Raw genomic sequence first — 59,976 nt, forward strand, 5'->3', positions numbered from 1 at the left:
CAAGTTTCTGTAATGAGGAGAACAAGCCTATTCATCAGGTATAAATGCAGGTATCAGAAGGTTGAAACGATTTGTTCTATGCTGTTGGACCCTGATGCAATTCTTTTTTCCAGGTTCAGCTGTTATTTACCAGCCCCCTGGCCTGACTTAACTTTCCCACAAAACTGTAAAACCTGGTCCTTGGGGCTCCTCAATCATCACCAGCTGAGTGCCAGCCCTTTGGGGACGAAGCAGGGAGGAAACTCTCCCCATATTCTCCAGATCTGACAACCATAAAAGTTTGTCTCTCTCCCCACACACGGCCCTTAGAAGTCTGGGACGGAGATCCTGAGCTGTGTGGGAGGAGACACCTGCAGTCTCAGAGATACGGGGCCCTTCCTGGCCTGCTTTGGACCTCAGCCCACCCAGAGACATAGAGATACCATCTCTGAAAGCTTGGAGACACAAGGACGTATGTAGAGGGGTCTGGCTAGCCAGCCGTCCTTCTAGCCATCCACTGTGCATTTCTGCATCTATCCAGCTCTCTCCTTTTCTGTCCATCTCTCTCTTTCTTTACTGTCCTCTGCCTTTCTCTGTCCTTCTACCAATTCACCTCTGACTTCCTCTCTTTCTCCACATCCAACCTTCTCTCCACCTGACTCCCCCTCTCTATTTCCATCCACCCATGCCTAGCCTCTGTCAGCCCACACACACTCAGTAACTCACTCTCTCTCATCTCTGACTTTTCTAATGTTCCCAGCACTGCAGTCGCTGGGTTCTCAGGAGCCCCTTCCCACTGAGACAGGCTTTAGGCATCCCCACTCAGCTCGGGTTTCCAGAGCTAGAGGTGGGTGTGCTGCCCATACAGCAGGTGGACAGAGTTAGCTGGTTTCCTTACCGGCCTCCTCCCAAAACACGTAGACATTCAGCCCCTCGGCCTGGGATGCCTCATCTCTGGGCTCCCCAAGCACAGAGGAGGTTTCAGTGCAGGGGAGCAGGGATTGCAGCTAAGACTGTGCCTGGTTTCGGAGCATCTGAACAGCCCGGAGCTGTCCAGGCAGGAGCGATCTGGGGAGAGCAGATCCGGAGGTGAATGGAGGTGAGTCAGGGGAGGAGGGGGTTTGAAATAGGCAGAGTGAGGTAGTGGAAAAGGGAATACAAGAATGAATGGAGACAGACAGGTAGACAGACTGACCAGGGGATTATGATGATTAGGATGGATGGATGTTTCCTGCCATATCTCCAAAATCAGGGTTCTTACCAGCATAGGTTTATCAATAGCACAGATGCTGTGGCCCCAATCTGAACTGACTGGACAGAGCCTTGGTGGGAGTCCAGCGGGTGCATGGATCTCCAGTGGTGGATCTCACTGGAGTATCAGGAGCAGTTCTCTTTTTAACCAACCCTCTGTCCCACCTTATTTTCCTCCTAAAGTTTTCTTTCTCCCCCAATCCCTCTCTGGAGCAGATCCTCAGTGGGTACCAACAAGTTATATTACAGTTGAACCTAGAAGCTCCCACAGAGGTGAGGTCCCCACCGTTCCAAGCACTGCACAGACACACAGCAAGACACAGTCCCTGACCCAGCTGAGATCAGCAGGGTGACCAGATGTCCCAATTTCATAGGGACCGTCCTGATTTTTCGGTCTTTTTCTTATATAAGCTTCTATTGCGCCCCACCTCATGTTCCAATTTTTCACACTTGCTGTCTGGTCACCCTAGAGATCAGGGCCCTGTTCTTTTGGGTGCTGCACAGACTCACAGTAAATGAAGGACGCACAATCCATGCCCCAATCTAAGTAGGCAAGACAGATAAATGGAGGGAGAAAAGGAAGATTATTGTTCTCATTTTAGTATGGGACCCCCAGACTCAGAGAGTCGAAGTCACTATCCCAAAATCACCCAGTGACTCTGTGTCAGTGCTGGGTACTGAAGCCAGCTCTCCGGAGTCCTCATCCAGGATTTATCCTCTGGACCATTCTTGGAGATAGGATCCTCTCCTCCCCTCTCACTCACTCACCGTAATATCTTCTAGACTCTTCCCATAGAATCATAGAATCATGGAAGATTAGTGTTGGAAGGGACCTCGGAAGGTCATCTAGTCCAATCCCTGCTCAAAGCAGGTCAAAACCCCATGTCATCATTCCATTTGTACTCCCATCAACCCATGGCCATCACTACACTGTGTGGGACTGCCAGTAAATTGGGCAGAATGCAATTGCCAGAGTCACTTTTTTATATTGTTTTTCCATCAGTCCCACGGCACCTCCCCAGCTCATCCCAGCTTTTTTTTAACAATATCCAATGACCCAGTAAGATTAACTAATGCCTCTCAACTGTGCTGATGAGGAATCTGTTTCCTTTCAACTTATCTCCACTCCTTGTCTTCATCTTTCTGGCCACAAACCATTTCTGAAAGTATGGCCAAACAGCATTGCTCTCTGACAACCATCACCAACTGTATCTTCCTCCCTCTCTTCTTTATCACTCAGATTTCTCTCCTCTCCTTCTCCCTTCCAAGTCTCACATGCATTGATGTACTTATTCAGAGGTATAAAAGCCTCAGTAGGTGCCCATGTTCCTGTCAGACAGTCCAAAGTATTTGTAACATTCTTAGCCCTTTTGAGTGACACTGATAGAGTAAGAGGAGGGAAGGAGAGTGGTGGGAGAACAGAAATGAAGACGAAAATGAGGATGGGGAGAATGTTGAAAATGTACAAACTGGGAGGAGAAGAGATTGAATGAGGATGTGATGAATGTTAGCTATGTAGAGTGTTTGGTATCATATTGACCACTGTCTTAGAAATGCAGAGAGACAAGGTGGGTGAGCTGATATCTTTTACTGGAGCAACTTCTTCTTGGTGAGATAGACAAGGTTTTGAGCTTACACAGAGCAGGGAAAGGTACTCTGAGTGTCACAGCTAAGTACAAAGAGGAACAGAATCCTAAATAGTTAACACATATTTCAATGGATCGTTCAAGGTAAAGTTGCCAGTGAACTTGTCTCCCATCATAGAGGGGAATGGGCATGGGGGAGAACCTGGAGGAGGAGGCTCAGTGGGTCACAGATTGTTATAATAAGCCATATATCCAGCCTTTGTGTTCAATTCGTGATTTTAGTGTCTATCAACATTATGAATTTACAACACATACTCGATGGAATGCACATCCTTAGCCCCTTCTTCTGGCATTCAAGCTCACCATGCTCTGCATCATAAGCAAGCTCCCCACAGGGCAAGACACACCCACTCAAAGTGGTACCAGACCCTGCCAGAACAACAGACACAAAACCTGCCGCCATATATCCATTTCTATGATGATAAACACCATTCACAACACGGCTTTCAAGATCCATTACTCTAAAACACACCAATCACAAGATGTGGTGTATCTCCTCCAGTGCACTAAGTGCCCCAACAATAAATATGTGGGTGAAACCAGACAATCACTGTACTCTTGAATGAACTCCAACAGGAAAATGATAGAAGACAAAAATACCCTATTACAGTGGGTGAAAACTTGACACAAAGTGATTGCTGTATTTATGACCTATCAATCCTCATCCTCAAAGAAAACCTGCACAAAACCTTTAAAAGACAAGCCTGGGAGCTTAAATTCATAACTTTGCTGGACACTAAAAATCATGGACTGAACAGAGACAAAATCTATATCCCACTAACCCCACCCCCATCAGCTTATTTTTCCCCCTCCTTTCCCCTCTATGATTAGAAGCATGTTACAGACCATTTCACCATGGATGGTCCATTGAAATATGTTTTAAGTACTTGTACTGAAAAATCTGCTGTGCTTTGCATTTAGCTGTGACACTCTGAGTACATTTCTCAGACCTGCAGAAATGCTCTGTGTGAGCTCAAAAGCTTCTCTCTCTCACCAATGGAAGATTGTCTGTTACTCTAGATTTGATGTATGTGTGTACCCCAGCGTGCAATCAAGGTAATTGCAACCATATTTTGTGCATTGAGACACCGTGAATTAATAAAATGGAACACCAGATAGTTAAGAGTTAATTGGAAAACAGTTTTTAGAGGCAAGGTGAAAACTAGCTAGGAGTTTCTGCTAATCTGAATGGGAGGAGGGGAAAAAGACGTCAACAAAGGAGATTGAAAACCTTGGTGTATGGAAGACCTGGAGTCTGGGCACCTCTGATAGAAGTCACTTGAAAGATAGGAAAAGTGATGATTTTGTAGAAGTTATTACGACCTATGTGTTTTGTAGAAGTTAGTTACAAAAGATCAGTGAATACAGTGGATTCTGGAGCAGTCCTCTGAAGCCATTTAGAGAGATGTTTTTCTTGAAATCTTTTCTCCCCGGTAAGTGAGCAACTGTCCACTGACAACCTGCTGCTAATTACTCAATACCGATCCAGTTTTTATGTCAATATCTGGGATGCTCTAAATCTATTGCTTACGTCTGTATGTCCTTAAATCTAATAAACTGCAGGCTTAGATAGAGCCCGCTTACTTCTATTAATATTTCATCAGACAGAATTGCTGTGTTCCCACTGATTTATCCCTGACACCACCTGGAGTGAAACAGTTAAATTGCCCCTTCTGTGGGTTCTGAAAACCATTGGTAACAGATCCAATAAAAGATAATATCTCATCCACTTCATCTCTTCAATATGCTGGGACTGACCCGACTACAACAACCCTGCAGACAGACAGATGAGAGATTTCCCTGACCTTTGCATAAATGTGTGCAGTGCTGCAGGTGGGTCATTCCCAGCTTATTAGAGATTCCAGCCTTTCCCTAATCCATTCATTTAACACTTACTTGTCTCCTAGGACTCAAGGCTACCACTCCAAAAATACCCACTGTCAATCACAGCAGTAGCACCTAGTATCACAAATCTCCTTGCTGCGGGATATTTTTCACCCTTATTCTTTCTGGCCCCTACAGGTGATGTATGGCAAAGGGTCATGGGAAGATGGAAACCAAAGCTCCTTGGGGGAATTCATCCTGCTAGGTGTGTCTGACCGGCCACAGTTGGAGCTGCTGCTTTTTGTTCTCATTTTAATCTCCTATACCATAACCTTGCTTGGAAACACCACCATCATCGTGGTCTCATGGCTAGACCCCCATCTCCACACGCCCATGTATTTCTTCCTCAGCAACCTCTCTTTCCTGGACCTCTGCTGCACCACCAGTGTTGGCCCCCAGATGCTGGTGAACTTCCGAAGAATCCACAAATCCATCTCTTGGGCAGGCTGCATGGCCCAGCTCTACATCTCCCTTTCGCTGGGTTGCACCGAGTGCCTCCTGCTGGCCATCATGGCCTATGACCGCTATGCCGCCATCTGCCAGCCACTGCGCTACACAGCCATCATGAGCCACCGCTTCTGCCTGCAGCTGGTGGCCACTGCCTGGTTGTGCAGCTTTGGCAACTCCATTGTGGAGACCATTCTGACCATGAGGCTGCCCCGGTGTGGGCGGAACCAAATCGATAACCTCTTCTGCGAGGGGCCGGCCCTGCTCAAACTGGCATGTGTCGACACCTCTGCCAATGAGGCCAAGCTCCTTGCTGGTGCGGTGATTTTCCTGCTGGTCCCACTGGGCTTCATCCTGATGTCCTATGGCTACATCGGTGCCGCTGTGCTGAAGATTCACTCAGAGAAAGGCAGGATCAAGGCCTTCAACACCTGTGCCTCCCACCTGGCCGTGGTGTCGCTATTTTATGGCACGGCCATTTCCATGTATCTACAGCCTCCATCCAGCTACTCCCAGCACCGGGGCAAAATAGTATCCCTCTTCTACACAATGGTGACCCCCATGCTCAACCCCGTCATCTATACGCTGAGGAACAAGGAGGTTCACGAAGCCCTGCAGAGGGCACTGAAGAGAAGTGTGACTGCCCAGGGGATCTGAACTGGGAGAGTAATTGGCACAAAACCATCTCTACCTCTCATGGCTACTGTAACCTCTTCTGTGACTATGTGGAGCCTTCTGCTCTCTCCACAGCCCCTGTCCTCTCCACCCACACAAACCCTCTGGCCTCTCTCACTTTGCAGAACAAACTTTTCCTAATTTGCCCCACAACCTGCCTTCCCTTTCCCACTCCACACAAACCATTTCTCACCCACACAACACCCCTGCCCTTTGCTTTCCAATTCAACCAAGGACTATCCTTGATGGACCTCCAGGAACAATCTCTCTTCTCATGCCCAAAGAGATTGTTCTTGTTCCTTTCTGTTGTGGTAGCAAAGAGGCTGCAACTAAAATCAGGGCTCTGCCAAGCGCAGCACAGACACTAAACAAGTTACAGTTCCTTCCCCAGCTCATATTAGGGCCCCATTGTGCCGGGCACTGCACAGACACACAGAGGTAGGCTGTCCCTTCCCCAGCTCATATTAGGGCCCCATTGTGCTGGGCAGTGCACAGACACAAAGCAAGGGATAGCCCCTGCTCCAGCTGAGATCAGGGCTATCTTCTATGGGACCAGAAGATATCTCAGTTCAGTGGCTTCTGAATGAAAGAAGCACGCATCTGGATAGAAGAATGGATTAAGTCAGTGAAGGCAGCTCTATAGACTTTGAGAGTACCTGAAGAAGTCCATGTGGATTTTGTGGAAAAGCATCTTAAATTCCAGGCCAGATCCACAGTGAAGTTCATGGCAACAGCTAACAAGCCAGACACAGAGAATACATTTCAGCTGTATGCAGACAAAGTAGAATCAGACTGAAAGAATTCTATGAGCTGAAATAGAATCCAGGTGGGACCATTCAGGTCTACTCATATGAGCTCCAGGAGAGAATGAGCGAGGTGAAGCACTGGGACCCACATCAAGTTTGTAACATGAATATGGTCCTGAAAGCATAGTTAGTCCTGGGGCTCTGGGATGACTCCCTCCATTGTGAAACGAAGAAGAGGTCTAAAGAAGAGTCCAGTAAGAATTTCCATGAACTCGCGAAGGCTGCCATTACATGGTCTGAATTAGAGCAAGTTCCTGTGGAAGAGATGGCCAAGCCCAACCCCCCTACACAAAGTGGAGTCCTAGGTAATGCATCTAACAGGGGAAAGGCTTTTCCCCAAACACAGTTAACATTGGACAGTTTAAATGAAACGGGTCAGAAACTGGCCAGCAAACAGGGAATGCTGCTGAAAACAATGACTGAGGGAATGAAAGGTAAAATCTCCCTTAGTATGCCAAAGGATCCCAAAGATTCCCACTGAAGGCTATCCAGGGCAGGTACATTTGCTACACTTGTGAAGTGCCAGGGCGTACTAGCTGAGAGTGTCCACTGAGAAAGAGTCCAGAGCCGCAGGTACTCAAAATGAAAGAGGCATTAGGAATGAGTGGCCTATCTACAGTAGAAGGCCAAAGAGTGGCAGAAGGATTCCTGGCCTGTCCTTGGTGGAAAATCAGTCTACATACAGTGCTGAGAGGAGCTCAGACAGTGCCAGCATATCTATCGACTTGTGTGAGCGAGCATTTGGAGACTAACTGCTGAAGTACTTATAGCCGAGGTGAAGATCCGCTGTTTGTTTGATACTGGCTCAGAAATCACTGCTATTACTGAGCTGCATTTTCAAAAATATTTGAAAGATAAGGAGCCAATCATACACTAAATACACAGTTTGTACATGTAACAGCAGCTGATGAAATGGCAACCTCAGAGGTGGGATGCCTTGAAACAGATATAGAGTCTATGGAGTGAGTATTTCACTACCAGTAGGGTTGTAGGTCGCTTTGATCATGGTTCATGTGGACCCTCCATTACAGCTGGTTGGGAATTCTTTAACTCAAAATTCTGTCAGAATATGCTGATTCATCCAACCTGAACATTTTGGGTTGGGGTGTCAGTGGGTAACAACATTTTTTGAGAAAAGTAAAAATGTTTCAAAAATGTGGAAACCTCCTATTTTGACATTTAGTGAATGGAAATGTCCATCTTTATGGTTAGACACAAATTAGAGGTAACTAGAGATTTTTAAAAAATAAAAACATTTTGAAATTGTCAGAACAAAACAAAACATTTCAATTGACCCAAATTAATTTTTTTTTAAATTTTTGGTTCATGCAAATTTTCAAGATTTCAGCCCTTCATGCTGATTCCAGATGGGAAATGGTTTAAAATCTCAAAACAATTTCACAAGATGTGAACAGCCTTTCCTACCCATCTCTGTTTTCCATCATTCGAGTGCCCCTCTCAAGATGGCATTAGTCCGTGAGTGGAGCAGACAATGAATTCTTGCCCAAATATCCCTCACTTAAGTAAACTCTTGCTACATCATCTAGCACCCAACTTGGTAACTAGAGGGCCAGAGTTCTGCGAGTGTAATCATTTATCTCCACACACAGTATTAGTATTTATTATTTGTGTTAAGCTGACAGCGCCGAGGTGCCCAGTCATAGACCAGGTCCCCACTGTGCCAGGTGCTGAACAAACAAAGAACAAAGAGACAGTCACTGCCCCAAGGAGCTGATGATCTAAGTATAAGACAAGAGACAACAGCTAGATACTGACAGATGCAGGAGCACAAAGTCACAAAGAGACAGGATTGGTCAGCAAGGTTAGCAGTGGTCTCAACACACCAGCAACTGGTTCTCTGCATCATGGAAATACTTAGGAGACCAGACCCCCTTGTGCTAGGCACTGTGCAAACACAGAACAAAATGACAATCACAAGGTATCAGGCTGGATGCAGGAGGTCAGGCTGTATGGACCTTGTAATCCTTTCTGTCCTTAAATGTTATGAATCTATTACTACAATTTTAAAGGAGTGGGGGACTGGCTGGCCTAGGGTGGAGGATTGGGAATGGAATATAGGGTCTTTCCCTACTCTGGGGGTGTTGACTCAAATCCAGCTCCAGCAGAGATGTAGTGGAGAATGTGTTATGAGACCTGCCCTCACTGGCAGTGCCAGCTCCAATCATGCCCTTGGGCAGGCATAGGGCTGTGTGTGTGAATGGAATACGGGTTTTTTTATTTTTTATAACAAAAGACAAGAGGAGCTGACAGTAAAGAACATAAATCTGAAGTTAGGAATTGTAGAAAATTGATGAGTAAAGCAAAGGGACACAAGCAGACTTAAAGACAATAAGAAAAAGGTATTTAAAATATGTTGGGGGGCAGGAAGAATCCTGACAATGGTATTAGTTCATCACTAGATGGAAATGGTAGGCTTACCAACAATAATGCAGATAAGACAGAGTTGTTCAATAAATGTTTCTGCTCTGTATTTGAGGGGAAAACAGGAGATATAGCCTCATTGTATGGGGATAACATATATCTATTTGTTTCCATCTACGTGAAACTGCAGCCCCATCCCAGGACCAGGGCAAAATGGTCTCTCTCTTCTACACTCTGGTTACCCCCATACTCAACCGCCAATCAACTTGCTGAGGAACAAGGAGGTTCACAGGGCTCTACAGAAAATGTTGGGAAAGAGCCCGACCACCCAGGAGACCCAAGCTCATGCTGTAGTTGGGCATGGAATCATCTGTGCCTCTTTTGGATTCTGTAGCATCTTCCCTGCCCATATTGACTTTTCTACCCTTTGCCCACTTCCACTCTTCACAATTGCCCTTGTCCTCTCCCACCTCAAAGAAAAACCTGCCCTCCCCGAGCCATACAAATCCCCTGCCCTCTTTCAACCCATGCAACCCACCATCTCCTGGTGCATGTCTACACCTAAAACTCTGCATCGGTGCAGCTGCACTGCTGTAGAGCTTTCATGGGAGAAGCACTCTTCACTAATGCAAGAGAGGTCTCCCATCAGGATAGTTAATCCACCTCCTTGAGATGCAGTAGCTATGTTGGCAGGAGAACCTGTCCTGCTGACATAGCGCTTTCTACTCAGGGGGGTTATGTTGATATAACTACTTTGCTCAGGGGGTTGGATTTTTATACCAATATAGGTCTGTAGTGTAGACCAGATCTTGAAGTTCTGAGATTGCACCAGGATGTCAGCTTTCATTAAAAAAAGTTTATCTCCGTCCTACCCCCTATGGTTGGTTAGTACAGCTGGAAAGTTGACATCGGAATGACCTAAAGACTCAGAAAGCAGAAGGAAAAGGGGGAAAAAATTACATTTATTATTTGAAAAAACCTTCTGTTTTAAAGCCAATCTCCTCATTTTTAAGGCCTGACACACTCTTTTGGAATGCTCTGGGCTGGCAAGACTGCACACTCCCTATCGAGAGAGGAAGACACATATTATTGTTTTAAATGTGACCACATTCTTCCAGGAGCTGCACCTTTCAGGAGAAGACCTAGGACTACGAGACTTTCGTTGGCAACACTCTGGTACCCAAAATTGTGAGTCACTTTTGTAAATCTTGGTCCGTGCATCTCTCTAGTGACCTGAACCTATAGTTACAACAGTCTGTTACTGAAGCACATGCAAAGGAGTTCCTCTTTTGGTTCAATCTTCAATTTATGCTCTCATGTTTCTGGTTTGAATTGGGATTTTCATTGACTTTGCTCTGTAGCTACTGACAGCACCCCTGCAACTTGAAGGCTGACTGACCTCTCCAGAGATGAAAGTAAGTCGGTCCGGTCCAGTCAGCTCCGGTGTACCAGTAACAGCTGGTACCCTGTGCCGGACTGGACCAGCTTCCCGGCCAAGTGATTTAATGGGTCCAGGGCTCCAGCCGCTGTGGGGAGCCCTGGGCCCTTTAAATTACCCCAGAGCTCCAGCAGCCGGACTCAGGTCGGGATTTAAAGGGCCCAGAGCACCATCCGCTGTGGGAAGCCCTGGTCCCTTTAAAGCGCCATGCCAGAGCTCCGGCAGCGAGGCTTGGGCAGCGCTTTAAAGTGCCCAGGTCTTCCCACAATGGCAGGAGCCCCTGGCCCTTTAAATCCCCACCAGAGCCCAGCATCCAGGCTTGGGCGGAGATTTAAAAGGCCCGGGGCTCCTGCTGGAGCTGGTCTCCATCCTCCCCCTAACTCAGAGGTGGGCAAATTTTTTGGCCCGAGGGCCACATCGGGGTTGCACAACTGTATTGAGGGCTGGGTAGGGAAGGCTGTGCCTCCCCAAACAGCCTGGTCCCCACCCTCTGTCTGCCCCCTCCCACTTTCCACGCCTTTGACTGTCGCCCTCAGAATCCCCAACCCATCCAAGCCCCCTTCGCCCTGTCCCCTTACTGCCCCAACCCCTATCCATACCCCTGCCACCTGACAGCCCCCTCAGGACTCCCATCCCCTGTGCAATTGCCCTCTGCAACTCATCCCCTGACCACCCTCTCCCAGGACCTCCTCTGCTCCCTGTCCCCTGACTGCCCTCCCGACCCGTGTCCACATCCCCACCCCCTGACAGGCCCCTCGACAGGCCCCCTGGGACTCCCACTCCCAACCCTCCCTGTTCCCCTTCCCTTGACTGCCCCCCACAACCCCCCGCTCCATTATCCACTCCCCCTTTCCGCCCCCTTACCAGCAGAAGGATCTAGCAGCCGCAACACCTGGCCAGAGCCAGCTGTGCTCCCCACGCTGCCCTGTGGGAGCAGCAGGCCAGAGCACGACCCGTGCAGCGGCGTGGCTGTGGGGGAGGCGGAACAGTGGAGGAGGGGCTGGGGACTGGGCTCCCTGGTTGGGAGCTCAGAAGCTGGGCAGGACGGTCCTGTGGGCCGGATGTGGCACACAGGCTGAAGTTTGCCCATGTCTGCCCTAACCCCTTCCTGAGCTGCCAAACAGCTGTTTGGTGGTGCCGCCTACCAGCTGTTTGATGGCATCCCCAATCAGCTGTTTGGAGGCAGCCCTAATTAGCTGATCTGGGGCATGGCAAAACTGGTAGATTAGCTGCAGCACCAAACAGCTGTGGCTTGTGGGTGCTGAATGTGAGTTTCCCTTCCCCTGTGGGAGACCACTTGAAACTGGGGTACCACTGAGTCAGTCTTACCCACCAGCCTGGGTTCTCTTTACACTGTACTGCTGTGCAGGCTGCCAAGTCCTCCTTCAGGCTTCAGACTTCACTTTACCAGTACACATAAGGTAGGGATACACGCAGCTGAAGAAACACACAGACGCTGAAATCAGCTCTGCATGGGAAGGCTCAGCTAAGGAACTGCCCAGTAATCAAGTGTCCCCTCCTCACCCTTCAGAGAGTAAACCCAAAATTATACCATCTTGCACCACACGGAGATCTGTACAGTGTAAATCCATGAAATTTGCCCCCACCCTCAATGTGGAGGAAGGTATGCAACAGCTTTTGTCCCCACGTAATGTTTTCCACACACTGGTCTTAGACACAACAAAACAAGTTTATTAATTACAAAAGATAGATTTTAAGTAACTATAAGGAAAAGCAAACAGATCATAGCAGATTACCTAGCAAATAAAACAAACACACAATCTTAGCTTAATATACTTGAAAAATTGTATATGTGTAGCAAATTCACACCCTAAATGTTGTTTAGGCACATTACAGAGATTCTTGAAGGCAAGCTACACTTGTTTTTAGCTTAAAACCCCACTTATTCCTTTCACAGGCTAGACAACCCTCTAGTCTGGGTGCCGCTGTACTCCCTTAGTTCAGTCTTTTTGTTTCTCGAGGGGTTTTCAGCAGTCTTCTTTCTTTGACAGGGGGTCAGTGAAAAATGAACTATGATGATGTCACTTCCCTGTCTTAAATAGCTGTAACATATGGCGGGAACCCTTTGTCTCCCAGTTTGATTCCCACACCCAATCAGTGGAAAAACACTAGTATTATCATGGATTCCAGTGCCAGGTTACTTGGTCACATGCCCCTGTAGGGCCACAGGATCCATGACTCAGGCCTGGTCTACATTACTAGTTTATCTCGAATTTAACAGCATTAAATCGCATTAACCCTGCACCTCTCCACACAACGATGCCCTTTATATCGATATAAAGGGCTCTTGATACCAATATCTGTACTCCTCCCCGGCTAGGGGAGTTGCGCTGAAATCGGTATTGCCATTTCGGATTAGGGTTAGTGTGGCCGCAATTTGATGGTATTGGTCTCCGGGCGTTATCCCACAGTGCACCATTGCGACCACTCTGGACAGCAATCTGAACTCGGATGCACTGGGCAGGTAGACAGGAAAAGCCCCGCGAACTTTTGAATTTCTTTTCCTGTTTGCCCAGAGTGGAGCGCTGATCAGCACAAGTGACCATGCAGTCCCAGAATCAAAAAAGAGTTCCAGCATGGAGCGTAGTGGAGAAACTGAAGCTGATCTCTGTATGGGGAGATGAATCTGTTCTATCAGAACTTCGTTCCAAAAGATGAAATGCCAAAGCATTTGAAAAAATCTCCAAGACTATGATAGACAGAGGCCACAATAAAGACTCAACATAGTGCTGCGTGAAACTTAAGGAGCTGAGACAAGTGTAACGGAAAGCCAAATAATCAAATGGATGCTCATGGAGGAGGGAGGGGGGACTGAGGACTCTAGCTATCCCACAGTTCCCGCACTTTCCGAAAACCATTTGCATTCCTGGCTGTGCTCCCAAAGCCTGAAGGGTCAAAAACATTGTGGCAGGCGGTTCAGGGTATATGTCATCAGCGCTCTCCAGCCCCCTCCCGTGAAAGAAAAGGGGAAAAAATTGTTTCTCGCCTTTTTTCAATGTCATCGTTTGTCTACTGGATGCTGCTGGCAGACGCAGTGCTGTAGCGCTACACAATAGCATTCCTTTCCCGATGGCAGACGGTACAATATGACTGGCATCCGTCATCATCATCCCGTGAGTGCTCCTGGCTGGCCTCAGTGAGGTCGGCCGAGGGCACCTGGGCAAAAATGGGAATGACTCCCAGTCATTTCCTTTCTTAAGCTTTGTCTAGTGGAGATCAGTCCTGGCTGGAATATCACAGAGTTGGAGGCTGCCATCCCTTCCCTGCTTCAATGTCTAATGGAGATTCAGTTCTGCCTGGAATATCATAGCAGCTGAAGGCTGCCTCCCCCACCCCTTTTATCTCTGCTTGCAGAGGCAATAAAGTCAGAGTTGTTTCTTATTCATGCATTGTTTGTTACTTCATCACTCAAAGGGGGGGGATAACTGCCATGGTAGCCCAGGATGGGTGGGGAAGGAGGGAAGCAACTGGTGGTGTTGTTGCAGGGGCTCCCCTAGAATGGCATGCAGCTCATCATTTCTGTGGGATGTCTTGGGCTCTGACCTGGAGCAGCTGTTTGCCTCTCTGGTTCTTTGATAGACTTGCCTGATACTCTAGGCAGGACTGACTCTCCATTAGACAAAACTTAAAGAAGGGAATGACCTGGGGAGTCGTTCCCATTTTTGTCCATGTGCACCCAACCGACCTCACCGAGGCCAGCCAGGAGCACTCATAACAGCAGCAGACGGTACAATATGACTGGTAACTATCATTGCCAATTTGCAAAGCAGCAGATGATACAATATGACTGGTAACTGTCTCTGCTGACTTGCAAAGGTAAGGGGATGCTGCTGTGTAGCATTGCAGTACTGTGTTTGTCAGCAACATACAGTAGACATATGGTGATAGTGAAAAAAGGCTAAACGGGCTCCATGGTTGCCGTGCTATGGCATCTGCCAGGGCAATCCAGGGAAAAGGGCACAAAATGATTGTCTTCCCTTGCTTTCATGGAGGGAGGATTGACTGACAAAATTTACCCAGAATCACCCGCGAACCTGTTTTTGCCCCATCATGCATTGTGATCTCAACTCAGAATTCCAATGGGGGGGGGAGACTGTGGGAACTATGGGATAGCTATGGGATAGCTACCCACAGTGCAACACTCCGGAAATCGATGCTAGCCTCAGTATATGGACGCACATCACCGAATTAATGTGCTTAATGTGGCCACGTACACTCGACTTTATACAATCTGTATCCAAAAACTAGTTTCTGTAAAATTGGAATAATCCCGTAGTGTAGACACACCCTCAGAGGCTGTTTGCAGCATCCCCAGAAAGGCTTCCCAGTGGGAGATTAGCATCTTCTAAGGCCTATTGTTCTCTCTAATGTCCCTTCCCACAGCCAGCCATCTGGGACATAATCCAGGTGTGGCCTCACCAGTGCTGAAAAGAGGGTAATAATAACTCGATCTGCTGGCAATGCTCCTACTAATACAGCCTAATATGCCACTGGAACTTCTTGGAAAAAGGGCACAATGCCGACTCATATCTAGCTTCTCATCTACTGTAATCCCCAGGTTCTTTTCTGCAGAACTGCTGCTCAGCGAGTTGGTTCCCAGCCTGTAGCGGTTCATGGGATTCTTTCTTCCTAAGTGCAGACTCTGCACTTTTCCTTGTTGAACCTTATCAGATTTCTTTTGGCCCAATCCTCCAATTTGTCTAGATCTGTCTCCACTGTGAGTTCATCAAGATTGTTCACAAATAGCAAATGTCTTTAACAAGACCCAGGTTTTTCCAGACATGAGTGGAAGCCGATGTGCTTACAGCGCTGGTGTGCTGCATTCAGACGCCTAATGCAGAGACCTGGGGCAACAGCACCCTGCATCCGGGCCCTAACTCCTCAGGGGGCACATGGCACAAGGCATCTCCCAGACCTTTCTCTTATACGGGAAGGGGCTGGGTCTGTCTGCACAGAACTGCCATGGAACTCATTGAGGTGACACAGTGGAGAGCCCAGGGCTCAGCAGCTAAGGGCTGGGACAGGAAGGAGAGATGCCTGACTGAGATCATGGAAATGAGCCATTGGCACAAGTGTCCTGCCCTCTACCTGTGCCAGACACATCACTGGCCAGTTACTCTAGAGCCACATACCCATCTACCCCCGATCACTGGCCAGTTACTCCAGAACTCCATACCCCTCTGCCCCAGATCACTGGCAGGCTATTGCAGTACCCCACACTCCCTGGCCCCAGATCACTGGCTAGTTCCCCATGCACCCCGTGCCCAAATCACTGACCAGATAAAAACAATGATGGCACCTTGAAGACTAAAGATTTATTTGAGCATAAGTTTTTGTGCGTAAAAATCCCACTTCTTCAGATGCCTGCAGTGAAAATTACAGATACAGGCATAAATATATATTGGCACATGAAGAGAAGGGATTTACGTTACAAGTGGAGAACCAAGTTGAAGGCCAATTTAGTCAGGATGGATGCGGTCCATTCCCAATAATTGATAAGGAGGTGTCAATACTAAGAGAGGGAAAATTGCTTTTCTAGTGAGCCAGCCACTCCCAGTCCCTATTCAAGCCCAAATTGATGGTGTTAAGTTTGCAAATGAATTGCAGTACTGCAGTTTCTCTTTGAAGTCTGTTTTTGAAGTTTTTTTTAATTGAAGAATGGCTACTTTTATATCTGCTATTGAATGTCCAGGGAGATTGAAGTGTTCTCCCACTGGCTTTTGTATGTTATTATTCCTTATGTCTGATTTGTGTTCATTTATTCTTTTACATAGAGACTGTCTGGTTTAGCTAATGTACATGGCAGAGAGGCATTGCAGGGACATGATGGAATCTATCACATTAGTGGATAGGCAGGTGAATGAGCCCCTGATGGTGTGGCTGGTGTAGTTGGGTTCTATAACAGTGTTGCTAGAGTACATATGGGGACAAAAATGGCAACGGGGTTTGTTACTGGGATTGGTCCCAGTGTTTCTGTGATTTGGCATGTGGTTGCTGGTGAGTATTTGCTTCAAGTTGGGGGCCTGTCTGTAAGAAAGGACTGGCCTATCTCCAGAGGCCTGTGAGAGTGGGTAATCATTTTCCGGTATGGGTTGCAGGGCGTAGATGATGTGCTGGAGAGGTTTGAGCTGGGGGCTGTATGGAATGGGCAGTGGTGATCTGTTATTTTCCTTGTTGGACCTGTCCTGTAGTAGGTGCAGGAGTCTAGTGGCCAATTTGGCATGTTGGGGACCCTATGGCTCAGCAATCCTCTCCAGCTGAGTTCCAGCTCCTTGAGAAGGTTTCAGGGAGGCACCTCCCCCCATTTCTGAAATGCATAATGGCACTGCCTGCTCCCTCCCTCCACCCATGGCCCTGTGCAATCAGGGACAACTATCGTGATCTGCACCAGGAGGAGCCTCCTACAGCCATAAAGACATGGGGCCCTTCTCAGCTGTGCTTCAGAACTGGGGAAGCCCAGGTACAGTGTGATACTATTCTCAGGAGCCCAGGGACTCCAGGGCTGGGGTAGGATGAGGAGCAGGGACACACACTGGGGATCTTACCTCCTTCCATCCATTCTTCCAGCCATCCACTATACTACTATCCAGCTCTCTGTGTCCCTCACCCACTTGCTATCTGTCTGTTCATCCATCTCTCTGTCTCTCCCTCTATATCCTTCCATCCATCTAACTCTCCCCCCATCCTGTGATCCATCCATCTCTCTGATCTTATATCCCCTCTTTATTGTTCTTTTTAATCCATCCTTCTCTCTGCCTTTCTTTCTGTCATAACAATTCACCTCTTTCTCTCTCTCTTTCTCATCCATCCACTCTCTCTCCATCTCTCTCTTTATAATCATCTCTCTCGCTCTCTCTCTCCTCCCCATCTCTGAGATTTCTTTCATTCTATCCTGTGGACTCTGGGCTTCTAGGAGACCCTGCCAGTTGAGAGATACTCAGGTTATCCCTCCCAGCCTGGAGCAACCTGCCCCCCAGGAACTTCACTTAAACACCGAGTGGGTTTGGTCCCTGGGATGAGGGGTATTCTGTGACCATGTGACACTGGCTGTGAACATCCAGTTTGCTCCATTCCCCTTCTTTTGAGACCTGCCCTGGGGCCTCAGAAGAGTGTGGGGCAGCACCTACAGTCTCAGGACTTCCAGAGCCAGATGCAGATGGTGCTGCGCCACAGCAGGAGGCAACATTATAGACATTATAGACTCATAGACTCATAGGTCAGAAGGGACCAATATGATCATCTAGTCTGACCTCCTGCACAAGGCAGGCCACAGAACCCTACCCATCCACTTTTATAACAACCCCTAACCCAGGACTGCGTTATTGAAATCCTCAAAATTGGTTTGAAGACCTCAAGCTGCAGAGAATCCACCAGCAAGCGACTCATGCCCCACACTACAGAGGAAGGCGAAAAACCTCCAGGTCCCCTGCCAATCCGCCCTGGAGGAAAATTCCTTCCCGACCCCAAATATGGCGATCAGCTAAACCCTGAGCATGTGGGCAAGACTCACCAGCCAGCACCCAAAAAGGAATTCTCTGCAGTAACTCAGTTCCCATCCCATCCAACATCTCCCTGCAGACCATTGAGCAGATTTATCTGGTGATAATCCAAGATCAATTGCCCAAATTAAACTATCCCATCATAACATCCCCTCCATATACTTATCAAGCTTAGTCTTAAAGCCAGATAAGTCTTTTGCCCCCACTACTTCCCTCGGAAGGCTGTTCCAGAACTTCACTCCCCTAATGGTTAGAAACCTTCGTCTAATTTCAAGTCTAAACTTCCTAATATCCAGTTTGTACCCATTCGTCCTCGTGCCTACATTAGTACTAAACTTAAATAATTCCTCTCCCTCCCTAACATTAACCCCCCTGATATATTTATATAGAGCAAGCATATCCCCCCGCAGCCTTCTTTTGGCCAGGCTAAACAAGCCAAGCTCTTTGAGTCTCCTTTCATAAGGCAGGTTTTCCATTCCTCGGATCATCCTAGTAGCCCGTCTCTGGACCTGTTTCAGTTTGAATTCATCCTTCTTGAACATGGGACACCAGAACTGCACACAATATTCCAGATGGGGTCTCACCAGAGCCTTATATAACGGTATTAACACCTCCTTATCCTTGCTGGAAATACCTCGCCTGATGCATCCTAAAATCGCGTTTGCTTTTTTAACAGCCGTATCACATTGGCGGCTCATAGTCATCCTGCTATCAACCAATACCCCAAGGTCCTTCTCCTCCTCTGTCGCTTCCAACTGATGCGTCCTCAACTTATATCTAAAATTCTTATTATTAATCCCTACGTGCATGACCTTGCACTTTTCACTATTGTATTTCATCCTATTACTATTACTCCAGTTTACAAGGTGGGCCAGATCTTCCTGAATAGTATCCCTGTCCTTCTCCGTGTTAGCAATACCCCCAGCTTTGTGTCATCCGCAAACTTTATTAGCACATTCCCGCTCTTTGTCCTAAGGTCAGTAATAAAAAGGTTAAATAAGATCGGTCCCAAAACCTATCCTTGAGGGACTCCACTAGTAACCTCCTTCCAGCCTGACAGTTCACCCTTCAATACGACCCGCTGGAGTCTCCCCTTTAACCAGTTCCTTATCCACCTAACAACTTTCATATTCATCCCCATCTTTTCCAATTTAACTAACAGTTCCCCATGTGGAACTATGTCAAACGCCTTACTGAAATCGAGGTAAATTAGGCAACGTTAACTGGTCTCCCTGACCTCGGAGACTCTTAGACATTCAGCTTCACAGCTTGGGGTTGCTTCATCCCAGGCACTGGGGGCTCAGCTAAGGGGAGCAGGTACTCCAGACTCTACCCTGGCATCCAAGCATGTGAGCGTCAAGCAGCAGGGAACTTTGGAGAGCTCAGCTTGAGGTGAAAAGACGTGAGTCCAAGTTATTACTGGGGAGGGTCCAGGAGCTGGGGAGCATGTGGAATGGTTAGCTTTGTTAGTTCTGTCCTATGGCTATGATAAAACTACCCTACCTCCCAGGAGTGATGTGAGGATAAACCCATTAGAGATTGTTAGGTGCTCAGACACTGTGGTGCTGAGGACCAGACAACAACCATAGAATGGTAGATTTGGTTAGGGTTGGAATCTGTTTTATCCAGGGCCCCTAAACCACAAACATATGCAAGGATAACTTTCTACAGGGGAGTAGTTAATCACTTGGGCATGCATCTGCAGGACTGGATCCTGTGTTTGTAAAGTGTTGTGTAAACCTGTTGTCACTTGAGAGGCTCTAATCCTGCAAAGATTTATGCATGTGCTTATCTTAAGCTCACAGGCAGTCCCACTGCCATCAATTGGATGTGGTTTGGGTAAAGGAGATTAAAGCATGTAGGAAGCATACGCCCATTTTTTGAAGGGATTTAGGTGGCTACAGATGTGGATGGGTACTAGGGGTCTAACTCTTATCGAAATCAATGGGGGTTATAAAATCCTTTGGAAAATTCTACTTGGTGCCTATCTCATATTTAGCCCTATCTGCGCCAATAATCCTCCTGAAAATCAGTGGAATGATTCTATGATTCTATGAATTTGGGTGCATCATTCCTTAAAGCTCCGTTGGAAACCCCAGCTCTAACTGCTGGCAGGATCAGGGTCTAAATTATTATTAGTGGTAGAGGGATTATCTTATTCCCTCCTTGCATGTTTAGACTATTGTCCCTGTCAGTTGCACAGAGAAGTACATACAAATAATAGATTCATGTTTACAGTGGCAGTAGAATCATAGAATCATAGACATGTAGGACTAGATGGTACTGTCAGAGGTGATATGGTCCTTACCCCTATATAGAGACATGAATAAGATTACCTAGACCGCATCTGACCAGTATTTGTCCAACCTGTTCTTAAAAAACTCCCAGGATGGTATGGCATTTCATGGTGCAATCCAGACTAGTGAGGGGTTGTGTCACCCCTGCACTGCAACCTTGGCTGCCTCATAATGTTTTCTGTTGTAGATTCCAACATGGGTCACTCATGGATCAGCATGCAGGTAACACTCTGAGTGTCCGTGTGTAGCCACAGCCTGGTCCTACAACTCTTACCCCAGCAACTTGTCTGCAAACACCAGCCACGCTCTGGCTTCTACCAGCATGGGTTTCCATTTGTGGGGTGACCTCAACATATTCCTAGTCCAGAATTCCCGCCCCCACCTCCAAGATGTGTGTTCTGCACTGCCCATACCTCTCCAGGAGAGCTCAGATATTTTAGGTCTGTTGCCCCTGTCAGGGGATCAATACCCAACAGTTTGCTACTTTAAATGGAGTTACTCACACAATTCAGTTTAAATGCAGCAATGAATCAGTCTGAATTATGGAATAAAAAACATTTATTTCACTACAAAGAGAGAGATTTTAAGTGAGTACCTGTAGAAGGCATTAAAAACAGAACCTTAGCAAAGCAGACTTGGCTCAAGGTGAAATCCCTTACCACATGCTCCCAGTAACATTGCTGAGCCAATTCTCAGGCCAGGATTTGCTTCAAAGTCCAAAGGCTGTTTCTTTTGTCTTCTTAAGGGAAAGAGAAAGGGATAGATAGGGAGACATACCTTGGAGTGTTTCTGACCCTCACTTTTATTATCCATTCCCCATTGAAATGAATTTTATTGAGGGTTATGCCTAGATAAGTACATTCCTGATGTGAGGATGGAGACAAGGAGTCTCATGGTGAAAGATGTGCCAGGCTATTGTTTGTTTAAATGCAGATCGGGTTGTTCCTGTTCCCCTTCCTTGGCTAAGACTGGCCACTTGACAGGTGATTGCCCATCGATTTTGGTGACATCTGGCTAGACTCCTTTGTGTTCAAGAAATTGCTTTACTCAGACTTGTTCGGTAAATGCATTTCAGACCTCATTTCAGCTTATGTTTATTACTTTATGTAGAATGTTACTACACACATTTTGTGATGATAGTATTGACAAGCGAGTTATTGGTTTTGAAAGCTCTCTCCAATAGCTGAGCCAATGCAGCGTTTTAAGTGTAGACTTGGACTTAGAAAATTTTCTTAATAACTAACCTGAATCTCTGTTAGTACAGGCTAAGGCCATTATTTCATGTCCCATGCTGGATAGTCATAGAGAACCATTGATCACCATCCTCTTTATGACAACTTTTCACATATTTGAACACTGTTTCCAAGTGCCCCTTCAGCCTTTTGTCCTCTAGACTAAACATACCCAGTTCTTTCAGCCTTTCCTCATAGGTCATGTTTTCTAAACCTTTGATGGTTTTTGTTGCTGTCCTCTGTACTCTCTCCACTTTGTCCACATCTTCCTTAATGCATAATATATTATATTATTTGTTAATTAATAGTAATAATAATTGAGATAATCATTTAGACAACCTACACACATTAAATTCTTTCAGTCTCTCCATATACTTAACTCCTTTCAGCCATAGAACATAGACAGATAGGTAGATAGATTTCTGTTCATCAGCAGTTTTCCAAAGTGATCTAAAATGGAAACAAATTGGTAGATTACCCTGTAATTTGCCATGCCACATCAGGGGCAGAGTGCAGTTAGAAGTGCAAATTTGAGATGTGGTAATGGGGATCCTGACATACATCCTCCTGCAAAAAAATAACCATTTCAGAATTGCCAGTGCTTATAATGTTTTCCTGAGCAGAGCTGGGGAACAAATCAGTTGCAAAAACCACATGAAATGGAGACCAGTGGACTTTCCTTGGGCTCATCTAGTATCTCGCCCCAAGAACCAGATGCAAAACGGAGTGGTTACAAAGTTATTGGATTTGGATTCTGGGTCTACAGATTGGTAGGGATGGTTGATGAAACCTCTGAAATTCAAGAAATACAGTGTTAAATGACTGCCTCTAGGTGTCATCATAGCAATTATTAATGGTCAGTTGTTAATGTTTGATAATTAATTGACAACTCCAATAAACTGAAACGCAACAAAGGTAACACAGATACATGGAAATACTTTTTAACATGACCCAAAATTAATCTGTGTTACTCATGCTCCATGACATTACCAGGGAAAGATTAGCCATTTATTCTAGACTTTGGTTCCTCATCAAGGTTGGTTTAGAGCTCCTTGGTAAATAAGAAGTTAATTTATTGACATACAATGTTTCTATGACTGCTACATAAATTACTAATAAGATGTATGACAGTTCATAAGAGTTATATTAATGTAAATTAATTTGTAAATTATTTTAAGAGTCAGAGTTAAGGTTACAATTTGAGTTAAAAGCATTTTTCTTTCAGGTTTCTGAGAAGGGCATTGCATGTTAAAATAACCTCATCATATATACTATCAAGAATTCAAATATTTAAAGAATATATGTTCCCATGATTCAGGTACAAGTCAGCCTCTAACTGTCTGCACTGAGGCAGACATTTCTGTTATATCTCATTGCCTATCCCCTGGCCTACATATTGTAGAACTGCCACCAACTGCCACAGCTGCACTTTTCCATGACAACTTGCTTGAAGTATTGTTGTAGTCAGCTTGGTCCCAGGATATGAGCCCGGCAAAGTAGGTGAGGTAATCTCTTTTATTGGACCAACTTACGTTGGAGGCTTCAAAAGAAAGCTGCACAAAACCTTCAGAAGATGAACCTGAGAGCTAAAATTCATAAGTCTTCTTGTGACAGTTTTATATTACCAATCTGCTTGGTGTATCAGGTGACCAGGCTGAGGCCGCAGGATCTTAGGGGAGGAGATGGAGGAGGGCACCAAGTGACTAAATTTTAAAGCTTTCTTAATAAAATAATAAAATAATAGCGGAAGTGCTGGAAATGCTCCGATGTCACTCAGAGGAAGAAAGAAAGCATTAGTGCCCCGTCCTTAACCCACTTTCATACTCACATCCACATTACCTGGGGCTGGCCAAACTTGGGTGTAATGAAATAAGAAGAGGGGGAAGTGTGGATGGGAGTTCTTCTCCCATGCATGGGTCATCCAGGGTGCACCATTGATCTCCAGCTTGCTTCAGCTCTCAGGAGGGTTTTTAAGTACTGGGTTCTTTTGGGGGCATTTTGTTCAGAGACCTCTGTTTCTGGTGCTCTTTGTACCAGTCCAAATCTGCCTTCCATGGCTTTCTCAGTTTTCCCAAAACACACCAGCCTCAGGGAAGCGAAAACGGTTGTCCTCCTTCCCCCACCACCGGCCTTCATTGTCTCGCTCATTTTTTCAGCCTGCAGTTCTGTTCACCTGAATCCTCCTTTCTCAGGGCTGGTCAGGGTGGAATAGGTCCCCGTCTTTCTTGGCTGTCAGCCGAAAGTCAGATGTGTGCTGTGGCCTCTGACTGGAGTCAGCATCTTATCTTCGGACTGAGGTAGATGAAGTGTTGAGTTAACCCATTCTCTGCTCTCTCCCTCCCTCTTTGGCCTCTCGCAACCTGTAAAAGAATCTATCACTCCACATTCACACCTTTGACCCTTCCTGACATGCTTTGCAATGCCTGCACCAGCATTAGCAACATACAAGGCTGATCTGCCTCCTCATGGGACCCCCTGAGTGAGGGGGTCCTAGGGTTTGTGACATTCTGGACACTGAAAAGCCTGGACTTAACAGAGACTCTGGTTTTATGGCCGTGTAGTGAGGCTGAGTGGCCTCCCTCCGAGCTGGAGAGCGAGGCACCATTGCATTCCCAGAGGAGGGTGGAACCTAGATCGCCCTGCCTCCCTCACCAGAAGTATTGGGGCATGGCTGGAAGTATGAAAGGCCAGCTCTGCAGCACAGTTCAGAGAGAGCTGGTGGAGGAGAAAGATTCACTGCCTATTTGGCCACATCCCTGAGAGGAATGTTTGCCTGACTGCTTCTGATCCTCAGACGCTGACAAGGACTGGCCAGACTTGCCTGCCGCTGTATACTCTGAGGAGCCGGAAGAGGCCTGGAGGCTAGAAGTACCAAACCCTGGCTGGCAGGAAGTGGCCCAGGCAGCCATGGAGCAGCTGGTTGCAGAGTCAGGGATGGCTCAGTCGGCATGTTGCGGCTGGATCCCCACCAACGCAGGAGCAGACAATCCTGCCCCTGCCAGGGCCCTGGGCTGGGACATAGTGGAGTAGGGTGAGCCCACTTCCCCCTACCAGCCCACCCCAGGGTGGCTGACTCCCTATACTGTTCAGAGAAGCCTCCCTAATCAGCTCCCCTATAGACTGTTTGTTTGCTGGCTGCCTTTGCCCCGCCCAGGCTGAAGTCAGCCCTGAGACTGCTTTGCTTGCTGGCCACATGGTGCTGGGACTGGGAAACCAGAGGTCTGTCACCAGGAGCCCCAGAAGGCAGAAGAGTGTTAAAATGCCTGGCAGATGGTGTTGGGCACTGCACTGTGTCCTTTCTTGGCTCCATCCATAAACAAAGCTGGCTGTGCTTGGAGAAGACTGAGCGATGTGGGCATCTGGGAGTCGTCAGCTCCAGCCAGCACAGACCAGACATACACCTAATATATAATCCTCAGATTCTCTCTTATAGAATAGTGATCTAAAATCTCCATCAGTATTGCCCCTTCTCTATTTAATTCTCAAATATGGATAGTTTGGGGGCTTCTTCCCTCTTCTCATGTTAAACTAATGTTAAACTGCAGCTACTTCGCCACCTGGACAGGACGTTCACCAGAGTCACCATCCTGCACCAGGTGCTCCTGCTCTCATCAATGCTCCTGCTCTTCAACAGAAAGCAGTCAAACCTGGTTCTGTCCTCAAAACCGTGCCATCCACTCCTGGCAGGTCCCATGTGCTCCTCTCTCCAGCTGGCGCTCGTGCTCCACCTTCTCCAGCCAGCTCTTCAGTCAGCATCCCGATATCATCCACCTGATAGAGCTGGCCAAGCATATCTGCCCATAGGCAGCCCGGAGCTGCTGCAGGGGCCCACCTGGGACCTTCTCCATTCCCTACTCCGGTGGGAGGCGGCCACGCTACAGGACTTCATGCTGCAGCCCCACTGGGTGTCATAGTTCTTACAGCACGTTGACACTGTGAGGTCTGCGGGGTGCTAGGCCTCCTCCCAGGCCTGGAGCATGAGCCTCGCTTCCACCAGGCACAGATCTGCAAGATAGTCATGGAAGTCTTTGTGTACAGGCCAGTCATCTCGGAGGAAGAGCAGAAAGAACAAGTGCTTCCTAAAGAAGAAATTGAGGCTCACACAAAGGGGTGGGGCTTTTCTCTGATCTCCACTAAGGATTCGGCACAGTGATTGGACTCTTTGATAAGAAGGCTTTCCAGAGAAGGGACATCATGAAGTCCACAGAGTGCCAGGCTCGTTGCGGCACCAGCTCCTTTGGGAACGTGGTGGGGGCCTGTGTCATCTACAACCATATGGCATTGAAGGTCATCAGGTTCTTCTAGCTGGAGGTGCTCTACCCGCTTTTCACATCCACATCATCCACCTGGTCCAGAACCCTCGAGCCATCTGCACCTTTCGCCTCTCATCTCTCACTCAATGCCTATCTGGTCATGTTCAAAGTCTACCACAGCCAGGATAGCATGTACTTGGCCACAGTGCACTGCTCACCTCCTGCCCTGTGTGACACTACCTCCTGACCTGCTATAATGACTTGGTCAGGGATTCAGTGTGCCAGGTGGCCAAGCGGTACTGCTACACTGGCTTGGCTTCTTCCTCCAGCTTAAGACCAAGGTGCAGAACATCCCCCACTGATCCAGGCCTCTGGACCTTGTGGCACTTCTGGTGTGGAGGGATTCCAGCAAGGTCTCCTGGCCCTGGAGGCACCAGCTCATCTTCCACCAGATGCAGGAGATCTGTAAGCTGGCTATGGAGGTCTTTGTGTACAGGCCAGTCAGCTCAGAGGAGGGGTAGAGGGACCTAGCACTTCCTAGAAAAGAGATCAAAGCCTAGACAAAGGCGTGGGGTCTTTCCTCCAATCTCCACTGAGGATTCGGAGCAATGGTTGGATGCTTGGATAAGGAGGAGCTGCCTCCCCAAGCAGAGAACCCACCAGGGAATAAGTCACACACTTGTCCAGTGATTTTCCCACAAACCAGGGGGTGGATGCTGTCAGTGGATGCTGTGCGGATCATCCTGGAAATGCAGACCTAGCTACATGGACTTCTGTAGAGCCAGAGATAGAACCCCTTTCCGACAGCACTAAATACACAAGACCAGTTCACCTACAAGCAATCTGTCCTGCTGTTAGATCTTATTTCTGCCCTGCAGAGACAGCTAGTAGACAGGAGTGGGAGTCAGGACTCCTGGGTTCTCTACCCAGCTGTGGGAGGGAGTGGAGTCTAATAAGTTATAGCAGCATACTTTTCCTGGAGGCTAAGAATGACCAGCCAGCTCTTATCCAGAGATCTAGAAAAGCTGTACTGCCTTCCTCTCTGCTGTGTCAGTCTTTTGTTAAAGACAGGAAACCACCAGTCACAGCCATCAACTAAACTAAAACCCTTTCTTTCCCACTGTGAAGGATTGTCTGACAAAAGAAGAGAGTCTAATTGTTAAACTTAGAGTTGTGAGTTCAATCCCTGAGGGGGCCATTTAGGGATCTGGGGAAAAAATCTGTCTGGTGATTGGTCCTGCTTTGAACAGGAGATTGGACTAGATGGGCTCCTAAGGTCCCTTCCAACCCCAATATTCTATGATCCTATGAATTGTTATCCTCTCTGAAAGGGGCTTTTGAAAAGTTTGGGTTACGTTCAGGTCTCAGAACAAGCCAATGGCAGATTCAAACTGATGTATGTCTTGTGTCGAAATTCTTTTTCCTCTGGTGCATTTGATTCAATACATTTCCAGACTTTGGCATACATTTTCTGGTGGTTTGCCCATGGGCTTGAGCCAGCTGAGGTCTCTGTTCTCAAAACCCTGAACCAGGTTTGACTGCTTAGTGTTGTGTAAGTGACAGGATCATGCTAACACCTGTGATCTCTGGGCCCCCTTATTCCACTGGAAATGAACACAAAAGCTCTCCTGCTGCTCATGGGGCTCGCTCTAATTTGACTCCCTTTGGATTCACTTAGATTCCCTTCTTAATCTGAAGAAGAAATCTTTTTAATGGCCCCACAAGGGGACTCATCAGAGACCATGTCACAAATAGCATGTTTTTAATAAGTCCCAATTGCTGGATCCCCCAGCTGGAGCCAGGAGCCAAGACTCTAACAATGCCCAGCACATCGCATTCTGAAGCCTAATGAGGTCACTTACTCTGCCAGGGACAGTTTGCACCAGTCTCAGAGTTTCCTCTGTTACAGACAGGGGCTGAATATCTTGGCACCAGATCCTTGGCCAGCCAGACTGATATTACATATCCTTCTGCATCAGGCAATTGTCCAGTTACTCCAGTACCACATACCCTTCTGTACCAGGTAACTGTCCAGTTATTCCACTACCCCAGGCCCTTCTGCAAAAGGTCATTGTCAAGTTTCTGTAATGAGGAGAATGAGCCTATTCATCAGGTGTAAATGCTGGTATCGGAAGGTTGAAAAGATTTGTTCTATGCTGTTGGACACTGATGCAATTCTTTTTTCCAGGTTCTGGGTATAAACCAGGGTTCAGCTGTTACTTACCAGCCCCCTGGCCTGACCTAACTTTCCCCACAAAACTGTCAACCCTGGTCCTTCGGATTCCGCAAACATCACCAGCTGAGTGCCAGTCTTTTGAGGACGATGCAGGGAGGAAACTTTCCCCATACTCTCCAGCTCTGACAGCCATAAAGGTTTGTTTCCCTCCCTGCACATGGCCCTTAGGAGTCTGGGACGGAGATCCTGAGCTGTGTGGGAGGAGACACCTGCAGTCTCAGAGACACGGGGCCCTTCCTGGCCATGCTTTGGACCTCAGCCCACCCAGACACATAGAAATACCATCCTCGAAAGCTTGGAGACACAAGGACGGCCGTTGAGGGGTCTGGCTTGCCAGCTGTCCCTGTAACCATCCACCATACATTTCTGCATCTATCCAGCTCTCTCCTCTTCTGTCCATCTATCTCTTTCTTTATTGTCCAGCCTTCTCTCTGCCTTTCTCTGTCCTTCTGCCAATTCACCTTTGACTTCCTCTCTTTTTCTATATCTATACTTCTTTCTTTCTGACTCCTCCTCTCTACTTCCATCCACCCATGCCTAGCCTCCATCAGCCCACACACACTCAGTAACTTTCTCTCTCTCTTCTCTGGCTTTTCTAATGTTCCCAGCACTGCAGTTGCTGGGTTCTCAGGAGCCCCTTCCCACTGAGACAGGCTTTGGGCATCCCCACCCGGCTCGGGTTTCCAGACCAGAGGTGGGTGTGCTGCCCACACAGCAGGTGTACAGAGTTAGCTGGTTTCCTTACCCCCCTTGTCCTAAACCCCTTAGACAGAGTGGGTTTCAGTGAAGGGGAGCAGGGATTGCAGCTAAGACTCTGCCCTGGTATCAGAGCATCTGAACAGCCTGGAGCTGTTCAGGCAGGAGCGGTCTGGGGAGAGCAGATCCGAAGGTGAATGGAGGTGAGTCAGGGGAGGAGGGGATTTGAAATAGGCAGAACGAGGAAGTGGGAAAGTGAATACAACAATGAATGGAGACAGACAGGCAGACAGACTGACCAGGGGATTATGATGATTAGGATGGATGGATGGATGTTTCTTGCCACATCTCCAAAATCAGGGTTGTTACCAGCATAGGCTTATCAATAGCACAGATTCTGTGGCCCCAATCTGAGCTGATTGGACAGAGCCTGGGTGGGAGTCCAGCAGGTGCATGGATCTCCTGTGGTGGATCTCACTGGAGTATCAGGAGCAGTTCTCTTTTTAACCAAACCTCTGTCCTGCCTTACTTTCCTCCTAAAGTTTCTTTCTCCCCCAGTCTCTCTCTGGAGCAGTTCCTTAGTGGGTACCAACAAGTTCTATTACAGCTGAACCTAGAAGCTCCAACAGAGGTGGGGTCCCCATTGTGCCAGGCACTGCACAGACACACAGCGAGAGACAGTCCCCGACCCAGCTGAGATCAGCAGGGTGACCAGATGTTCCAATTTTATAGGAACATTCCCGATTTTGGGGTCTTTTTCTTATTTAGGCTTCTATTATTCCCCACTCCATGTCCTGATTTTTCACACTTGCTGTCTGGTCACTCTAGAGATCAGGGCCCTGTTCTTTTGGGTGCTGCACAGACTCACAGTAAATGAAGGACACACAATCCATGCCCCAATCTAAGCAGGCAAAGCAGAATAATGGAGGGCGAAAAGGAAGATTATTGTTTTCACTTTAGAGATTCGACCCCAGACTCAGAGAGTCGAAGTCACTATTCCAAAATCACCAGTGCCAGTGCTGGGTACTGAAGCCAGCTCTCCAGAGTCCTCAGCCAGGACTTATCCCCTGGACCATTCTTGGGGATAAGATCCTCCCCTCCCCTCTCACTCACTCACCTTAATGTCTTCTAGATTCTTCCCATAGAATCATAGATTAGTGTTGGAAGGGATGTCAGAAGGTCATCTAGTCCAACCCCCTGCTTATAGCAGGACCAGTCCCCATGTCATCATTCCATTTGTACACCCATCACCCCATGGCCATCACTACATTGTGTGGGATTGCCAGTAAATTGGGCAGAATGCAATTGCCAGAGTCACTTTTTTATACTGTTTTTCCATCAATCTCACAGCTCCTCCCCAGCTCATCCCAGCTTTTTTGAAACAATAGCCAACGACCCAACAAGTTTAACTAACGCCTCTCAACTGTGCTGCTGAGGAGTCTGTTTCAACTTATCTCCACTCCTTGTCTTCATCTTTCTGGCCACAAGCCATTTTTGAAAGAATGGCCAAACAGCATTGCTCTCTGACAACCATCACCAACTGTATCTTCCTCCCTCTCTTCTTTCTCATTCAGATTCTCTCCTCCCCTTCTTCCTTCCAAGTCTCACCTGCATGGATGTACTTATTCGGGGGTATAAAAGCCTCAGTAGGTGCCCATGTTCCTGTCAGAGAGTCCAAAGTATTTGTAAAATTTTTAACTCATTTCAGTGACTGTTATAGAGTTAGAGGAGGGAAGGAGAGAGGTGGAAGAACAGGAATGAAGATGAAAGTGAGGATGGGGGGAAAGTTGAAAATGTACAACATGGGGGAGAAGAGATCTAATGAGGATGTGATGAATGCTAAATACGTACAGTGTTTGGTATCATTTTGACCACTGTCTTAGAAATGCAGAGAGACAAGGTTGGTGAGCAACTTTTGTTGGTGAGAGAGACAAGGTTTTGCGCTTACACAGAGCAGGGAAAGGTACTCCGAGTGTCACAGCTAAGTACAAAGAGGAACAGAAGCCTAAATAGTTAACACATATTTCAAGGGATTGTTCAAGCTAAGTTGCCAGTGAACTTGTCTCCTGTCATAGAGGGGAATGGGCAGGAGGAAGAACCTGGAGGAGGATGCTCAGTGGGTCACAGATTGTTATAATAAGCCATATATCCAGCCTTAGTGTTCAATTCGTGATTTTACTGTCTATCAACATTATGAATTTACAACCCATACTTGATGTGGTCCACATACTGAGCCCCTTCTTCTGGCGTTCAAACAATCCCCCAAGCTCACCATGCTCAGCATCCTAGGCAAACTCCCCACAGAGCAGGACACTAGACGCAGTCAGAACAACAGACACAAAACCAGCAGCCATATTTCCATTTCTATGATGATCAACACCATCCACAACACGGTTTTCAAAATCCATTACTGTAAAACACACCAATCACAACATGTGGTGTATCTCCTCCAGTGCACTAAGTGTCCCAACAACAAATATGTGGGTGAAACCAGACAATGACTATACTCTTGAATGAACTCACACAGGAAAATGATAGAAGACAAATCTACCATATCACTGATAGGTGTAAACTTGACACAAAGTGATCACTGTATTTATGACCTATCAATCCTCATCCTCAAAGAAAACCTTCACAAAGCCTTGAAAAGACCAACCTGGGAGCTTAAATTCATAACTTTGCTGGACACTAAAAATCATGGACTGAATAGAGTTAAGAGTTAATTGGAAAAGAGCTTTTAGAGGCAAGGTGAAAACTAGCTGGGAGTTTCTGCTAATCAGAATGGGAGGAGAAGAAAGAAAGGTTAACAAAGGTGATTGAAAACCTTGGTGGATGGAAGACCTGGAGTCTGGGCACATCTGAAAGAAGTTTATTGAAAGTTAGGAAATATGATGATTTTGTAAAGGTTATTATGACCTACGTGTTTTGTCGAAGTTAGTTATAAAAGACCAGTGAATACACTGGATTCTGGAGCAGTCCTCTGAAGCCATTTAAAGAGAAGTTTTTCTTGACATCTTTTCTCCTCCTTAGGTGGGCAACTGTCCACTGACAACCTGCTGCTAATTACTCAATACCGATCCACTTTTTAGGTAAATATCTGGAATGCTCTAAATCCATTGCTTATGTCTGCGTGTGCTTAGCTCTAATAAACTGCAGGTTTAGATAGTGTCCTCTTACTTGTATTAATATTTCATCAGACAGAAATACTGTGTTCCCATTGATTTATCCCTGACACCACTTGGAGTGAAACATTTAAATTGCCCCTGCTGTGGGGTCTGAAAACCGTTGGTAACACGTCCAATAAAAGACATTACCTCAGTCGCTTCATCTCTTCAATATCCTGGGACTGACCCGACTACAACAACCCTGCAGACAGACAAATGAGAGATTTCCCTGACCTTTGCATAAATGTGTGCAGTGCTGCAGGTGGGTCATTCCCAGGTTATTAGAGATTCCATCCTTTCCTTAATCCATTCACTTAACACTTACCTGTCTCCTAGGACTCAAGGCTACCACTCCAAAATAACCTACTGTCAATCCCAGCACTAGCACCTAGTATCACAAATCTCCTTGCTGCGAGATATTTTTTACCCTTATTCTTTCTGGCCCCTACAGGTGATGTATGGCAAAAGGGCACGGAAAGATGGAAACCAAAGCTCCTTGGGGGAATTCATCCTGCTAGGGGTGTCTGACTGGCCACAGTTGGAGCTGCTGCTCTTTGTGCACATTTTAATGTCCTATAACATAACCTTGATTGGAAACATCACCATCATTGTGGTCTCCTGGCTAGACCCCCATCTCCACACGCCCATGTATTTCTTCCTCAGCAACCTCTCTTTCCTCGACCTCTGCTACACCATCAGCTTTGGCCCCCAGATGCTGCTGAATTTCCAAAACACCCACAAATCCATCTCTTGGGCTGGCTGCATGGCCCAGTTCTACATCTCCCTCTCCCTGGGTTGCACCAAGTGTCTCCTGCTGGCCATCATAGCCTATGACCGCTATACCGCCATCTACCAGCCACTTCTCTACATAGCCATCATAAGCGTCTGCCTTTGCCTGCAGCTGGTGGCCACCGCCTGGTTGTGCAGCTTCAGCAAGTCCATCCTGCAGGCCATTCTGACCCTGAGGCTTCCCCGGTGTGGGCGTAACCAAATCGATAACCTGTTCTGCGAGGTGTGGGCCCTGCTCAAACTGGCATATGTCGACACCTCTGACAATGAGGCTGAGGTCCTCGCCGGCTCAGTGATTTTCCTAGTGGTTCGACTGGGCTTCATCCTGATGTCCTACAGCTACATTGGCACCGCCGTGTTGAAGATTTGCTCAGCGAAAGGCAGGTTCAAGGCTTTCAACACCTGTGCCTCCCACCTAGCCGTAGTGTCACTCGTTTATGGCACAGCCATTTCCACATATCTACAGCTGCCATCCTTCTTCTACACCATGAACCGGGGAAAGATATTATCCCTCTTCTATGCCACGGTGACCCCCATGCTCAACCCCCTCATCTACATGTTGAGGAACAAGGAGGTGCACAGGGCGCTGCGGAGGGCACATATCTACAGCTGCCATCCTTCTTCTACACCATGAACCGGGGAAAGATATTATCCCTCTTCTATGCCATGGTGACCCCCATGCTCAACCCCCTCATCTACATGTTGAGGAACAAGGAGGTGCACAGGGCGCTGCGGAGGGCACTGAGGAGAAACATGACCGCCCAGGGGGTCTGAGCTGGCTACCGTAACCTCTTCTGTGTCCATGTGGAGCCTTCTGCTCTCTCCACAGCCCCGTCCCTCTCCACAAACACAAACCCTCTGGCCTCTCCCACTCTGCAGAAAAAGACTGCCCTAATCTGCCCCACAACCTACCTTCCCTTTCCCACACCACACAAGCCATCTCTCACCCACACAACACCCCTGCCCTCTGCTTAGCAATTCAACCAAGGACTATCCTTGGTGGACCTCCAGGAACAATCGCTTTTCTCCTGCCTAAAGAGATTTTTCTTATTCCTTTCTTGTGGTAGCAAAGAGGCTGTAACTGAGATCAGGGCTGTTCCAAGCACGGCACAGACACTGAACAAGTTACAGTTCCTTCCCCAGCTCATATCAGGGCCCCGTTGTTTCAGGCACTGCACTGACACACAGCGGTAGACAGTCCCTTCTCCATCTGAGATGAGAATCCCATTGTACTGGGTGCAGCATAGACACACAGTAAGGGACAGCCCCTGCTCCAGCTGAGATCAGGACCATCTTCTATGGGACCAGAAGATATCTGAGTTCAGTGGTTTCTCAATGAAACTAGCGCACATCTGGATAGAAGAATGGTTTAAGTAAGTGAAGGCAGATCTACAGGTTTTGAGAGTACCTGAAGAAGACCATGTGGATTTTGTGGAAGAGCACCTCAAATTCCAGGCCAGATCCACAGTGAAGTTCATGGCAACAGCTAACAAGCCAGACATAGAGAAGACACTTCAGCTGTATGCAGACAAAGCGGAACCAGACTCAAAGAATTCTATGAGCTGACACAGAATCCAGGTGGGACCATTTGGGTCTACTCATATAAGCTCCAGGAGAGAATGAGCCAGGTGAAGCACTGGGACCCACAACAAGTTTGGGACATGAATATGGTCCTGAAAGAGCAGTTAGCTCTGGGGCCCTGGGATGACTCCTTCCATTGTGAAATGAAGAAGAGGTCTAAAGAAGAGTTCAGTAAAAATTTGCATCAACTCATGCAAGCTGCTATTACATGGTCTGAATTAGAACAAGTTCCTGTGGAAGAGATGGCCAAGCCCAACCCCTGTACACAAAGTGGAGGCCTAGGTAATGCATCTAATGGGGGAAAGGCTTTTCCCCAAACACAGTTAACAGTGGAAAGTTTAAATGAAGCTAGCCAGTAAACAGGGGATACTGCTGAAAACAATGACTGAGGGAATGAAAGGTAAAATCTCCCTTAGTATGCCCAAGGATCCCAAAGTTTCATTCTGAAGGACATCCAGGGAAAGTACATTTGATCAGCAAAGTGCCAGTGGTCTCGACACACCAACAACTGGTTCTCTGCATCGTGGAAGTACTTAGGAGACCAAACCCCCTTGTGCTAGGCACTGTACAAACACAGAAGAAAATGACAGTCACAAGGTATCAGGCTGGATGCAGGAGGTCAGGCTGGATGGACTTTGTAGCCCTTTCATCCTTAAAGCCTTTGAATCTATTACTACAATTTTAAAGTGGGGTGGGGAGATTGGCTGACCTAGGGTGAAGGGTTGGGAATGGAATATAAGGTCTTTTCCTTCTCTGGGGGTGCTGACTCTAATCCAGCTCCAACACAGATGGACTGGGGAATGTGCTATTGGACCTTTCCTCACTGGGAGTGCTGGCTCCAATCAGGTCCTTGGGCAGGCATAGGGCTGTGTGTGAGAATGGAATATGGGTCTTTTTTATTTTTTATAACAAATAAAAGAAAGTGGGAGCTAACAGTAAAGAATATAAATCTGAAGTTGGGAATTGTAGAAAATAGATCAGGGAAGCAAAGGGACACAAACAGACTTAAAAACAATAAGAAAACGGTATTTAAAATATGTTGGGGAGCGGGAAGAATCCTGACAATGATATTGGTTCATTACTAGATAGAAATGGTAGGCTTACCAATAATAATGAAGAAAAGACAGAGTTGTTCAATAAATGTTTCTGCTCTATATTTGTTGAAAAACAGGAGATATAGCCTCATCATGCTGTGATAAACTATATGTATCCATTTCCATCTACGTGTACCTGCAGCCCCCATACCAGGACCAGGGCAAAATGGTCTCTCTCTTCTACACCCTGAAACCCCCATAGTCAACCCCCTGATCAACATGCTGAGGAACAAGGAGGTGCACAGGGCTCTGCAGAAAGTGCTGGGGAGGAGCCCGACCACCCAGGGGACCCAAGCTGGTGCAGAAATTGGGCATGGAACCATCTGTGCCTCTTATGGATTCTGTAGCATCTTCCCTGCTCATATGGACTTTTCTACCCTCTGCTTATTTCCACTCTTCACAACTGCCTTTGCCCTCTCCTACCTCAAAAAACACCTGCCCTTCCTGAGCCATACAAGTCCCCTGCCCTCTTTCAACCCATGCAACCCACCATGTCTACACTTAAAACTGGGGCATGTCTACACCTAAAATTCTGCATCGGTGCAGCTACGCTGCTGTAGAGCTTGCATGAGAGAAGTGCTCTACACTTATGCAAGAGAGGTCTCCCATCAGCACAGTTAATCCACCTCCCTGAGAGGCAGTAGCTATGTTGGCATGAGAACCTGTCCTGCTGACGTAGAGCGGTCTACTCAGCGGGTTAGATTGATATAACTACTTTGCTCAGGGGGGTGGATTTTTATACCAATATAGGTCTGTAGTGTAGACCAGATCTTGAAGTGCTGAGATTGCACCAGGATGTCAGCTTTCATTAAAAAAAGTTTTTCTCCGTCCTACTTCCTATGGTTGGTTAGTACAGCTTGAAAGTTGACAACAGTATGACCTAAAGATTAAAAAAGCAGTAGGAATAAGTGAAAAAATGAAATTTATTATTTAAAAAAAGTCTGTTTTTAAGCCAATCTCGTGATATTTTGGGCGTGACACACTCTTTTGGAATGCTCTGGGCTGACAAGGCTGCACACTCCCTACCGAGAGAGGAAGACACGCTAGCTCCTCCTCCACTCATGTTATGTCCATTTACTGGACCATATGTCATCTGTTTGTCTGGGACCTACCAACCTAATAATTGATTTTGAACCACTTTGGCTATGGGATTTCTCCAAGGTTAATGGAAAGAGTCCTGTTGATTTCAAGGGGCATCAGATTGGCCCCCAAAGTGCATGTGACAACGGCTAAGATTTGGGAAAGCGATAGATGATTTTGAATGATGAAAATGAGATACCATTAAGGCACCTGACTTTCAGAAAGCAAGTGCCCAGGGCTTCCTGAAAAGCGATCATTTAAAAATCATGAGTCATGCTCCAAAACTCTTGAGATCATCTTTAGAAACATGAGATTTCATTAATTATAATTATTGGGTTCTTTTTCTTTGCCTTCAAATTTCTAATATTTAGATCCCCCTTGGATCACATTACATGGTTTTGCTCCATCTCAATGGGGCTAGAAATGTTTCTTTTTAAAATTATTTTTTAATTGTAACCACATTCTTCTAGGAGTTGCACCTTTCAGGAGAAGACCTAGCACTGCCAAACTTTCGTTGGCAACACTCTGGTACCCAAAATTGCCAGTCACTTTTCTAAATCTTATTCCGTGTATTTCTCTTGTGACCTGAACCCATAATTACAACAGTCTGTTACTGAAGCACGTCCAAGGGAGTTCCTCTTTTGGTTCAATCTTCACTTTATGCTCTCATGTTTCTTGGTTGAATTGGCATTTTCACTGACTTTGCTCTGTAGCTGCTGAGCACATCTCTCCACCTTGAAGGCTGAGTGACCTCTCCAGAGATGAAAGTAAGCCGGGCCGTTCCGGTCCGGCTTACCAGCAAGAGCTGGTACACTGTGCCAGACTGGACCGGCTTCCCTGGCGATGATTTAAAGGACCCAGGGCTCCAGCTGCTGTGGGGAGCCCCAGGCCCTTTAAATCACCACCAGAGCTCCAGCACCCAGGCTCGGGTGAGGATTTAAAGGGCCCGGAGCTCCATCGTCTGCAGGAAGCCCCAGGCCCTTTAAAGTGCCACTGCTGGAGCTCCAGCAGCAAGGGTTGGGCAGTGCTTTAAAGGGCCTTGGGCTTCCCACAGTGGCTGGAACTCCTGGCCCTTTCAATCCCCACCAGAGCCCAGCAGCCGGGCTCGGGTGGGGATTTAAAAGGCCCAGGGCTCCTGCTGCTGTGGGGAGCCTCGGGCTCCTTAAATCACTGCCGGAGCTCCAACAGCTGGGCTTGGGCAGCACTTTAAAAGGCCTGGAGCTCCGCGGCGGACGAAGCCTGGGCCCTTTATTTCACCCCACAGCCCCAGGGCTCCCAGCTGCCTCTGTAGCTGGTAGATCCGAGGTGATTTAAAGGCTTTGGGGCTCCTGCCTCTTCAGGTTTAGGTCATGCCCCTACTCAGGACTCTGGCGTACCGGTAAGTCCTTTCAGTTACTTCCACCCCTGGACCTCTCCAGCTTCAAGGCTGAGTGTCTGAGTTAATAAATCTGTGTAAACCACATGCTTTCTAGGTATGATGTTCTGTCCCATCTTGTGGCACTGAGACACTGAGAGAAAGAGAGAGAGAGTTAATGAGTCTGCTCTCCAGCCTTAGCTAAGTGCCATTTGGCTTTTAGCTCACACAGTAGAGGCTCATACACTAAGCTCCATCCCTTCTCTGCCCCGAGGCCCGACCTTCCTTCTGCCTCTTCCTGCCTCGTCTCTGCCTCGCCCTCACTCCACCTCTTCCCACCCTGATCCGCTCCCCCTAAAAGCTCCTGCTCTGCTGTCGCTCGCTGGTCTCCATCCTCCCCCCAAACCGATGGGTGGTCAAACGTTTTGGCCTGAGGGCCACATCCGGGTTGTGCAACTGTATGGAGAGCCTGGTAAGGAAGGCTGTTCCTTCTCAAACAGCCTGGTCCCCACCCTCTATCCACCCTCTCCCACTTCCCGCGCCCTGACTATCCCCCTCAGAATACACAACCCATCCAACTCCCCTGGTCCCTGTCCCTTGACTGCCCCAACCCCTGTACACACCCCCGCCACCTGACAGCCCCCCCCGGGACTCCCACCCTGTCATAAACAGATAAGTAAGAGTTAATAGAACAGAAGTACTTCATATCTCTTTTGCCTGTAAAGGGTTAACAAGATCAGTGAGCCTGGCTGTCACCTGACCAGAGGACCAATCAGAGGACAGGATACTTTCAAATCTTGAGGGAGGGAAGTTTTTGTGTGCTGTTAGTGTTTGGTTGTTGTTCACTCTAGGGGCTCAGAGGGACCAGATGTGCAACCAGGTTTTTCTCCAATCTCCCTGATACAGGTTCTTATAGATTCAAAATTGTAATTACTAAGTGATAAGGCGAGTTAGGCTTATGTTTGTTTTCTTTATTTGCAAATGTGTATTCGGCTGGGAGGAGTTCAAATGTGTATTTGGCTGGGAGGATTTTAATTTGTACTTGTATACGTAGGCTGGGAGGGTATTCCCAGTGTTTATAGCTGAAAGACCCTGTACCTATTCCATTTTAAATTTACAAAGATAATTTTTACTGTTTTTCTTTCTTTAATTAAAAGCTTTTCTTGTTTAAGAACCTGATTGCTTTTTTATTCTGGTGTGAGATCCCAGGGGATGGGGTCTGGATTCACCAGGGAATTGGTGGGGAGAAGGAGGGAAGGGGGAGAGAAAGGTTAATTTCTCTCTTTGTTAGGATTACTTTCTCTCTCAGGGAGAGTCTGGGAGGGGGAGAGAGAAGGAGGGAGGAAGGTGAATTTTCCTCTCTGTTTAAGATTGAAGGAGTTTGAATCACAGTAATCTTCCAGGGTAACCCAGGGAGGGGAAGCCTGGGAGACGTAATGGGGGGAAAGGGTTTACTTTCCTTGTGTTAAGATCCAGAGGGACTGGGTCTTGGGGTTCCCTGGGCAAGGTTTTGGGGGGACCAGAGTGTACCAGGCACTGGAATTCCTGGTTGGTGGCAGCGCTACAAGTACTAAGCTGGTAATTGAGCTTAGAGGAATTCATGCTGGTACCCCATCTTTTGGACGCTAAGGTTCAGAGTGGGGAATTATACCATGGCACACCCCTTATACAACCGCCCTCTGCAACTCATCCTCTGACCACCTCCTCCAAGAACCACCCCTGCTCCCTGTCTCCTGACTGCCCTCCCAACCACTGTCCACATCCCCACCCCCTGACAGGCCCCCTGACAGGCCCTCCGGGACTCCCACTCCCAACCCTCCCTGTTCCCTATCCTCTGACTGCAACCAGAACCCCCCGCTCCCTTATCCACTCCCCCTCCCCGCCCCCTTACCAGCAGAAGGAGCTAGCAGCTGCAACACCTGGCCAGAACCAGCTGTGTTCCTCACACTGCCCAGTGGGAGCGGTGGGCCAGAGTGTGGCCCAAATAGTGGCGTGGCTGTAGGGGAGGGGGAACAGCAGGGGAAGGGACAGGGACTAGGCTCCCCGACTGGGAGCTCAGAGGCCAGGCAGAACGGTCCCATGGGCAAGGTGTGTAACACGCAGGCTGAAGATTGTCCACGTCTGCCCTAAATCCTCCCTGAGCTGCCAAACAGCTGTTTGGTGGAGCCACCTACCAGTTGTTTGATGGCATCAACAATCAGATGTTTGGAGGCAGCCCTGATTAGCTGACCTAGGGCATGGCCAAACGGGTCGATTAACTGCAGCACCAAACAAACTGTGGCATGTGGGTGCTGAATGTGGGTTTTCCTTCCCCTGTGGGGAGCCACTTGAAACTGGGGTACCACTGAGTCAGTCTTACCCACCAGCCTGGGTTCTCTTTACACTGTACTGCTGTGCAGGCTGCCAAGCCCTCCTTCAGGATTCAGACTTCACTTTACCAGTACACATACAGGTAGGGAGACACGCAGCTGCAGAAACACACAGACGCTGAAATCAGCTCTGCATGGGAAGGTTCAGCTAAGGAACTGCCCAGTACTCAAGTGCACCCCCCCACCTCAGAGAGTAAACCCAAAATTATGCCATCTTGCACTACACGGAGATCTGTACAGTGTAAATTCATGAAATTCGCCCTCATCCTCAGTGTGGAGGAAAGTATGCAACAGCTTTTGCTCCCAAGTAATGTTTTCCACACACTGGTCTTAGACAAAACAAACCAAATTTATTAATTACAAAAGATAAATTTTAAGTGCTTATAAGGAAAAGCAAACAGATCAAAGCAGATTACCTAGCAAATAAAACAAACACACAATCTAATCTTAATATACTTGAAAAATTGGATATTTGTAGCAAATTCACACCTAAATGTTGTTTAGGCAGATTGCAGAGATTTTTGAAGGCAAGCTTCACTTGTTTTTAGCTTAAAACCCCACTTATTCCTTTCACAGGCTAGACAACCCTTTAGCCTGGATTCAGCCTTACTCCGTTAGTTCAGTCTTTTTGTTTCTCCAGGTGTTTCCAGCAGTCTTCTTTCTTGGGCAGAGAGTCAGTGAAGAATGAACTATGATGATGTCATTCCCCTGCCTTAAATAGCTTTAACATAGGACGTGAACCCTTTGTATCTCAGTTTGATTCCCACACCCAGTCAGTGGAAAAACAAAAGCATTATCATGGACTCCAGTGCCAGGTTACTTGGTCACATGTCCCTGTAGGGCCACCACATCAATGACTCAGAAACTGTTTGTAGCATCCCCAGAAAGGCTTCCCAGTGAGAGATTAACATCTTCTAAGACGTATTGTTCTCTCTAATGACCTTTCCCCCAACCAGCCTTCTAGACTTTTGGCCTTCTGTCTAGTGGGCGTTCCCTAGGTGTAAACACACTTGTAATAGATGCATAGACAATATTCCTGACTTCAGATACCAAAATGATACATGCTTACAAGTAGGATAATCATATTCAGTAAATCAAAACCTTTTCAAAGATATGTCACCTGCCTTATCCTGCAAAAAGTACATCATAGTTATGCCATATTCATATATCATTCATAATATTCCTATGAAGAATATGGAGAGTAATGCAACACTGAGCTTCCACTATTTTTATCCATGGATGTTCCCTAACCCCAGAGCACTCTAGAGTCAAAGAGAGGAAATGGGTGAGGTAATATATTTTATTGGACCAACTTCTGTTGGTGAGAGACACAAGCTGTTGATCTACATAAAGCAGTTGGTTCATTAGTAGATAGATAGATAGATAGATGATAGCCAGGGCCACCCTGAGGATTCCGGGGGCCTGAGGCCGTCGGCGGCAGGCGATTCCGGTGGACCTCCCGCAGGCATGGCTGCAGAGGGTCTGCTGGTTCCGCGGCTCCGGTGGAGCATCCACAGCCACGCCTGTGGGAGGTCCACCGGTGCCGCAGGACCGGCAAGCGTCAGGGCACCCCCCCCCCGCGAGGCAAAATGTCTAGAGCCGGCTCTGTTCAGCAGCAGGGGGCCCTTCTGCTCCGGGACCCGCCGCCGAAGTACCCTGAAGACCCGCGTTGGGGGCCCCCCGCCGGTGAATTACCACCGAAACGGGACCCGCCGCCGAAGTGCAGCCCGCTCTCCAGCAGTAATTCGATGGCAGGGGGCCCCCGCCGCTGGTCTTCGGGGCACTTCGGCGGCGCGTCCTGGAATGGAAGGTTCCCCCGCTGCCAAATGCCCGCTGAAGACCGGGTTGCACTTTGGCGGCACGTCCCGCTTCGGCGGTAATTCGCTGGCGGGGGGTCCTTCCACCCTGGAGTGGAAGGACCCCCAGTCGGTGAAGACTGGGAGTGGAAGAAGCTCCAGCGTCCTGCCCCGCAAGAGTTTTCCGGGCCCCCTGGAGCAAGTGAAGGACCTCGCTACAGGGTCCCCGAAAAACTCTCATGGGGGCCCCTCCGGAGCCCGGGGCAAATTGCCCCTCTTGCCCCCCCCCCCGGCAGCCCTGATGATGGCATCTGGGGGTTCATAGAATCATAGAATATTAGGGTTGGAAGAGACTTCAGGAGGTCATCTAGTTCAATTCCCTGCTCAAAGCAGGACCAATACCAAGTAAATCATCCCAGCTTTGTCAAGCTGGGCCTTAAAAACTTCTAAGGATGGAGATTCCACCACCTCCCTAGGTAACCCATTCCAGTACTTCGCCACCCTCCTAGTGAAATAGTGTTTCCTAATATCCAAGCTAGACCTCCCCCACTGCAACTTGAGACCATTGCTTCTTGTTTTGTCATCTGCCATCACTGAGAACAGCCAAGCTCCACCCTCTTTGGAACCTCCCTTCAGGTAGTTGAAGGCTGCTTTCAAATCCCCCCTCTGGCTTCTCTTCTGCAGACTAAATAACCACAGTTCCCTCAGCCTCTCTTCGTAAGTCATGTGCCCCAGCTCCCTAATCATTTTTGTTGCCCTCTGCTGGACTCTCTCCAATTTGTCCTGTAGAGGAAAATTTACAAAGAGCCTGTGGCTTTGATCAAGTTAGTAGGCCTGAAGTATGAGCTGAGCTTGCTTCAGTGTGTAAGGGGCATGAGGAGGCAAAAGTGAGATGGAAAGTCCCCAGAACAGAACAATAGCCTTCTGTGTACAAAGGGCACGAGGAGGACAAGTGGAAAGTCCCCAAACACAATTTGTCATAGCCAAGCTTGTTTTTCTATAATCACAATGGAAGCATTAGAAAAGTCAAACCACAGAAGAGCTAGATAGAGAATAACAATAACAGGAAAAGCCAAATAAGGAAGATTATCATTTCTTTTTTATTTTGATCTTTATTACATTTTGCAATTGTAACCCTTCTGCCTCTCTGAGTTGGCAGCAACAAGGGCCGGGTTCAGTATCCAGGGGTTCCGTTTCAGTAACACAATGCATAACCGGCTCGAGCCCCCACCCAGTGAGCACACCCCCCTGGGCACCTCTAGGAGGCAATACTTCCCCTCTCGCAAGCAAGGAGTCTGAGTGTAGCAAAATCTTTTTAGTAGAGGAAGGAATCAATGCGGTATCCCATTGGAGAAACATCACAAATAGGGTTATAACACAAACCATAAACAAACCCACCTCCAAGTATGTTTGCCAATGTCCTTTTCCCCCTTAGGGTTTTAAGTCCAATCACCCCAAAGTCCAACAACCCAAAAGTCTCCGGTCAATGCCACCCCAGAGTTGGAGAGTTTATCTGTAGAGGTCCCTCCCCCCAACCTGGGTAGAAAGGGGCACCTTACGTGGTCCGGGGCCAACTGCCCTGCCTCTCTGTGGGTTCTGCTTCCGCCTTCTCCACGAACTGCTCCGCTTTACCAGCCTCTCCACTCTGCTCCTCCAGCCGTCCTCACAAACTGCTCCGCTCCACTAGCTGCTCTGCTCCATGAGCTGCTCCAGTTCTCACTGCAAACTGCTCGGCTCCGCTCGCTCTGTGGGCCACTCCACCCGTCCCACAGCTATTCCGCTCTGTCAGCCGCTCCACTCCACCAGCTGTCCCGTGATCCGCTCCAGCCATCCCCACAAACTGCTCCACTCTGCCAGCTGCTCTGTTCCACAGCATAGCTTCAGGCTTCCCCACTAGTTAGCACAGTACTCAGTGCTCTCAGCTCAGTAATTTCAGCTCTTTAGTGATTTCAACTCTTAGTGATCTCAGCTCTTAGTAGGGGAGCCCCAGTGCTAGTGCACCATTAGCCCAAAGTGAGTTCAGCTCAGTGAACCTGTATCTAGATTCTTGAGGGAATAAAAAAATCAACTCTGACATTCCACAGAGGACAGGATAGAATTGGTGTTTCTGGCTCCACAAGGAGACTGCACCACCAGACATAGATACCTGTCCCCAGCCTCTCTCAATTCACTGGGTTTTGGAACCCATGTCCCTTGTCTAGCAAGTACCACCCAAGTGAGGTTGAGTCATTTGTCACAAAGCAGTCCCACAGCTCGGCAGCCTGGGATGGGGTAGGCGTGCCTGTGCAAAGACACTATCTAAAATTCTTTCCACCAGATGTCAGGGTAGAGCTTATCCTGGCTCTGCTTACACAATTATATTCCAAATAAGGTAATCAACATGAAATGCATGTGTAATTTGTATGTGGTTTTAAGCTTCAAAAGGCTTGTGTATTTCTTGAATCAGGAGGCAGCTACTGAGAGCAGTTACCTCGCTGCGCTTGTAACAATAAAGGAGCCTCAGGCTTATGTGATCCAAACTCAACTTGTGATTGATTTTCCACAACAGTTCAGATCCCTTCTGTAGTGGTGGACCAAAACTGGATGCAATGTGCCAGTTGTGGCCTCACCAGTGCTGAAAAGAGGGTAATAATAACTCGATCTGCTGGCAATGCTCCTACTAATACAGCAACAGTCCAGATCCCTTCTGTAGTGGTGGACCAAAACTGGATGCAATGTGCCAGTTATGGCCTCACCAGTTCTGAAAAGAGGGTAATAATAACTCGATCTGCTGGCAATGCTCCTACTAATACAGCTTAATATGTTATTGCAACTTCTTGGCAACAAGTGCACACTGCTGATTCATATCCAGCTTCTCATTTACTGTAATCCCCAGCTTCTTTTCTGCAGAACTGTTGCTCAGCCAGTTGGTCCCTAGCCTGTAGCAGTTCATGGGATTCTTCCTTCCTAAGTGCAGAACTCTGCATTTGTCCTTGTTGAACCACATCAGATTTATTTTGGCCCAGTCCTCCCATTTGTCTTGGTCACTCTGGACCCTATCCCTATCCTCCAGTGTATCTACCTCTCCCCCAAGCTTAGTATCATCTGCTGAGGGTGCAATTTATCCCATCATTCAGAGGATGCAGGGACTGGCAGCCCGAGCCCCGTGACCATGACTTCCTGGCAGAACATAAACTTCTGTTGGATCAGTGTACTAAAACCAATATAACTGCACAGAAGAATAAGTTTAAGCTTTGTTGTGGTTGTGTTTTGTTTGCCTGGACTGCTCAAGACCCGAATGCTTGTGGGAGGAACTCTTTACTTGAGTTGACATCTTAAATACCTTCATGCTGTTTCATGTGTGGTATTCCTTGATGAAATATGTAGGAGGCTTAATTGAAGTGATATGAGCTACAAAAGTGAAATCTTGGAAGAGTGTTGCTGTTTTCATAATGTAATAAACTTAATAATGTAATGATAAATAATAATAAGGGTTCACGAGAGTTGATATTTTCATGAAAGGGGTTTGTGCATTGTTAAAGTTTGGGAACCACTGATTTAGACAGACAGGTAGTCACTTAATTTGTTTTTAAGTCTAGAGAATGGCCAGGTATTTGTCCAGCACAGATATCTAAATGGAACAGAATGCTAGAATATAGATATGTCTGAGCCAGTCCTCTTGACCTGGGGCTGGATTAGAGCTGGAGTCTCCAGAGGACAAAAGGCCCCATATCCCATTGCTAAATCACAGCTGACCTCATGGCTTTGAAAATGTCTGAGCATGAGGAAATTCAGCACCCATGACTGATGATTTAATCCCTGATTTACACTGGAGGTGAGGGAGGGAGGGAGGGAGGGAAAGATCAGTGGCACTGAACAGCATGGACATGTTTTTTGTAGAGGTGTCATTCCCTAAGGTGTACATGAATCACGAGCTGACAGGGGTTAGTAAGAAATTTCCCAGCTGTCCACTCGGAGTGTACTGATGGTTACTTTGATGCTGGGCCACTGTTGGAGATGGGGGCTAATGCACCCGGGTGGGATCCAGCCTGGGGACTGGTATGTTCCTGTTAGATGTCTTTGTGCTGCGCTTCTCCCCAGCATGTGGACACATCCTGAGATTGGGTTCCTCTGACACACTTTGATTCACTTTTCAGTCTGGCAGAGAAAAAAATGTCAATGGCCTGTCTGGCCCCACTGTGAGCTCATCAAGATTGCTCACACACAGCAAATGTCTTTAGTAAGACCCAGATTTTTCCTGACAGGAGTGGAAGCCGATGTGCTAACAATGTTGGTGTGCTGCGTCCTGTCACCTAATGCAGAGAGCTGGGGCAACAGCACCCTGAGCCCGGGCCCTAACTCCTCAGGGAGCGCGTGGCACCAGGCAGCTCCCAGATCTTTCTCTGTTGCAGGCAGGGGCTGGGTCTGTCTGCACGGAGCTGCAATGGAACTCATTGAGGTGACACAGTGGAGAGTCCAGGGCTCAGCAGCTGAGGGCTGGGACAGGAAGGAGAGATTCCTGACTGAGATCACAGAAATAAGCCATCGGGACAAGTGTTCTGCCCTCTGCCTGTGCCAGAAAAATCACTGGCCAGTTACTTCTGAACCCCATACCCATCTACACCAGATCACTGGTTAGTTCCCCATGCACCCCGTACCCAAATCACTGACCAGTTAAAAACAGTAAGGAGTCTGATGGCACCTTAAAAGACTAAAGATTTATATGCATAAGCTTCTGTGGATAAAAAACCCACTTCTTCAGATGCCTGGAGTGAAAATTACAGATACAGGCATAAATATATATTGGCACAGGAAGAGAAGGGAGTTACGTTGCAAGTGGAGAACGAAGTTGAAGCCCAATTCAGTCAGGTTGGATGTGGTCCACTTCCATTAACTGATGAGGAGTTGTCAATACCAAGAGAGGGAAAATTGCTTTTCTAGTGAGCCAGCCACTCCCAGTCTCTATTCAAGCCGAAATTAATGGTGTTAAATTTGCAAATGAATTGCAGCTCTGCAGTTTCTCTTTGAAGTCTGTTTTTTTTAATTGACGAATGGCTACTTTTATATCTGTTATCGAATATCTAGGGAGATTGAAATGTTCTCCCACTGGCTTTTGTATGTTACTATTCCTTATGTTTGATTTGTGTTCATTTATCCTTTTACATAGAGACTGTCCTGTTTGGCTAATGTACATGGCAGAGGGGCATTGCTGGCACATGATGGCATCTATCACATTAGTGGATGTGCAGGTGGATGAGCCCCTGATGTTGTGAGTGGTGTGGTTGGGTCCTATGACAGTCTTGTGAGAGTACATATGAGGACAGAGATGGCAATGGGGTTTGTTACAGGGATTGGTCCCTGGATTAGTGTTTCTATGATGTGATGTGTAGTTGCTGGTGAGTATTTGCTTCAGGTTGGGGGCCTGTCTCTAAGCAAGGACTGGCCTGTCTCCCAAGGTCTGTAGAGTGGGGGATCGTTTACGGGTATAGATTGTAGATGATGTGCTGGAGAGGTCTGAGCTGGGGGCTGCATGGGATGGGCAGTGGTGATCAGTTATTTTCCTTGTTGGGCCTGTCCTGTAGTAGGTGCAGGAGTCTAGTGGCCAATTTGGCGTATGGGGGACCCTGCGGCTCCGCAAACCTCTCCAGCTGAGTTACAGCTCCTTGAGGAGGATTCAGGGAGGCACCCTCCATCTCTGAAATGCATAATGGCACTGCCTGCTCCCTCCCCCCACCCATGATCCTATGCAATGAGGGACAACTATCGTGATCTGCAAAAGGAGGAGCCTCCTACAGCCAAAGAGACATGGGGCCCTTCTCAGCTGTGCTTCAGAACTGGGGAAGCTCAGGTACAGTGTGATACTATTCTCAGGAGCCCAGAGACCCCAGGGCTGGGTAGCATGGGGAGAAGGGACACACTTGGGGATCTTACCTCCTCCCATCCATTCTTCCAGCCATCCACTGTACTTCTATTCAGCCCTCCCTGTCTCTCACCGACTTACTATCTGTCTGTTCATTCATCTCTCTTTCTCTCCCTCTATATCCTTCAATCCATCTACCTTTCCCCTCCTCCATCCTGCAATCCGTTCATCTCTCTGATCTTATATCACTTCATTATTGTTCTTTTTAATCCATCCTTCTCTCTGCCTTTCTTTCTGTCATAACAATTCACCTCTTTCTCCCTCTCTTTCTCATCCATACACTCTCTCTCCATCTCTCTCTCCTCCCCATCTCTGGGATTTCTTTCATTTTATCAGTGTGGACTCTGGGCTTCTAGGAGACCCTGCCAGTTGAGAGAGGCTCAAGGTATCCCTCTCAGCCTGCGGCAACCTGCCCCCCAGGAACTTAACTCACACACTGAGCGGGTTTGGTCCCTGGATGAGGGGTATTCTGTGACCATGTGACACTGGTTCTGAACATCCAGTTTGCTCCATTCTCCTTCTTTTGAGAGCTGCCCCAGGGCCTCAGAAGAGTGTGGGGCAGCACTTACAGCCTCAAGACTTCCAGAGCCAGATGCAGATGGTGCTGCCTCACAGCAGGGGGCAACGTTAACTGGTCTCCCTGACCCCGGAGACTCTTTGACATTCAGCTTCACTGCTCGGGGCTGCTTCATCCCAGGCACTGAGGAGCTCAGCTCAGGGGAGCAGGGACTCCAGATTCTATCCTGATGTCCAAGCATATGAGCGTCAAGCAGCAGGGATCTGGGGAGAGCTCAGCTTGAGGTGAATGGATGTGAGTCCGGGTTATTACTGGGGAGGGTCGAGAAGCTGGGTAGCATGTGGGATGGTTAACTTTGTTAGCTTTGTCCTATGGGTATGATAAAACTACGCTACCTCCCAGGGGTGATGTGAGGATAAACCTATTAGAGATTGTTAGGTGTTCAGACACTGTGGTGCTGAGGACCAGACAACTACCATAGATTGGTAGATTTGGTTGGGGTTGGAATCTGTCTTATCCGGGGCCCCTAATCCACAAATATATTCAGGAATAACATTCTACAGGGGAGTAGTTAATCACTTAGATATGCATCTGCAGGACTGTATCCTGTGTTTGTAAAATGCTTTGTAAACTTATTGTCCCTTGAGAGGCCCTGATACTGCAAAGATTTATGCATGTGCTTAGCTTAAGCCAACAGGCAGTCCCACTGACATCAATTGGATGTGGTTTAGGTAAAGGAGATTAAGGCATGTAGGCAGCATAGGTCCAATTTATGACGGGATTTATGTGGCTACAGGTGCAGATGGGTGATAGGGGTCTAACTCCTATTGGAATCAATGGGGGTTATAAAATCCTTTGGAAAATTCTACTTGGTGTCTATCTCTTAATAATCTACCCATAATTCTCCTGAAAATCTGTGGAATGATTCTATGAATTTGGGTGCATCATTCCTTAAAGCTCTGTTGGAAACCCCAGCTCTTACTGCTGGCAGGATCAGGGTCTAAATTATTATTAGTGGTAGAGGGATTATCTTATTCCCTCCCTGCATGTTTAGAATATTGTCCCTGTCAGTCACACAGAAAAGTACATACAAATAATAGATTCATGTTTACAGTGGCAGTAGAATAGTAGAATCATAGACATGTAGGACTAGAGGACAGTACCAGAAATGATATGGTTCATAACCCCATATAGAGACAGGAATAAGATTGCTTAGACCGCATCTGACCAGTATTTGTCCAACCTGTTCCTAAAAAACTCCCAGGATGGTATGGCCGTTCATGGTGCAATCCAGACTAGTGAGGGGTTGTGTCACTCCTGCACTGCAACCTTGGCTGCCTCACAATGTTTTCCTGTTGTAGATTCCAACATGGGTCGCTCATGGATCAGCATGCGGGTCACACCTTGAATGTCTATGTGTAGCCACAGCCTGGTCCTACAACTCTTACCCCAGCAGCTTGTCTGCAAACACCAGCCACACTCTGGCTTCTACCAGCCTGGGTTAATATTTGTGGGGTGACCCCAACATATTCCTAGTCCAGAATTCCCCCTTCACCTCCAAGATGTGTGTTCTGCACTGCCCAGATGTCTCCTGGACAGTTCAGATATTTTATGTCTGTTGCCCCTGTGAGGGGATCAATATCCTACAGTTTGCTACTTTAAATGGAGTTACTCACACAATTCAGTTTAAACACAGCAATGGATCAGTTTGGATTATGGAATAAAAAATGTTTATTTCACTACAAAGAGAGAGATTTTAAGTAAGTAGAAGTATAAGGCATTAAAGACAGAAATGGTTAAAAGAGAAACAAAAATAAATCGCTTTCTAGTACTAAACCTTAGCAAAGCAGACTTGGCTCAAGGTGAAATCCCTTATCACATGCTCCCAGTAACATTGCTGAGCCAATTCTCAGGCCAGGATCTGCTCCAACGTCCAAAGGCTGTTTCTTTTGTCTTCTTAGGGGAAAGAGAGAGGGATAGATAGGGAGACATACCTTGGGGTGTTTCTGCCCCTCACTTTTATTATCCAGTCCCCATTGAAATGAATTTTATTGAAGGTTATGCCTAGATAAATAGATTTCTGATGTGAGGATGTAGACAAAGCGTCTCATGGTGAAAGATGTGCCAGGCTGTTGTTTGTTTAACTGCAGATTGGGTTGTTCCTGCCCCCCCTTTCTTGTCTAAGACTGGCCACTTGACAGGTGATTGCCCATCAATTCTGGTGACATCTGGCTAGACTCCTTTGTGTTCAAGTATTTGCTTTACCCAGACTTGTTCGGTAAATGCATTTCAGACCTAATTTCAGCTTGTTTATTACTTTATGTAGAATGTTACTACACACATTTTGTGATGATAGTATTGACAAGTGAGTTATTGGTTTTGAAAGCTCTCTCCAATAGCTGAGCCAATGCAGTGTTTTAAATGTAGACTTGCCCCTGGAAATTTTTCTTAATAGTTAAGCTGAAGTTAGTACAGGCTAAGGCCATTACTTCTTGTCCCACCGTGAATGGACATAGAGAACCACTGATCACCATCCTCTTTATAACAACTTTTCACATATTTGAACACTGTTTCCAGGTCCCCCTTCAGCCTTTTGTCCTCTAGACTAAACATGCCCAGTTCTTTCAGCCTTTCCTCATAGGTCATGTTTTCTAAATCTTTGATCGTTTTTGTTGCTGTGCTCTGTACTTTCTCCAGTTTCTCCACAGCTTTCTTAATGCACAATATATTATATTATTAATTAATTAATAGTAATAATATTTGAGATAATCATTTAGACAACCTACACCCATTAAATTCTTTCAGTCCCTCCATATACTTAACTTCTTTCAGCCATAGATCGTAGACGGATAGGTAGATAGTTTTCTGTTTATCAGCCAGTTTTTCAAAGTGATCTAAAATGGAAACAAATTGGTAGATTACCCTGTAATTTGCTGTTCCACATCAGGGGCAGTGTAGACAGGTTCCGCTGGGGCTTGACCCTCCCTGAGGGGGAGGGGAGCCACACCGGCCTCGCTGTCCTCCCTGCAATTACAATCGGCTCTGGCCTCTTCGGCAGGTCAGAGCAGTGGCAAAGTCAAAAGGGGCCCAGCCCTTGGTTTGGGCAGGGCACCAAACACAGTAACAAGCAGCTCTAGCCCTTTGGAACAGGGCAGAGCAGTGGCAAAGTCAAAGGGGGTCCAGCCCTTGGTTCGGGCGGGGCACCAAACACAGTACAATCAGCTCTGGCCCTTTGGAGCAGGGCAGAGCAGTGGCCTTAGGCTGGGAAGAGGGGGAGTCTGCCACCCGGTTACGGGTGGCAGGGGGAACACAGGCCCACCCACTCCTCTGCGTTCCAGCCTGGGGCCCTGGTAGCGGCTGTCACCGCTGCCGGTGGTCAGTGGGGATCCTGACCAAAACACACTGACATCGGCAAGGTTAGCTCTGCAGCCTGACTGGAGTCAGGTGCCCCCGGGCTACTTCCTAGTTCCTCCTCTATTCCTACCTGGTCTGGGGCCTCTGTTCCGGGGACGTCTAGGACCATTGGTTCCTCCCAATCCGGGCTGGGCGGCAGGTCTGGTAAGGTTTCGGGGAATGCGGGCCAAGCCTGGTCTGGGGGCTCCTCGGGGCCGTAGTAGGGGCGAGGCAGCTCTGGCAGCTCCTGGTCTCAGCCTCTGGCTCGGACAGTCTCCCAGTCACGGGCGTCAGGAGACACATCTGCTCGTACCGGTGGCAGCCCCACAACTGAAAGCTGGGGCCCGGCTTTTATACTTCCGGGTCACTGCCTGACCCTCTGAGGGGCGGGACTTCCGCTCAGCAGCCCCGCCCCCGTGGATGACTGACGGGGCTCGACCCTCCCTGAGGGCGAGGGGAGCCACACCTCCTCGCTACAGGCAGAGTGCAGTTAGAAGTGCAAATTTGGGGTTTGGTCATGGGGATCCTGACATACATCCTTCTGCAAAAAATTACCACTTAAGAATTGCCAGTGCTTATAATATTTTCCTGAGCAGAGCTGGGGATCAAATCAGTTGCAGAAACCACATGAAATGGAGACCAGTGGACTTTCTCTCGGCTCAACTAGTGTCTCGCACCAATAACCAGATGCAAAACGGAATGGTTACAAAGTTATTGGGTTTGGATTCTGGGTCTATAGATTGGTAGGGATGGCTGATGAAACCTCTGAAATTCAGAAAATACAGTGTTAAATGACCAGGGCCGGCTCTAACATTTTTGCCGCCCCAAGCAAAAACAAAGGACGTCGCCCCACCCCCCGAGCGTCGCGTCGCCCAAATTCCTGCCCCTGAGCATTGCCTCACCCCGTCCCAGAGCGTCACATCATCCCGCCCACCAGGCATCTCGTCGCCCCAGTCCCCACCCCCAAGCGTCGCATCGCCCAAGTCCCCGGCCCCCAAGTGTCGAGCCACCCAAGTCAGAGGCCCCATGAGCGCCGTGCCGCTGAAGCCCGCCCTCGCCAAGCACCGCACCGCCCAAGACCCTGCCCCCCAGCACGGTGCTGCGCTGACCAAATCCCTGCCCTCCCCCCAGTGCCGCCCGGCCGAACCAAAAAAAAACAAAAACAAACCCCGAGCGCCACCCTGTCTGAAGGTGCCACCCCAAGCAAGTGCTTGGTAGGCTGGTGTATGGAGCCAGATCTGTAAATGACTGCCTCTAGGTGTCATCATAGCAATTATTAATGGTCAGTTGTTAATGTTTGATAATTAATTGACAACTCCAATAAACTGAAACGCAATAGAGGTAACACAGATAACGGAAATACTTTTTAACATGAACCCAAATTAACCTGCGTATCTCATACTCCATAACATTACCAGGGAAAGATTCGGCATTTATTCTAGACGTCGGCTGCTCATCGAGGTTGGTCTAGAGCACCTTGATAAATGAGAAGTTAACATAATGACATACGTTTCTATGACTGATACAAAAATTACTAATAAGATGCATGACAGCTCATAAGACTTATTAAAAAAATTGTAAATTCACTTGTAAATTATTTTAAGGGTCAGAGTTAAGGTTACAGTTTGAGTTAAAAGCATTTTTCTTTCAAGTTTCTGAGAAGGACATTGCATGTTGAAATAACCTCATCACATACACTATCAAGAATTCAAATGTTTCAAGAATATATGTTCCCATGATTTAGGGTACAAGTCAGTCTCTAACTGTCCGCACTGAGGAAGAAATTTCTGTTATATGTGGGTTGTCTCATTGCTTGTCCCCTGTCATACATATTGTAGAATTGCCACCAACTGCCACAGCTGCATGATTCAGGTACAAGTCAGCCTCTAACTGTCTGCACTGAGGAAGACATTTCTGTTATGTCTTATTGCCTATCCCCTTGCTTAAATATTGGAGAACGGTCACCAACTGCCATAGCTGCACTTTTCCGTGACAACTTGTTTGAAGTATTGTTGTAGTCAGGTTGGTCCCAGAATATGAGCACGGCAAAGTAGATGAGGTAATGTTATGTTGGAGGCTGGACAACACCTTCAAAAGATTAACCTGAGAACTTAAATTCATAAGTCTTTATGTGAGAGATTTATGTTACCAATCTTCCCGGGGTGTCAGGTGATCAGGCTGAGGCCACAGGATCTTAAGAGGAGGAGATGGAGTAGCACACCAAGTGACTAAATTTTAAAGCTTTATTAATAAAATAATAAAATAACAGTGGCGAATGCTGGGAATGCTCCCATGTCACTCAAAGGAAGAAAGAAAGCATTAGTGCCCTGGCCTCAACCCACTTTCATACTCACACCCATGCTACCTCAGGCTGGTTAAACCTGGGTGTAACGTAAGAAGAAGAGGAGGAAGGATGGACAGGAGTTCTTCTCCCACGAACGGGTCATCCAGGGTGCGCTGTAGATCTCTAGCTTGCTTTAGCTCTCAGGAGGGTTTTTAGGTCCTGAGTTCTTTTGGGGGCGTTTTGTTCAGGGACCTTATTCCTGGTGCTTTTTGTACCAGTCCAAACTGGTCTTCCGTGGCTTTCTCAGCTTTCCCAAAACACACAAGCATCAGGGAAGCAAAAACGGTTGTCCCTCCTCCCTTCCTACTGGACTTCACTGTCTCACTCATTTTTGCAGCCCCTGCAGTTCTGTTCAGCTGAATCCTCCTTTCTCACGGCTGGTCAGGGTAGAATAGGTCCCAGTCTTTCTTGGCAAGCAGTCGAGAGTCAGATGTGTGCTGTGGCCTTGGGCTTGAGTCAGGATCTTATTTTTGGACTGAGCTAGATGAAGTGTCGAGTTAACCCATTCTCTGCTCTCTCTCTCCCTCTTTGGCCTCTCGTAACCTGTAAAAGAATCTTTCACTCCACATTCACACCTTTGACCTTTCCCAACATGATTTGCAATGCCTGCACCAGCATTAGCAACATACAAGGCTGATCTGCCTCCCCGTGGGATCTCCTGAGTGAGGGGGTCCTTGGGGCTGTGACATTCTGAACACTGAAAAGCCTGGACTTAACAAAGACTCTGGTTTTATGGCTCTGTAGTGAGGCTGAGTGGCCTCCTGGCAAGCGGGAGATCGAGGCACCTTTATACTTCCCTTGGAGGGCAGAGCCTAAATTGCCATGCACCCCTTGCCGGAAGTATCGAGGCATGTCCGGAAGTATAAAAGGCCAGCTCTGCAGCACATTGGGAGAGAGCTAGTGGAGGAAAAAAAAACTCTGCCTATTTGGCCGCGTCCCCAAGAGGAACATTCGCCTGACTGTTCCTGATTCTTGGACACCGATGAAAACTGCCTGCCGCTGTGCACCCTGAGGAGCTGAAAGAGGCCTGGAGGCTAGAGGTACCAAACCCCAGGCTGGCAGGAAGTTGCCTGGGGCAGCCATGGAGCAGCTGGCTGCAGAGCTAGTGGTGGCTCAGTCAGCATGTTGGGGCTGGATCCCCACCAATACAGAAGCAGACAATCCTGTCCCTGTCAGGGCCTTGGGCAGGGACATAGTGGAGTAGGGTGGACCAACGTCCCCCTGCCACCCCACCCCAGGGTGACTGACTCCCTATACTGTTCAGAGAAGCCCCAGCCCTGAAGAGGAGCCCCCTGACCAGCTCCGCTATAGACTGTTTTTTTTTGCAGGCTGCCTGATCCCCGCCCAGGATGAAGCCAGCCCTGAGACTGTTTTGCTTGCTGGCCATCTGAGCCTCCTCAAGCCAGGCCAGCTCACCTAACACCGGTTATTTTCTGTCTTCCTGAGCTCTGCCCAGGCTAAGACCAGCCCTGATAGACTCTATTTAAGGGCTGACAGTTTGGGCCACCCAAAACCAGGCTAAAGCCTGACTAGAACTATTGATCGCAGAGCCCTATTGTGGGCTCGGGGCTGTCCTGTGGACTCTGGTCTTGGCAAGAAGGACCAGCGTGAGTGGCCTCCCTCTCAGCGGAAGAGGGAGGGATCATTACAGGCCCGTTACAACAATTTGTAACACTCCCTGCTGTCTACTTACCTTCCATTGTCTGACAAGCGCAGAGGTGTTAATTTCCCACTTCACGTTTATTGCCCACTTCATTTTAAATGGGCTCCTGCAACATGTTTAACCATCTGTCCCGTCTTGTAATTAACTTGAACACTCTGTTACCTTCGCCAGAGCTCTGTGAAGCTTGAAAGTCTGTCCCTGCCAGCCACATAAGTTGGGCCAATAAACAATATTATCTCATCTACCTTGTCTCTCAACTCTGTTTCTTGGCATCTAGATGTGTCACAGGGTGGACTGAGACCTTTACGAGGGAACTACTCCCACTCACCTGTGACTCATTTACAGCCTTGACAAGGCCTGACAGTAGACATGTGTTCCTGATAAAGAGCCGGCGGGGAAGGGAACAGGATGTGGAAGCTGTGAAGTTGAGCTCCAGCTCGGAAGGGCTGGGAGTTTTGGCTTTATCAAGTGGTGACTAGGACAGAAGAAGAGCCCTGGGTGTAGTACAAGACCCCAAAGCTGAATATAAAGTTTTGTGTTGCTATGAAGGGCTTTCTTTTGGGACCTGGAGGATTGTTTTGCACTGTTTCTGTTATTGAATGAGCCTCAGGCATGGCTGCTGTTAGCCATGAGACATAGTGTGTGGATTTCTTAAGGAGTCCTGAAGAGGACAAAGAGAGGCTAGACACCACAGACGTACCCTGGCCATGAGAGGGCTCTCGGGAGGCAGAGGGGCCCTGTCACAGATCCACTACTCTACACAGATCTTATGACTGCCATCAATTGCCACAGATCCACTACTCTATGATTTAATTTCTTGGCATATTATTCTTATGGATAAGAAGAAAACTGGAGTCATAGTTAGGACACACAGTCACAACTAGAAGCTGCAGAAATAAAGAAAAAAATAGTCCCTGTTGGAGAGAGCTTACAATCTAGGCATTAATTTTTAATGAAAAATCCATTTAATGGCACATATATCCTATCACTCCCACCAACTGCCACAGATCCAGTTTTCTAGGACACTTTGATTCCCTGGCATATGGATCCCCCTTTGTCACCAAGTGCCACAGAACCACTCTTCTGCAACAAAGCCATTTCCCGGCAGAAGGATCTGATCTGCCACCCAGCTGGCCCAGATTTTCTATGACAAAGTCACAAGTGGGCATGGTTCATTGAGAGCAAATGGGGCTGCTCTTGAATGTGACCCTCCTGTGTATGGCTGTTGGGGCTCCTTTCACCCTTATCTTTGTCCCTTCTCCCTGTAGGAGGAAAGAGGGAATGGGAGCTCCCAGTGAGAGTTCATCCTACTGAGGTTTCTCACCAACCATGCCTAGAAATGCTGCTTTTAATAGTTTTCTTGGTTTTGTACGTCCTGAACCTGGTGGGGATCCTGCCTGTCATCGTTGTCTTGTGGCTGGAACCAGTCTCCATACCACTACGTATTTCTTCCTCAGCAACCTCTCTTTCCTGGACCTTTGCTACACCACCAGCACCATTCCTCAGATGCTGATGAACTTCCACAGCGTCTATAAGTCTATCACCTGGGCAGGCTGCATATCTCAGCCCTACATTTTCCTCTCACTGGTTGGAACCAAGTGCATCCTGCTGGCTCTCATGGCTTACGACCACTATGTTGCCACCTGCCAGCTGCTGCACTACACAATCATCATGAGTTGCTGCATATCCCTGCAGATGGCAGCCACCGTCTGGTTGTGCAGCTTTGGCAACTTAATCCTTCAGACCATTCTGACCGTGCCGCTGCCCCAGTGTGGCCTGAACTGGGTCAACCACTTCTTCTATGAGGTGCTGGTCCTGCTCAAGCTGGCCTGTGCCGACACCTCTGCCAATGAGGCCCAGACATTTGCTGTCAGGGATCCTTCCTGAGGTTGCCACTAGGCCTCATCCCGGTCTTCTACAGCTGCATTGTCACCACAGTGCTAAGGATTCACTCAGCCCAGGGCAAGCTCAAGGCCTTCAACACCTGCGTCTCCCACCTGGCTGTGGTGTCGCTTTTCTATGGTGCGGCCATTTCCATGTATCCACAGCCTCCATCCAGCTACTTGCAGGACCAGGGCAAGATGGTCTCCTTCTTCTATAGCATCATTACCCCCATGCTCAACTCCCCAATCTACACGTTGAGGAACAAGGATGTCCAGGGGCCCCAAAAGAGGGTGCGGGGGAGGCTATTCTGGAGAAAAAGGACATGAGCCAGAGAAATGAGTTGGGATTGGCTGGCTTGGATCTCTATGGGGCAGCAGCTCCAAACCAGTCTCAGGTCAGGGAGACTGGTTGGCTCAGGGGGCCAGACAACTGGTACAGCACCGTGCCATCCACTCCTGGCAGGACGCATGTGCTCTTCCTCTCCAGCTGGCACTCATGCTCCACCTTCTCCAGCCAGCTCTTCAGCCAGCATCCCAACATCTTCCACCTGATGGACCTGGCCAAGCATATCTGCCACTGCCTGCTCAGAGGCAGCCCAGAGCTGCTGCAGGGGCCCACCTGGTACCTGCTCCATTCCCTACTCCGGTGGGAGGCGGCGCGCTACAGGACTTCATGCTTCAGGTCCAGTGGGTATCATAGGTCTTCCAGCATGTTGACATTGTGAGGCCTGCTGGGTGCTAGGCCTGCTCCCAGGACTGGAGGCACCAGCCTTGCTTCCACCAGGTGCAGATCTGCAAGACGGCAATGGAGGTCTTTGTGTACAGGCCAGTCAGCTCGGAGGAAGAGCAGAGAGAACAAGTGTTTCTTAAAGAAGAGATTGAGGCTCACACAAAGGGGTGGGGCTTTTCTCTGATCTCCACTGAGGATTTGGCATGGTGGTTGGACTCTTTGATTAGAAGGCCTTCCAGAGCAGGGACATCATGAAGTCCACAGAGTGCCAGGCTCACTGCAGCACCAGCCCCTTTGGGAATGTGGTGGGGGCTTGTGTCATCTAAACCAACATGGCACTGAAGTTCATCAGGCTCTTCCAGCTGAAGGTGCTCTACCAGCTCTTTGTGTCCACATCATCCACCTGGTCCAGGACCCCTGAGCCATCTATGCCTATCACCTCTCACCCAATGCCTATCTGGTCATGCTCAAAGTCTACCACAGCAAGGATACCATGTACCTGGCCGCAGTGCACTGCCCACCTCCTGCCCTGTGTGACACTACCTCCTGACCTTCTATAATGACTTGGTCAGGGATCCACTGTGCCAGGTGGCCAAGTGGTACTGCTACACTGGCTTGGCTTCCTCCCCCAGCTCAAGCCCAGGGTTCACAATATCACCCACTGATCCAGGCTTCTGGACCTTGTGGCACTCCTGGTGCAGAGGGATTCCAGAAAGGTCTCCTGGCCTCTAGACACCGGCTCATCTTCCACCAGGATATCTGTAAACTGGCCATAGAGGTCTTTGTGTACAGGCCAGTCAGCTCAGAGGAGGGGTAGAGGGACCTAACACTTCCTAGAAGAGAGATCAAGGCCTAGACAAAGGGGTGGGGTCTTTTCTCCAATCTCACTGAGGATTCAGAGCAATGGTTGGATGCTTGGATAAGGAGGAGCTGCCTCCCCGAGCAGAGAACCCACCAGGGAATAAGTCACACACTTGTCCAGTGATTTTCCCACAAACCAGGAGGTGGATGCTGTCAGTGGACACTGTGTGGATCAGTCAGAAAATGCAGACCCAGCTACATGCACTTCTGTAGAGCCAGAGATAGAACCCCTTTCTGACAGCACTAAATACACAAGACCAGTTCACCAACAAGCAATCTGTCCTGCTGCTAGATCCTTTATCCTCCCTGCTAAGACAGCTAGTATAGAGGACTTGGAGTCAGGACTCCTGCGTTCTCTCCCCAGATGTGGGAGAGGAGTGGGGAAGGTCTGAGAGTCAGGATTCTTGGCTTCTCTCCCAGCTGTGGGAGGGGAGTGGGCTCTAATGAGCTAGAGCAGCATACTTGCCCTGGATGCTAAGACTGAGCAGCCATCTCTTATCGAGAGATCTAGAAAAGCTGTACTGCCATCCTATCTGCTGTGACAGTCTTTTGTTAAAGACAGGAAACCACCAGTCACAGCCATCATCTGAACTAAAACCCTTTCTTTCCCACTGTGAGGGATTGTCTGACAAAAGGTGAGAGTCTAATGGCCTGCTAAACCTAGGGCTATGAGTTCAATCCTTGAGGGGGCCATTTAGGGATCTGGGGCAAAAATCT

The 59,976-nt window shown here is 47.9% G+C and overlaps 2 protein-coding genes and 1 pseudogene across 2 annotated transcripts; all 3 read left to right on the forward strand.

The window, feature by feature from the left end:
* Positions 1-4,901: 4,901 nt before the first annotated feature.
* Positions 4,902-5,864, forward strand: LOC127033165 (olfactory receptor 2G3-like). The gene has a single exon (XM_050920967.1). It carries the CDS (start codon positions 4,902-4,904, stop codon positions 5,862-5,864), a length of 963 nt encoding a protein of 320 aa, XP_050776924.1.
* A 26,496-nt stretch (positions 5,865-32,360) lies between these two features.
* LOC127033167 (olfactory receptor 2G3-like) lies at positions 32,361-33,329 on the forward strand. The gene has a single exon (XM_050920968.1). The coding sequence runs from the start codon at positions 32,361-32,363 to the stop codon at positions 33,327-33,329; it is 969 nt and encodes a 322-aa protein (XP_050776925.1).
* On the forward strand, positions 33,326-57,995 carry LOC127033168 (putative olfactory receptor 2B8; annotated as a pseudogene).
* The last annotated feature ends 1,981 nt before the right edge of the window (positions 57,996-59,976 follow it).

This window comes from Gopherus flavomarginatus, chromosome 12 (genome assembly GCF_025201925.1).
Source record: "Gopherus flavomarginatus isolate rGopFla2 chromosome 12, rGopFla2.mat.asm, whole genome shotgun sequence".
NCBI classification, from domain to species: Eukaryota; Metazoa; Chordata; order Testudines; family Testudinidae; genus Gopherus; species Gopherus flavomarginatus.

Excerpts from the sequence above, each read along its gene's own strand:
- LOC127033165 (XM_050920967.1), top strand. The coding sequence starts at position 4,902 with ATGTATGGCAAAGGGTCATGGGAAGATGGAAACCAAAGCTCCTTGGGG.
- LOC127033167 (XM_050920968.1), top strand. The coding sequence starts at position 32,361 with ATGTATGGCAAAAGGGCACGGAAAGATGGAAACCAAAGCTCCTTGGGG.